The 72,089-nt window shown below is 41.2% G+C and overlaps 2 protein-coding genes across 3 annotated transcripts; one reads left to right on the plus strand and one right to left on the minus strand.

Moving 5' to 3' along the window:
- Positions 1 to 9,375: 9,375 nt before the first annotated feature.
- On the minus strand, positions 9,376 to 32,745 carry spast (spastin). 2 transcript variants are annotated; one of them, XM_047043620.1, is made up of 17 exons: positions 32,400 to 32,745; positions 19,284 to 19,367; positions 19,011 to 19,094; positions 18,038 to 18,118; positions 17,599 to 17,783; positions 16,169 to 16,296; positions 15,952 to 16,045; positions 15,662 to 15,736; positions 15,397 to 15,468; positions 14,987 to 15,062; positions 12,299 to 12,390; positions 12,065 to 12,144; positions 11,933 to 11,975; positions 11,744 to 11,823; positions 11,507 to 11,577; positions 11,360 to 11,400; positions 9,376 to 10,257 (listed from the first exon to the last, which is right to left on the minus strand). In XM_047043620.1, exons 1-17 carry the CDS (start codon positions 32,743 to 32,745, stop codon positions 10,132 to 10,134), a joined length of 1,758 nt encoding a protein of 585 aa, XP_046899576.1. In that variant the 3' UTR covers positions 9,376 to 10,131. The 2 variants fall into 2 exon arrangements, with proteins under 2 accessions (XP_046899576.1, XP_046899577.1); XM_047043621.1 differs by lacking the exon at positions 18,038 to 18,118.
- A 118-nt stretch (positions 32,746 to 32,863) lies between these two features.
- Positions 32,864 to 53,839, plus strand: dpy30 (dpy-30 histone methyltransferase complex regulatory subunit). The gene is made up of 5 exons (XM_047043623.1): positions 32,864 to 32,952; positions 33,648 to 33,688; positions 53,057 to 53,104; positions 53,300 to 53,442; positions 53,634 to 53,839. Exons 1-5 carry the CDS (start codon positions 32,943 to 32,945, stop codon positions 53,704 to 53,706), a joined length of 315 nt encoding a protein of 104 aa, XP_046899579.1. The 5' UTR covers positions 32,864 to 32,942; the 3' UTR covers positions 53,707 to 53,839.
- Positions 53,840 to 72,089: the final 18,250 nt, after the last annotated feature.

Genomic DNA, 72,089 nt, shown 5'->3' on the forward strand with positions numbered 1-72,089 from the left:
GTCGAAAACAAAGGGTTTAATACTTGATACGGGAAACAGACAGGGTACACGCACGCAGGGGTAGTAGCAGAAAGACAAGACAAAGACTGGACACAAAACAGAAACCTAAATACACAGAACCAAACGACACACAGGTGAAGACAATGACGCTAACGAGAACCAGACACAGGTGAAGACAATGACAGGGAAACACTAGGACAGGGCAAAACCAAAAATAATAGGGGGGGCACGGCTGTGGCCGTGACAGTACCCCCCTCTCAAGGGACGTCACCCGACGTCCCACAAGGCAGGGCAGGGGGTCGGGGCAGGTCCGGGGGGCGGCCCGGAGGCAGGGCAGAGGGTCGGGGCAGGTCCGGGGGGCGGACCGGAGGCAGGGCAGAGGGTAGAGGCAGGTCCGGGGGGGCGGCCCGGACGCTGGAGCACGGGCACGGGGGTGCCTGGGAGCGCGGACGAGGAGGCACCTGGGAGTGCGGACGAGGGGGCGCCTGGGAGCGCGGACGAGGGGGCGCCTGGGAGCGCGGGCACCGGGGCGCATGGGGGCGCGAGCACCGGGGCGCATGGGGGCGCGGGCACCGTGGCAGGCAGCAGCCAGAATGCCTCGGGCAGAGGAGAAGGCGGCCAGGAGTCCTCGGGCGGAGGAGGAGGCGGCCAGGAGTCCTTGGGCGGAGGAGGAGGCGGCCAGGAGTCCTCGGATGGCTTGGCACTGGGCGGCACAACCTCGGGCGAGGCAGGGGCTCAGGGCAGGAACGAGGCTGGGGCACAGGGCAGGAACGAGGCTGGGGCACCGGGCAGGAACGAGGCTGGGGCACTGGGCTGGAACGAGGCTGGGGTACAGGGCAGGAACGAGGCTGGGGCACCGGGCAGGAACGAGGCTGGGGTACAGGGCAGGAACGAGGCTGGGGTACAGGGCAGGAACGGGGCTGGGTTCTGGTGGCAGGCGGCCGAAACTCCCTGGCAGGAACAACCTTGGTGGTCTGGGTGCTGGGCGGCGCAACCTTCTTCGTCCGGGCGCAGGGCGGCACAACCTCAGGATGAGGCAGGGGCACGGGGCAGGATCGAGGCAGGGACGTATGGCACGTGAGGTGGGGTTGGTAGGGATGGGACGTATGGCACTGACGCATCGATGCTTGTGTCGCAAAACCAATACGCACAGTATCGAAAAAGTGGTTTGGAGCTTGTGTCAAATGACGATGCCACGTGATATATGACGCTCAATGCTTCAGACGTCACAAACTGGTTCAAAGTTGTGGCGCACTTCTAAACCTTAAAAGAGGGAAAGAAACCAGTGCTTGTCGTCTTAATAGGAGGCGAACACTAGATTGTCAGAAGCGCAAACAGTTATTGATACATAGTTATTATTAGAGGAAGATTAGAGGATTTTCATTAGCAGACGAAAAGTAGGTTAGAGAATTATTAGCAGAAGAGCAGAAAGTAAAAGAGATAGAGTATGGATGCTACAGGTGTAAGAAAGCGATCAAGAGTATGGGAACATTTTGATATATTATCCCCCAATAAGGTAAATAGGCTTTGTGACTGCACATACCAATCATGACGAATCAATATAATGTCATGCTTTAACAACTCATTATTTTAAGGTTTGGTGTTTGCTGTGCCCTCAAGAGTTGGCATACAACAATAACACCTCTTCAATGTTGAGGCACTTTCGAGCCAAACATGAGAATGTAGCAACACCGCAAGCCACTGTGACCAATCCAGGCCGCGCTGCAGTTCCTTCCAATGGTAATTAGACCATTATTAAATCAGTATTGTAATTGTATAATTAATGTAAGCTAATTATTATCTGTCCATTCTATTGATAATCATGAAAATTTGATCATAAATATAATCTTTGTTACAGTGTCCAGAAAACTAATGCTGGATGATGCATTGGTCGACATGATTGTCAAGGATGCCCAGCCTTTTACACTGGTAGAGGACGAGGGGTTCAAGGCCTTTGTCCACCTTTTGGACCCTACCTACAACATCCCTGGGAGAAAGCCCTTAAAGAGAATGGTGGAGGCCAAGTACAAGGCCACTAAAGAGGAGGCCATGGCTGAGGTGAGGAAGGCCTCTGCCGTAAGCCTGACGGCTGACATGTGGACCTCCGTGAACATGAACGCTTACCTGGCTGTGACATGTCACTACATAACAGACCAGGCAAAGCTGGCCACAGTTCTTTTAGGGGTAGGAAAGTTTCCCCAAAGCCACACAGCAGCTCACCTTGCTGAGGTAAACACACCCTGATGGTGGAGTGGGGAATCAGAGGAAAGGTGAGAAGCCTGGTCACAGATTGTGCAGCCAACATGGTTGCCTCTGCAAACCTGCTCAGTGTGCGGCATGTGACTTGTTTTCCACATGTCCTAAATCTCGTGGTGAAGAAATATGGAGTTAGATTAGTTTCATAATTCAAACAAACAAACGCAACACGATTCAAACAAACTTAACACGATCCAAACAAACGTAACACGATTCATACAAACATACCCTATTCGTTTGCAACCTGACAAACACAAGTTACAAATCCCTGCATTCGTTGGTGTGAATCCCTGCATTCGTTCGTGTGGATGTTTGGAACTTTCCTGACGCGCTTAGATTCACAAATGCATTTTTTCTAAAAGATATCCTCTGCAGCCTATCAGATCGTCTCTTTCAATTTTAGCCAATCACATTAACGTGTCTATGTGGACTTCAACAACCTGCTATAATGACGGACATCGTCTCCTTCAGATCACGATCAATGTCGTCTGGTAGCATGTAGGTGAAATATTGCTTGTTAATCTTATTAAACCGATGATCATACCTGATTAAATATTGTTGAGAATGGCAGGATTCATGTTTAGTCATTTTCCGTGTTTCCTAGGCTAACGCAGAGCCCGTCTACCGATATTAGACATTCTCCGGGGATTGGCTAAAATTGGAGACATCTGATAGGCTGCAGGATATCTTTTAGAAAAAATGCATTTGTGAATCTAAGCGCGTCAGGAAAGTTCCAAAAATCCACACGAACGAATGCAGGGATTCACACCAACTAATGCAGGGATTTGTAACTTGTGTTTGTCAGGTTGCAAACGAATGTAATAGGGTCATTTATTTGTGAATCGCGTTACATTTGTGAATCGTGTTACGTTTGTTTGAATCGTGTTACGTTTGTTTGTTTGTTTGAATCGTGTTATGTTTGTATGAATTGTGTTACGTTGTTTGTTTGAATCGTGTTATGTTTGTATGAATCGTGTTACGTTTGTTTGGATCGTGTTAAGTTTGTTTGAATCGTGTTGCGTTTGTTTGAATTATGAAACTAATCTAACTCCATAAAGAAATCCCTTTCTCAAACCCCGGAACTGGAGGAGATCCGCACTCGGGCACGCCGAATTGTGGGTCATTTCAAATCCAGCACCAAAGCCAAGGAGAAGCTGTCGGAAATGCAGGTCAACATGGGACGAAAAGAACTGAAAATTATCCAGGAGGTGGACACCAGGTGGAACAGTGTTTTTGCCATGCTGGACAGACTGTACAACATCAGAGAACCACTTGGTGCAGCTCTCACCACTCTGAGTACAGACTTGAGTCCCATCACTGCTGAGGACTATGAGACAATCCGACAGTGCCTTGCCTTTTTAAAGCAATTCCATCAAGCCACTGTGGAGTTGTCAGAAGAGAGAAGGGTGTCTGGATCCAAAGTAATTCCACTGATCAAAATGCTGAAGCACACTGTAGTGGGACAGTGTGCCCAGATGAGGCACAACATTGGTGCCAAACTTGTTGCAAATTTGAAAAACAATTTGCTGGACAAGTTCACTCTCCTGGAGCAGATATCAACACTGTCTGTGGCAACACTGCTGGATCCCAGATTCAAAGCAGCGGGGTTCTGCAGTGCCACTTGTGCACAGGGTGCCACTGCGAGGCTGACCAGGGAATGTGCCCACTTCTTCGAGACCAATGTCTCAGAAGGTTCTGCTCCACTGGAGTCTGCAGCAGCACCGGGTACCTCGGCTCAAGAAGCTGAGGACAACCTTTGGGCCCTGCTGGACTGCGAAGTGGGATCACAGCAGGTGACCAACCCAACTGCCAGTGCCACTGTGGAAGTTCAAGGGTATAGTGTTTCCAATTTTATTGTTTGCTGCTGAATTACAATTGGTTGAATTAAATGACAATGCTTTTTCTTTGTAGGATTAATACAAGTACATTTCTTTCTATACAGGTGTTTGAAATAACCAAATGTGGCCAGGACGGAGGACCCTCTGGACTACTGGGTCACACAAAAGGCCCTTTACCCTCAGCTATTTAAAGTGGCCATGCAGTTTCTGTGTACACCAGCATCCTCAGTGCCTTGTGAGAGGATCTTCTCCAAGGCTGGAGAAATTGTGAGCCTGAGGAGAAGCCGCCTGAAGCCCAGTACAGTCGAACAAATCCTGTTCCTGAATAAGAACTTATAAATGTTCTCAAATCAGATTGTTGCACCAACACATTCCCCTGAACCCTGTTATGGTACACTGCCTTTTTATATTGCACAAATACATCCCCACTGTCCCCACAAGTATTCCCCTGATTTACATAATACAAATGTAAGGAATGAGACAGCTATATAAGCAGAGTGGTTGTGTAGGCTACCACTCTGTATCAGCAGTCATTTAATGCTTCCATACACTTAAGCATTCTACCGCCCTTATACTGTTTGCAGAACATTACAAAGTGTGGTGTAGACCAGTACATCACAGTAAAACATATTTATTGTATGAAAATTACACAGTTCTCAAATACACATGTATGGTTTTAATGAAGGAACACGAATATTAGACCATCACGTAGCCTTACAAAAATGAACGACATTGAATCATTACCGAGGTGAAGTACCGCCAGGAACGACTGGTACATCGCATTCAGTTGCTTTAAACGGCTGCTATGATTTTAGCTGACCACTAGATGTCACTGTGCTCTCCAATTTCAATGCGCCAATAGTTCGGCTCTTTGGTTCGGCACAATCCGGAAGAAACCACCAAAGCTTCACAAGGCATCGTTCGCCCATCCCTAGGGGTTGGACCCAAATGCAGGGGAGTCAGCAGGCATGGTCGAAAACAAAGGGTTTAATACTTGAAACGGGAAACAGACAGGGTACACGCACGCAGGGGTAGTAGCAGTATGACAAGACAAAGACTGGACACAAAACAGAAACTTAAATACACAGAACCAAACGACACACAGGTGAAGACAATGACACTAACGAGAACCAGACACAGGTGAAGACAATGACAGGGAAACACTAGGACAGGGCAAAACCAAAAACAATAGGGTGGCACGGCTGTGGCCGTGACAAGAAATAAAATACTTTTCCTAATGTAATGCTAGAGTAACTTAACGCCTTATGCTCTACAGCAAGTAACTAAGTAACGTAACTCGTTACTTTACAAGGAATGTAACTAGTAACTGTAATTGGTTACTTTAAAGTAACGTTACCCAACACTGATAACAATGATTGTATAACATTCTCACTTATTCCATGTAGTCCAGAAACTAAAGGGAGTTCTTCATAAAAGATTTCACAACATTTTCGGTAGGCTTAGCCATTCTGGGGGAGAAAAGTGCTTTCTCTCACACACTGGTGCTAGCTAGCTACTGATGGTGGCAACACAAATGTAATACATTACAGTAACTGAACACAAAAAAAAATGTCTAAAACCAAGAAAACCATTTATATACTTCATAAGTCTCTTGTAACGCGAAATACTTAATTTTAATGGACTATCACTCTTTCAGTCTCTATTTAACAACAAACTTCTGAAATATTCTCAACACATGCAACCTCTTTACATAATTCATATTCAATACTGACAGCAAGTGACTACTAATTCTGTTTTATATACATACCCTTCCCATCACTTGAACACAGTGATACCTATCTGTTCTATCGTAATAATGGGAGAATCAAGCCTCCTTGTTTTCCAGGGCTGGGGGTGTAAGGAACACCTGATCTCTTTCCAGATAACAGTCTGCCAGACAGGGCCGGCTCTAAGGTTTTGGGGGCTGTAAAGGACAATTCCAGCAGCACTGTGTAGATTTGAATAGTCACGATGGCTGTTTCAATTCCATTTATTTAGTTTGTACAAATTAAGAATTAACAGAGTACTCTGTGATCAGTCATGACTGTAGGAAATGCTACAGGTCGTTAGGTAGGGTGAAAGAGAACAACCATAAAACCCTGCCTTATATAATCTAAGAACAGATTTTCTACTAGATGGTCAATCCATTAATGCAGTGGCTCTGTGATTGGCTAGCACTAGTAAATATAAATATATAACCCCCCAGGCCAAGTGACCAAAGCACTTTGATGTAGCAGCTCTCTCCCTCTACATGAGGAGATGGTTTAACAGGATACCTGACCCAATCTCCTTGGCCAATGGTCTGGGCAGCTGGGTCAACTGAGGTCACGAGAACACAACAATACCCCCAACCTCTTTCTCCATGCCCCTGGCTCTTAGTTAGGTATCATAAATACATTAAGACAATCTGACTTCTTTCCCTACAGAGCAAAGTATCCTACAAAGCCTCAGTTTCCTACATTCACTGTCTATAATAAAGGAACTTATAGATCACTGCTTATAAAACACATACATTGTAACCATGTCTTAAAATTCCATTACAGGGCCCAAAACCAAAATAGTGTAGGGGGCCCTTTTGATTGGCAAAATGTGTTTTTTTACAACAACAAAAATAATCGGGGGGCCCTAAAGAAATGTTTAGTTTGTTTATTGGGTCGGGCCGGCCTTGCTACCAGAACACGCCGGAAGTTAATTGCATTGCTTGTACTGCCAAGGTTTTGTAAAATACTGGGCACTGGGAATTTTATCTTTCTTTTTCCTGACACTGCTGTCTTATACACACTCTTTTTCTGGTAAATATAATGAATCCATTCTGTAGAAAAGTATGTAATTGTCCCAGCACAAGCTCTTCTCCTGCCTGGCCCCCCAGTGGTGGAATCAACTCCCCACCTCCATCAGAGACACGGACTGTCTCTCCACCTTCAAGAGAAGGCTCAAGACGCACTTGTTCCGGGAGTACAATGGTACTTAGGAATGGTTTGCTGAACCCAACGCTAGTTTCCTCAAGGATCACAATGACTCTTGCTTAGACTGTTGCTCTTGTTGGTTAGTGGTAGCTGATTTAAACTGTTGTATTCTATTTTAGTTAATCCTATTTTTTATTGCTTTCTTACAGGTACACCTGCACTTAGAGATTAATGTTGTGTAATTTTAACTTGTTTAACTACATGCTCTTATGGTTTCTTCCCTTTAGCACTATTTTTTGGTTGTTCACAATATGTACTTCTTGTTTTTGACTACCCGCAATGCTGTGGGGCTATCTTGTTGTTATTATCAGTGACCTATGCACTTTGTAAAGCTCTCTCTTGGAAGTCGCTTTGGATAAAAGCGTCTGCTAAATGAATAAATGTAATGTAAATGTAATTGTATTGGTTGGAAAAGAGTGATTCATAGATCTCAACTACATGTCTTCTAGATCTCAATTACATCACATTTGCTACATCATAAACTACATCCAAGTTGGAAGTTTTGTCTAAAAAATCAAGAGTAGACTAAGTTCTGACAGTTTCTGCATGTATCAGCATGGCCAACAGTGACTCACCAAAAACATTTTATAAAATTCAAAACTTGCACATATACGCTTATATACGCTTCGTCAGATGTACAGCTTTTTTTATTTAAGCTTTCCTTTGAAAAACGAGGAACTTGGTTTAACAGACAATGTATCTGCACTAATCTTCTACTTAAAAGATGGATGATTCATTTGCAGACATGCATTAATTAAATATTTCTGTTGTTCATTCATAAAACGGAGATGAAATCTACTTACAATCATTAATTAACACCTCAAAATGCATAGGCAAATACATAAGTCATAATGTTTGTAAAATGCTTTGAAATCCGGAGCTTGATGCCCTCCTATGGCTCACAGTTGAACTAGCATCTCAGAACAGTCTTCGATTATGAGGTCCAAAGGTAACATTCAGATGTTTAAAGAGCCGGTTCTAGCATAAACAAGCGCTCTATGACATTAAGCATTGCAAGTATTACAAAGAAGGGTAGCATGCTAATTAAAGAAACTAAAACAGACATTTTGAGTTTCATACACGCTTGGTAGCCTTAAAAGCCTAATGCTCAGAAAAATGGAGGGACTTAAGTACAGTAGTGCGTCTAAATTTTTCCTATCCCTGCGGGAACGCGGCAAATAGGAGGAAAGGTACTTTAACCCACTCAAGAGAGGTGGGATTTACACGTGAATACGCGGCAAGATAAGCAATTTGAGCCATGAATAATGTGCATAGGAGCCCAAGAGGTATTAAGCACATTAAAGCCAAGCAAGAGCGGTCTGGAAAAAAAGTGTAGAGAGAGAGAGGGAAACATAGTAATGTGTTGGGACACTATTAAAAAAAGCAATGGAGAGGGAAATTGCAAAAAGAACTGAGAAGAGTTCTGAGACTAATTTGGAAAAAACTTTATATAAAAAAAACGTGGTGTAAATAATAGAAAAGGTAGGCCTACAAATAGTCTATTTGTGTAAAAATGTTGATTAATAACTGAGCAATAAGAATAAAGGCAGAGAATTTGTGTGCACACTAAATCTTGGTTGAAAGATAAGAAAAAACGGATTAGCTACCTGCAAAGTTAACTACGACAAGCCTGGCTTGAAGAATAAATGATAATATGTAAGGAGTAAGAGAAGGGCAAATAATTGTTTAAATGGAGCAAGAATTCTGAGAGATCAAGCCGGTCAATTAACAAAAATAGTCCTAAAAGGTAACTGAAACAGAAAACTTAACATGGAACAATTAAGAAATAACAATTATAGTCAAAGAACCAGGTGTCAAAAAGGGAATTGTTTGACATACAAACTTTAGAAGACCACCAAGGGTGGCAAAGTACACATTTTAGTAATTACTTTGCAAAATATTGTTAAATAAAAATAGTAACCAAAACTTAGTAAGGGAAAATGATTGCCCAGGAGGTATATGTAAAATATATTGTGAAAGTTATTTACATGTTTGTTCTAAATCTAGAGACGGAGAATGCCAGGAAAAGGCATAAAAAAGGGAGGGGCGACCTGCACTGAACTTTTCTGAGCGTCGGAAAACAAATATTGAGCAGATAAGATGAGTAGGCCCGAGGAAAAAACATATGGAAATGTTAAAATAATGCTAGAACCCAAAGCAGTAAGGAAAAAACTATGCATAACATTAACATTTAGTCATTTAGCAGACGCTCTTATCCAAAGCGACTTACGATTTCCAGCCCAATGCTCTACCCGCTCAGCCACCTGACTCCCTCCGCATAAGTGTATGCGATAAGTTTAGCAGGACATGAAAAAGGTTGTTACAGGTGCTGGACCTGGCCAATTTTGTGCACTGAAAGGGTTAAGTAAAGCATGAGCTAAGGCAAGATAATCTTATGCATTAACAAAGTTAAGCTAAGATAAAGGAAAATAGCTACTCACTTGGAACAAGTTAACACATGTGCAGTGCTGAAAACGACTAAACATGCACCGGGAATGGTAAAGAACAAATGATGAACAAATGGAAATAACAGGAATGGTTGCCGACGGGTGTGAAAAAACAAAAAACAAAAAGGAGAATGGGCAACAATACAAAACGTAGTTGTTGCAGAAAAATGCATAAATAAGGAAGATCGATACATTTATGCTACTTAAATCTCCCCTGGTATGTTCAGAGGAAATTAAATTTCAACTTAACTTAATAACTTCAAATAACACAGTATTTTTACGTCTCAGAGAACAGGCAGTGTCATTTCAAGTCCTGTGTACAGAATTGCCGTGGAACCAAGAGAAAAGGGAAGCACCTGTTTTTTGTAAAAAAAAAACTAAGGCACAGATCCCATTGTATATCATGCATGACGTAAGGCCTAGAGTGACGTAATGCACGTATGCTATGTGCAAACAGCTCAGTAGAATGAACTTTCAGTGTGAGATGTGTGAAGAATTGCTTCAAAGTCAGAAAAATGACTGTCCAATTGTCAGAGCCATATTTAGGTCATGTTTTTTATTTTTTATTCACCAAAGAAAGTATGTATGTCAGTCTGTGAGTGTGTGTGTGTTTGTGGGTGGGTGTCATACAGCTGTGGTGTCCCCGTAGTTCTTGTTCCAGCGCACATACTGGTCCAGTGACTGGGGGCCAACACTCCGCTTGATCTTCTTCAAGGACTCCACAAAGTCACAGAAAATGATGCCCCGCACCTACAGCAGTACATGGAGAGTATCAATTACGGATATCAGGGGTCTCATTTATAAAACTGCGTAGGATTCGTACGCCCCCAGAAAATAAGACTTATAAAACCGTGCGTACGCACACCTTTTAGCAATGTTCCCTTTATGAATCACAGATTACCCTTTATAAATCACAGATTACCCACAAGTGTGCATACGTGAATCAGCATTTTACCCCACCCTGAACACGCCCATTTTTAACCGTAAATGGTCAATGCAAAGCACCTCATGAATGCTAATCCAGTATATTAATGACCCTGGCATGAGATTTTTCTTTACGGTGATTCATGGTGACAGGTAAAAATAATAAAAATAAACGCAGGTTCTGAGACACCGTTAGCCTATTGGTTGAGGCCTGAAAACCACATTATTTGGGTAGTCTATTAAAGTTTGGACTGATAACAAGAACATGTAGTGTGGCAATTGCACGGGAGCTAAACGACTGTATTTACGTTTTTTGACATGATGATATATGCACAGTATTAAAGAAATATATTTATTTATACACTGCGTTCTGCAGTTATCTAAAGGTAGGACATGTGATGCTATCCTGTATTCCATGCAGTTGGGGCATCTCCCCCTCATGCACTCCCGTAGTGGACAATCTGATGGTGAAACAGCGCTGAATTTTGATTTAAAATTTGAGTTGGATTGTACAAGGTGTTTATGGAACAATTATCACTCAGTACAAGCGCAAATAACACTGCTGGATTTAATCTTCATGATAATGATGAAATGGAGTGAAAAAAGGAAAACAAAATATATAAATATTACAAGTAATCGTTCTTCCCACATTTACTTTCTGCGGTCTGACTACTGTACGGTCATCTGCGTCGCCAATTCCCACTGTCTCCAAAATGTGCATGGGTCAGAGTTTGCGTGGAGGACCGCATATTCTCTGTCAAGTTAGTTTTTTATAAATCACAACTTTAGCGTGGGAAGTGGCGTATGGAAATTATCAGCCGTTTTGTGCGTACGCAACGTTTATAAATGAAACCCCAGGACAGTTCAGAAATGTGCAGTCACAAAATGGTTAACGTGCAACGACCAAGGCGGGACTGGTGGAACATACCTCGTTTGCCGCCATGTTTCTAACTTGCTCTGGTTGCAGCTCTGTTACCAAAGACACGTTCAACTTCAAATGTAAGCTAATGAGTCCATATGACAACAACGGTAGAATTAATGTTTAATTCAAACAGAAACATGATTGGCTGCTCACCTCGAATGGGGCCGAGGGAAGCATCCTTAGCTAGCGATGTCAGGTCACTGCCAGAGTAACCCTCCGTCATTCTGAAAGGAGCAGAGAGATGGAGGGACAGAACATGTATATACTTGTTTCAAGTAAAAATATCATCAACATCATCCACACTGCATATGCTGTAGGACCCAGACAAACAGAGAAGTTGCCTATTTGTTTGTTTTTGGTGGGGGGGGGGGGGGGGGGGGGGGGCGGTACCTCGCCAACTGGGAGAGTTCTTTCTGAGTCAGCGGGTTGCCATGCTTTCCCAGGAGGTTCTTTAGAAGTTTTAACCGGGTCTGGTATTGGGGCACAAGCACAGATATGTTTTGCAAAGAAAGAAACATTACTTGAGCGGAAATGAATTAATGCATTTGTAAATGGCACTGCTGGTGTTTCTAGACCAACCTCATCTGTCGGTAAAGCCACGTACACCCGTTTTGCGAATCGCCTGTGGAGACATGATCGCTTTTGAGAACTTGTCACCATTCACTGGCTGAGAGCTCTATCTAAAGGCAAACTGGGGCGATGTCACTGTACCTGAGAACAGCCTCATCCAGTTCCTGAGGCCTGTTGGTAGCACCCATCACCAACACCCTTTCGTCACCCCCAGACTGCACCTAGACACAAGCACGCAGACACTCACATTCACACGTTCGACAGCTAAAAGTTACCCTACCAAAAAAAAAAAAAAAAAGAATCAATCTATACTATATTTCCATGCTAGATAATACACCATTATGGATATGATTGCTTATTCAAAATACGGCATACCCCATCAAATTCAATCAAGAACTCTGTTTTCAGTCGTCTGCTGGCATCGTGCTCCCCCTCTCTTCTCTCGCAGAGCAGACTGTCAATTTCATCTGTGGCAGCAGGTCACACTCAGGATTCACAATCACATTTATCTTAGTACATAGTATGCTAAAAGCAATCTAAATGCCATACCAATTAAAGAGTAGATCATGTAGAACTTTGTCTGTGAACCAGACCAATCTGCCAGTTCATGGTTTATTTGCTCTGGCAAATGGGTCTGGCCACCCTCCCATTTAAACAGATTTACCTCCGGCATGAAGGGCCAATCACAATAGGTGATCTGATATGGTGCAGGGTTAATACAATGACAACCAAGATGACGTTTAGTTGGGTGTGCTTGTCTTCGGCAAGAGCACTTCGGCAAGAGCACAACCTTTGTTCTCTCACATATATATATTTATTATAATAATAATTGTTTATTTTGGCGCCCCTAAGGCTCAGTCAACATTTGGACTACATAGACAACGTCGATGTCAAAAGTTTTGTCTCGGTCACGATTGCATTGGTTCTATTGAGATTTATTTATGTTCCACGGTTTAGGTTTTAATTACGTTTTAATTACGTTTTTGTGGTAAAAGTGAAGCTAACGGTGGCTAACTTGCTAGCTACAGTCACTGACGCTACTAACGTCACGAAAACTCGCGTGATTATCTCTGGCAGAACATGATATTAGTTTAGCAGTTCGTTAACTTCTGGGAGATAGCTAGGCTAACTGCTTTACTGCAAGGCAGCTGCAGAAACGCCACAAGCAAAGAGGCCTGGGTGATAACTATTTGCTCATTTTACTTTGTGATATGACACACAAATGTGATGTGTAATGTACAATATAAGCTGATATTATTAAGGAAGTACATCTATTTTTGGAAACAGTAGTCTACTATTTCACTGAAGAATTAGCATAATGACAGTAGCCTCTGTTGCCCGGGCAACACATACTACAGCGGTCTATGATGCATTTGTATTCAATCGTTAAAATAAACATTACTCACAAATACATTTTCGTTGTAGGATTTATTATGACATTAAATTACAAGTAAACGATTTGTGGGTGAAATTATCATTACCTGTGGTTTCAAACCAGTGTAGCTCACTGCAATGCTGTAGCCTTGTCTAGTAGCTAACAAAAACATCTACAGTACAGGAACAGCTGTTTACAGGAAGTCAAACGGCGGCACATAATCGGCACTACCCTTACTTAAATCAAAAGTCTTTTAATAGGTGAAACCATCTGACTAGTGACTACTAACCTAAACTCCATTGCCACAGTCTAAACTTGTCAATCTGTTCATGAAAATAATTACTTTCAGCCTGAACCGTACATCGGAAAGTTTAATCGAAGTCAACCAACGCAATTGCTACCGAGACGATCACAGTCTAGTACTGTAATGTAGTAGTACAATTAACTGGGGCAGCTTCTCCACACAGGGCTATTTTGCATTGTTACTGACAATGATTGCTACCACTGAGCTTTTTATGAATGAGGGATTTTTCCCTAAATAAATGTCAAGCTTATTTATGTTTATGAGGGGCATATTTTTCAGTTAACAGATGGTACTGTTTGAGTTGCGATCCCATCTGAGATAGCTATATGCCCGGTAGCGTCATTGTTAGAATAAGCTTCAAAGGGGGTTATTTATCAATGAATGAATGCAATATGAGTAGGCTAAATGCCTGAAAATATCACGAGAAGGGAAAAACTTAAAATTACGTTTAAGTCATTATTATTAGGTCCAGTTTTACACTGGTCTGCCAAATGTATTTGTTTTAATTCAACTATGAGGCTGCTCCCTCTTGCAGGGGAAATGAGAAGACAACTATTTCATTCTACTCTTCGTATTTTGAGTTATAAATGAGCCGCAAAAAATTATGCTTTTAAATCTATGTAATCTTTATAAATAATAAGTAGGCTATGCATTTTTGATATAAAATATAGCCTACAGAAATATTAGTTGTAAAAATGTCATAAAAAAATGGACACCTGTGCAACCGACGCAAGCAAGCACACCCTACAAGTTCCACAGAAATTTACATTTAGTCATTTAGCAGACGCTCTTATCCAGAGCGACTTACAGTAAGTACAGGGACATTCCCCCGAGGCAAGTAGGGTCACAACGTCAAGGGCACAACGTCATTTGGCATGGCCGGGAATCGAACTGGCGACCTTCAGATTACTAGCCCGATTCCCTAACCGCTCAGCCACCTGACTCCCTAGTTGATTGATTGTATCTATACAAATTTATACAATTGCGTCCAAAGGCTTTTTGGTCTGTGCCCGATAACAACGGCCCATGGATATCAAAAATTGAGGTTTCAGACAAATACACATTGCAAATTGCTCTGGTGATGCCATGCTAGAGCTCTGCACTTTTCTCTCTATACACGATTCTTGATCTTCTGCTGTACTTTCTACATGCATTACTTGTACGTTGCTTTGGATAAAAGCATCTACTAAGTGGAAAACATGTGAATAGGCTAAATGTACACACTGGTCTGACTAATTATTGATGGTGGAATCATGTGTCGTGTTTTTTTTTCAGGGATCAAAGTTATTATTTGTAAGGAAATGTAAGAAAATATATTTTTCTTGGCTCATACTGGAAATGATATTTGTCTTGGGTTCCCCCCATAATTATCAAATGTATGTACCAATAAAGATTATAGAGGGCTGCAGTTCTCTAGCCACTGCAAACAGAGCTCGGACCAGCTTCTCTCCCTCCCCTACCTAACAGGAAAGAACGGGAAGAAGTAGAAAAGATAAAACCACATATCAATGATAAAACTGTGTAGGCATAATTGTTGAGCTTTATACATGCACCTGCAAAGTGAAATTACATTATTGTCTAAATGAACTAAAGAGGTGGTGGTTCTCTGCTCAAAAAATATTATTTTATTATTTATATTGCAAATATATATTAAATATCACATCTGGACAGACGTGGAAATAATAAGCAGAGGAAGCTAAACAGAAGTTGAATGAAAGCATACAAAAAAGACCACTTCCAGGCTGTAAATAGACAGATCCATTGCAGACGAGACTGAAGCGCTGATGCACTCACGTATTTTGAGGTCAGGCTGGCGGCACTTATGTTGAAAAAGGTTGCGTTTGATTCCATGGCCACTGCTTTCGCCTGGGGGATGAGCAAAAAAGAAACATAAGTTCTATCTCAGATACTGAAGAGGCACAGTATCTAGATATTTTAAACAATTTGTCTTTCATATCTAATATACCATACCACTCTTGTTGTGGAGTGAGAGGTAGAGTATTCATCAGGATGCATATACAGTCGGGGTTAAAGAGCAAAAAGGAAAGCATCGACTCACCAACATGGTTTTTCCATTGCCCGGAGGGCCGAAAAGGAGGAGGCCTCGTGCTGGGGTCCGTAGCCCTGTAAACAACTGTCCCAGGAGAACTGATAAACACTTACTCTTAACCTGACATTAAGTGATGTTGTTCAATTCTATGTGCTTTACAAATAAATATGCAGTTAAAAGCGGTTTCAAACTATTTAAAGTATGCAACCCCTGCTTTAAGACATTTTTTACTATTCCCATAAAGGATTTGGAGAACAGCAGAAAGACTTTAATACCCACAAAGCTGTGTAGTAGCATACCTCCGGCCTCAGTGTGGGCAGAATTACTATCTCCTGCAGGGCCTGCTTAGCCAAATCCTGGCCAGCAACATCTTCAAACTTCACAACCGAGCCACTGGACCATACAAAAGAGAACGGTCCACAAGCAGGTAAGACCAATTGAATTTGAAGCTACTGATATCAAAAAGGTACCATGACTGCAGTTTGGCTTAACATCGTGAGGTCCTTGAAGTCTCACCTGTCCACTATCTCATTGAGGATGAGGTTAGCAAGCTTGCTGTCCACATTCTTCAGGTTCTTCGTGTCCTTCTTTTTCTGCAGGGTGGTCGTGGGGGGTTTGACGTTTTGTCTGTTGCTGGCTTTACCCTGTTTTAGTTTATTAAATTCCCATTTGAGGTTAGTAACATTATAACATTATTATGATGTAGTCAAACAGTAAATACCACACTTACCCAACTGACAGTAAAGTGTTGTGCTAAACTGGCCAACAACCTTAATCTGTTAATAAAGTCTAATTCACACGTTGTAGCTGTCTAGTGAAACATACAGGTTTGTGTAGCACACCGAGTGTGGCTCAAAGTCCTAATGTCACTCTATATAACGGTATCCATTGATGAGCCAAAACAAAACTACCTGCCTAATATGCTGTTGCTTCTCTGTGTGTTGCCAAAACAATATGACCAGCTGAGGCATGGACTCTATAAGACCTCTTGAGGTGTCCTGTGGTATCTGGCACCAAAACATCAGCAGCAGATCCTTACAGTGCTTTAATTTGCGAGTTGGAGCCATGGATCAGACATGTCTGTCCAGCACGTCCCACAGATGAAGTCGGGACACTTCATCATGTTCCCAAACAATGTCTGCAGAGTGGCAGAGAGCATAATCCTGCTGAATGAGGCCACTGCCATCAGGGAATACTATTGCCAGGAAGGGGTGTACCTGGTTTGCAATGATGTTTAGGTAGGTAGCATATGTAAGTTGTCCACATGAATGGCAGGATAGGGTACCGTCTTCCCACATTGCATCCTGGCGACGTCACATCCCCAGTTAAAAAAGCGCAAATGTACTTGTTCATTCAAGTGATGGAAAAGACAAGACTCATCGGACCATGTGACCTTCTTCCACTGGTCCAAGATCCAGTTCCGATGTCTCCGATCCAGTTCCGATGTCCATTATAGGTGTTTCTGATAGTGTACAGGGATCATGGGAACTCTGACCGGGGTCTGCAGCTACATAGCCCCATAAGCAGCAGGGTGCAATCCAATACATTTCCTCGTAACCATCATTTAAACATTTTGTGACTTGTGCCACAGTAGACATTTTGTTGCTTTGGACCAGACTGAGATGAGTATTGGGCATCAAAAAAGCCTGTTGCCGGTTTGTGGTTTGTCCTTCCTTTGACCCCTGTCGGTAGGTACTCTCCACTGCTGACTAGGAGCACCCCACAACCCTGTTTCAAAGATGTCATCTGTCCAGTTTGACCCTTGTCAAGGTCGCTCAGTTACATCTCCTGCATCCAACAGGTTAACAACAAGAACTGATTGTTCGCCTACCATCTAATCTACCCAGACCTTGAAACATGCCCATTTTTGGAAATGGTCAATTTGAATATCTTCCCCTGTGAGTTTTGGTTAATCAGTGTATGTATGATATTTGTCTAGATCTCACCTTATTGCTGTTGGGCTGGGGGCCAGGTCGGTGTGTGTGGGTGGTGGACAGCCCGCTAAAGCTCGGAGATCGCTGGTGACTGCTGTGCCCACCCGAAGAGGAGGGTTTCTGTGTGTGCTTTGGTCGTGGAAGGGAGTGACTGGAGTGTGTCAGGGAGTCCCTCCTTTTGGGCACAGTGCCACTAACTGTCAAAATCAGAGAGTTTGTGGCTAATAAAACCATTGATATGCATTATTATTATTTATATTTTTTTCTCCAAAGTACTTTTTGTCCAATTTGGAAAAACCTCAAATGTACCACTGGTGGTTTGAAAGCATCTCCCAAATATTGATAGTAAGGCCCCTTTTAAAACCGTATAAATTATAAAACTTAGCAAGAACCCTCTGAGGGAACTATAATTGGGTAGAGTATAGAACAGCAGGGTTGTGGATGCACCCACCTGAGTGTAGATGGCCATTATGGTACGATTGGTTTGTACTCTCTGTATAAGTGGCTCTCTGATCTGGCCCTGAAAGCTTTGCTAAATGACAAACACAAAATGACAACAAAGAAAAACCGATATTGCGGCAGGGAAATGTAAGACTCAAAACTCTACAGAATTGAAGGATAGGATACTGATGTGGACTTGCGGCATAAAATACATTTATAAAATCCAGTTTTGCATGTACCATGCAGTGAACGTGTGAACAACACTGTTTGAGCTGGATATAAGGTATCATACCATGCATGAAACCACAGAGGAAGTAGTGTAGCACCGAGAGATGACAAGAGTTCTAGAAACTACGTTTTAGGACATGCAGACAAGGACGAATATATTTCACTGGGAGGAGGGTGGTTTATTTTATTTGCACTTTGTCCCCATTTGATTGAAAACACGTAATGTTATGTTTGGGCTCTTACGACTGATGTGCAAACCAGATGATAACATGAAAAGTCATACTTATTTCAGCGTAATTATATTTTTTTTTATTCCAGCGTCAATCAAGCATCCAGCAGAGATAGATAACTTTGCATTCAACTGGAAGATTGCTCGAGCCAGCAAAAAAAAAGCTCTGGCGAAACAGGGTGGACACACTGCACAGATTCCCTTTGTGCAGTCATTCAAGCAACGATTAAATGGTTTAGCCAAAAATATGTCCATTATGTATCCCTAAAAAAGCTTGGTTTAATATTTTTTCAACAGATGTTTAGGATGAACTACTATAGGGTCAACTACTATTAAAACATGTGTAGACATGTCTTTTTTTTTTTAAGAGATTTGAAACAAACATTTCTAGACTCCTATTAGGAATACAAATGTTTAACCATTTGTTTGCATTGTTTGACATACATATTGACTACCCTAAAGTCAGGTGTTGAACTTGGAATCACTACCGTCATTAACGTGAGATAACCCAACGTGGTTTGCTCACCAAGAAGCTCCAGGCGATCTTTTGCCATAATGAGATTTGTAGTCATCTTGGCCTGCAGGCGTTTATCGCGCTCAAATTGCTCCCCTAACATAAGTGAGGTTAGAAAAATGTATCAAAACAAGTATACAACTATAATCATGTCATTAAGTAATGAATACCAAACACAACCACATCGCTGTGAAACTGAAATGCTTGTTGCAGTAGTATTTTACAAATCCAATTGGAAATTCCATTGAGTGGGGAAAAAACGAAATAAGTGAAAGATGAACTCACCATTTCCTGTGATCTCGTTTGCGATACCTCTCTCAAGCTCAGTGATACCCCGTTTGTACCACTGGACGGCCTTCTCCTTGTGCCCTAACAAAACAGTTGAAAAAACACAGGTCAGGGCGAACATTAGTAAGTAAGACTTTATTTATATTGCACATTTCATACAGGAATTGCAGCTCAAGGTCCTTTACATAATCAACAAAAACAATAATACAAGTGATAAAAGTAATAGATCTAAAACATATTACAAACCAGACTAGCCACACTCTATCTGAGGTCTCTCGAATCTGTCTTAGATCCGAGCTGCCTCGTGCAGTTTCCAAACATATAACAACCCAGACAAGTCGCACTCTATCTGCGGTCTCTCTAATCAACATTAAACTTGTTTTATTATTACAGCAAACAGGCCTAATCAAGACAAAAATGCGCAAGTATAACAGAGAGCTATGATATAGCCTAATGGAGTAGCATGTACTGATGATGATGATGATCTGTACGCTCTTTGCTGACATGGAGCTGTTTTACACCAGATGCCTCCAGTTTCCAATTTTATATCCCGGTAAATTCTGCACCAAAAGGATTGAGAAGGGCAGCCTTTGGAAGAAAGAGCAATTACCCGTTGATCTGTCGACTCGGAATTTTGATTTGGGTCTTGATGTCAGTTAATTTTACACCAAAAAGGTTGAGGAGGGCAGCTTTCAAGAGATATGGGAATTCTGAATTTAGCCAGGCAGTACGATTTTTGGTGTGATTTGTTTAAAACTTGCAATCTGAGTGAGACTGCGTCTCCCGGTACTAGGCTACATTGTTTTGACTTTACTAGCGGCAGCCACGTCTCGTTCGCGTCATGTCACAAAGTAAATAATTCTTCATGTCAGTCAATTTTACACCAAAAAGGTTGAGGAGGGCAGCTTTCAAGAGATTTGGGAATTCTGAATTTAGCCAGGCTGTATGATTTTTGGTGTGATTTGTGTAAAACTTGCAATCTGAGTGAGACTGCGTCTCCCGGTACTAGGCTACATTGTTTTGACTTTACTAGCCTCAAACTCAGTCTGAGTCAGTTGCTCACTGGCAGTGTGTTCACAATGTTGTATTTTACTCCACACCAAAAACGTCAGGGAGGACTGCTTTTTGCAGATACGAGCCTGCTGAAGATAGCCAGGGTCTCTGATTTCTCAAAGCGAGCCTGTTTCATTCATAATTTGCCTGAGAAAACAACCTCCGTCAGCCAGGCTAGTTTTGCCCACTTGGTCAGGCTATTTAAAGGTCTGTGACAGCCAGAATCACTGTTTACAGGGAAAGGTTGTGGTGGTCCTTGGCCAAATGTGTACATTGACCAGTTTAGAGCTAAATACTCTTGCCAGAGCCTGGAATCGAACCAGTGTTTTGAGTGATTTTGCATCGGCCTCCATATCACCCGGACATTTCACACTAAGGTACGCAGTAAAAATCATTGTTCAGATTTTCCCACATCTGGTACTTAACTTTGTGAGGAATACTGCATTGGTCGCCCTCTTTTTGGTCTTTTGGTGGTCGCGAAAATCTATAAATCCTTCAAAATGTTGCTCTCAATAGTGGTTGATGGGATGGAGGGAATGATGAAGAGTTGGATGGATCGATGCTGTTGTATTTGGAGGAGGGGTAGATGGATGTGATACTGCGATTATTACTGTTTATTATTGTATATATATTTTAAATATAAATATCCATATCTGAATAATCAAATTTCCCAGTTTTCCAATCTTGCCCCTCTCAACCATTCAAATAGCATATCTTGTTGTGATCTAGTGACACGTACTCAATAGTATATTTCGTCGTCCAATTCGCTAGGTGGCGTGGTCAGATACAACAAGGGTCCTACAACTCCGGTCCTGAAACTGCAGCTCTCCGGCTCTGCAGGTAAATACATACTATTGATATAATGACATACAGTTTCATTTAAAATAAGCTTTTGGTGTCGTATCTGTAGAAGGGTTAGGGTTAACACACAATTTTTAAAAAGTCACTCAAGTCGGCCGAACAGCAAACATATGGCAATGAAGACAGCTTACTTGAAGATCTGTTTGAGAATCAAACTACTGTAGCATAATAAATGAATCCTCTTTGACCTTGACCCTAGCCTTTCACAGTCTCTGAACTCGTGCTTAGAGCAAAGAGTTAGAGCTAAGAGTTGGAATTGAGAGCCTGGCCCTGGAGCACAGACAAGTCACATGATTTCTACTATTTTATAGTGCTCGCTGACTGAATGATCATATTCTGTCTCCAATATCCCTTCTGAAAATTCTGACAGGGGCATTCCCTGATCCTAAATACAGCCATGCTAACTAGAAATTCCCTTAAAAGCCTTGGCAGCAATGTGCTTTATATTTCTAATGAATGTTGCCTTATCTGTTATCCATCTTGACAGAAGTAATTTAATCCTTTGATATTGAGGTTTAACGTGCAGGAGTCATTGTTTGTGTAGGGGAATCTCCAGCCAGTTCTCTTTCAGTAAGATCTCTATAGCATAGAAAAGCCTATTCTTTGCTAACACAGCCTATTTGTTTCAAAGGATTCAGCACCGACATTGCATATGGCATTTCCCCGTCCTCCTAGAGGCAGAGTTAGAGAGCACAAAAGGCAGAGGGCCTGAGTGAATCAAGCCCTTTGTTGGGCCAGAGGCTGAATGTCAGATTTGTGTGGGACGTGAAAATAAATGACGCTGGTTCTGTAGGTGATTCCATTTATTCCACTTACCAACAATATAAGGCTGCTGTTACTGACTGATAATTAACTGTAATAAACTAACAGCCAGTAAAGCTGAAAACCTTCTTCAATAAATGTTGACACTTTGATGTAAACACTGACGTAGATTGGATGCTTACTGACTGGCACTGAGGATGTTATGTCTGGTGTTGCCAGGCTTGCCAAAGAAATAATTTCACTATGACATCAATGAAAATAGGTTTTATTTAATTAATTAAATGTATTCTCCTGCCTTCTTCAGAGAATTCAAAACAAATGTAGCTAATCTGATGCACTTTAGTTTCAAAATAATTTGACTAGTTGTTATAATGCCTAATTGTCTTAATTATAACCAGTGAAGTTACTCTTTAATGAGGGCACCAGAAATCCAGTCCAGGTTACATTCATTGTAAATGAGAGAGGGCCACTTGATTCAGTCAGTTAAGCCATGCATGATGACATGCGGGCATGAAGAGAGACATAATTTTCCACGCTAGTGAAGATATCAATTACTGTCACACTGGATTATTCCAGGACATGTCCATCGATCTACTGGGATCACATGAACTTGACTGTATGTCTGCTAGCCTAGATTAACTGGGTATGGTTTTTGTTAAATCATATTGTTAAATCACAAAAGGTTCCAATTTCCCGCAAAGCCTATATAGACTTCTTGTAACAAATCAATATTGACACCAAGACGAGGGAAGACTAGCCTTACAGTTGGGAATGAATGTGACTTTTGCATAATACAAACATTTCTTTGTTTTTGACACTGTCTCGCTAAAGTTCAACTCTTATTTCACTCCATCTGGTGCTTCCACTGGATTGTGTTGTGAAAGGGACAGTGGCTTGGGGCTGGCCAGCCAGCATTCTATGACAACAATGTGAACTGTCAGCTTCAATTCATAGTTTTCACTTGACGTCACGTTCCAAGGGACACGCCCCCCTGGAGGGCAAAAAAGACTTTCTGCTACCCGCCACCCATTATAAAGTCATACATTTACATTGAGTCTGCTGCTTTTATTTAGGCATAATGCTGGATAGTTGTTGTGCTATTGGATGCACTAATTGCACAGGAGACAAGCCTGGGCTGTGTTTCTACAGAATTCCGTCCGATAAAGAAAATATAGAGACGGAGCTGCCTCTCACGGTTTCGCCGTGTGACACACGCATTTCAACCATTTCCCATTTCTTGTATATCTCACGCTGAAAAAGCAACGCCAAACAAGTAGCCAAGCAAATGTTGTAAACAGTAAAGGCCGGATTATACTTCTCTGACTCCGTTACAGACAGACACACGCATGGAGTCGGACGGATTGGTAGAATTTATACTACTCCGACGGTTCTGCGTGCTGAAAGCAATTCACTGCCAGAACAGGAGATGGCGCTGAACTGAGATACTAGCTAGGTTATCGAAAAGTCGGAGCAAATTTACAAATGAGCCATTTCATCGATAAAATTAGCAAATTTTCAGAAACTACACTGCCCATTTCTCGTTACATTTTAATTCAGATGCTGATTTACATGTACTGTTTAGCTGAAATATGAATTGTAAAAACGTACAACAATGACGGTCAAAGGATTCTGTTCTTTTGTTGGTCACGGTAATCCGGCCCCGCCCCTGACGCAAGCGGTTCTTAATACGGACGACAGCCAAGGGGTATCCATAAAATGACGGACTGACGGACAGTCAGGAAAATCAGGAGGTGCACGTAGAGCTCTCCGAGGGGTTCGGAGAGGCCACGGAGAGGGAGTTCCTTGACGGAGAGGTTCTCCCTGTGTGCGTGTCCGTAAAAACGCTGAAATATAAATTGGCCTTAACAGACAACGCGCAGGTTAACCGAGTGAAGCAACATTGACGCGCAAATAGCCGTGTAAACTCGCCTTTGGGGGGATTGAAGCTCGCAAAACCTCTCCCGGGGAATGGGGGGATGAAGCTTGCGAAAGGTCGCCCCTGGGGGCACGACGGGGCATGTCCATGTACTACACAAATCCACAAACTTCTCCTCTCTACAGCCGGGGCTGTAGAGAGGAGAAGTTTGTGGATTTGTGCCATTAAACGGGTTAGGGTTAGCCGGCTTTTGCTGCTTTTCAATGGTGTGAGCACCAGAGCCATAGAAAAAGAGAGTTGCGACATTTCCATAGACTCCCATTGTTATCGAGGAATGCGGAAGTAAAGCGTGTCTCACGCGACCTGTGGTTCCAAACATTGCATTTTCTACCGTTGAACCCCATTCATTTTCAGTGTCTCCGAAGCAAGTTAGCTGGTAAATTGATGTAAATCCTGAAATCTTATTTCAATCACCACATATCTAACCCTAGTACCCGCCTACAAGGAAGTCAACGCTTGTCAATGGAGCGAGGCCAGACTCTCTGTACAAATGAAATGTACGAGAGTCTGTTTAGGACCAGTTTACTATCGTCGAGCAACGCTCGGCAGGAATTTCAGGTCCACTCACTAGCTAGTTAGCTCAACTAGATGCATCTACTGCTGCGGTCTGAGGTTTGTGAACAGCAGACATTTAAATCACCTGGGGTCTCATTTATAAAGCTTGCGTACGCACAAAACTGGGCTGAAAATGTGCGTACGCCACTTTCCACACTAAGGTTGTGATTTATAAAAAACAAACTTGATGGGAGAATGTGTGGTCCTCCACGCAAACTCTGACCCTCCCGTAGGCCTACGCACATTTTGGAAACAGTTGGAATTGGCGACGCAGATGACCGTACTGTAGTCAGACTGCAGAAATTGAATGTGGGAAGAACATTACTCGTAATATTTATATATTTTGTTTTCCTCACACGTTTTTTCCAGTCAATTTCATGATTATCATGAAGATTACATCCAGTGTTATTTACGCTTGTACTGAGTGATTCTTGTTCCATAAACACCTTGTACAATCCAACTCAAATTTTAAATAACAATTCAGTGCTTCCTCAACATCAGATTGTCCACTATGGGAGTGCAGGAGGAGGAGATTTACTGACTGCATGGAATACAGGATAACATCCAGGGGCGGTCTTTCCTACAGGCGGTATAGGCCGTCGCCTAGGGCGCCACTCAGAGGGGGGCACAAAAAAATGCGCCCAGCAAAAAAAAAAAAAAAAAAAAGTTTTTTTTTTTTTGTTGCTGGGCAGTTTTTTTTTGTTGCGCCCCCTTCTTTAGCTCCAACCATTATTTTGACATTCAAAAAATAAATCTAACATTAGGGTAAAATGAGCCAGGTATACGTCCCCTTAAAGGAAGCTTGGTGTTATCAGAACATGCTAGCACAGTGAGGCGTTTGGTTAGAGTGTGTGTGTTCAAGAACTTTGGAGAACGAAATAATGAAGAGGCAAAAGCCATTCAGGGTGAAATTTAAGAAAAGAAAGGAAGAATAAGAGAAATGTGCAAAGGCGAAAGGTAAATCCTTAAATTCTAGTCTTAGCCTATGATGAATTCCAGGTAAGAAAACAGTTCATGAATGCGTGAATTGCCCCGGGCACTTTAGTGGAGTTAAGAAGAAAAGATGTACCTTATCATTGAACGTTTTTCTACTCCCTGTCACATAACCTAGTTCTTTAAGGATTTTACAGTAGCCTATATAAAAAATGATATGTCCATTTATTCTACGTTATACAAAAAACCACGATTAAAATAGGGGCGCACATATATAGCCAATTAGCCAGTGCAACAACACTACAAATATTACTTGTTGCACAGCACACCCAATATGTGCCGTTTTTGTCTTCCTTAATGTCCTTAATGCCTAATGGGTGTGCTATGCAACGAGTAAGATATTTGTAGTGTTGTTGCATTAGGCATTAAGGAAGACAAACACGGCAATTTGTCAACAAGTGAGGAATACTGGTAAAAATCCAAGTGTTGTATTGTCAACTTTAGCGAATGGATTGTATGTAATCTTGCCAGATAGTTAGCTAACGCTAGCTAGCCAGTGACTTCTGACGTTCCTTGTTATTGTCATTCAGTCGAAACATCAGTTCAAGTTCAGTTGTAGGCCTACCGCAATTTGCATCATTTTCGATGTGTCATGACATTTTGGTGAATTCCGTTTTGTCTAATTTTGTTCAGGGAGATTGATTGCTTAAAATGAGTGAATATGTACGGTGGCCCTGAAGTGCAAATCACACCCCCTAATATGAGTACACTTCTAAGATTGTTGTTTGCCAGGCATCAACAGAACAGAAGACTAAAAAAACATTATTTGCAGGTGATGAGGGAGTGAATGTGACCGTGCACCGTGTGTGCACCGTTGAACAGGGGGGCGTGGCCGGAGCGTAGTTCAGCATAGACTTGACATTTTCTCAGGGATTTTTTTTTTAGGGGGGGGGGGGGGGGGGGCGCCACGAGTGAAGACGCTTTTCTAGAGCGCCAAATGTGCTAGGACCGCCCCTGATAACATCACATATCCTACCTTTAGATAACTGCGGAACACAGTGTATAACTAAATACATTTCTTTAATACTGGGCAAATATCCTCATATGTCAAAAACTTGACATAGTCGTTAAGCTCCCGTGCAATATACGTCCTCGTTATCAGTCCAATTCTAATAAATTACTGTTCATAACAAAACTCTTTTGTTTTCAAATAGTATCTCGACTGACGCCACTCGCACATTTTTTTAAAGTTGGTGATCTACCGGCCACCAAATTTTCGGAGGTTTCGGGCTCCACCAATAGGCTTACAGTGTCTGAGAAGTTGTCATGCGCTATGATTCACCGTAAAGAACAATCGCATGCCATGGTCATGATGAGATACTAGATTAGCATTCATGAGGTGCTTTGCATTGACTATTTATGGTTAAAAATGGGCGTGTTCAGGGCAGGGTACAATGCCGATTCCCGTACGCACACTTGAGGGTAATCTGTGATTTATAAAGGGAACGTTGCGTACAGTTTTGCGTACGCACGGTTTTATAAATCTGAATTTTTTTTGGCGTACGCCATTTTAGGCTTTTGGGCGTACGTAAACTTTTAGTAGGAATCCTACGCACAGTTTTATAAATGAGACCCCTGATCACTACAAACAAAAGGAGTGGAAGAACACTGGACATATTGTACAATAAAATGTTTTATCATATGGCAACGACGGTACGAGCGTTCTGATTGGCTAATGGTTAGTCATGCCAGCTGCGTATTGACCTCATCGCCGGTCTGCGGTCTAATACGGATTATTATTGCCCTCCTCTGACGTCTTCTGCGGTCTGATACGGATACTAGTCAAAGACTTGACTCTTTGAATCATAGACATATATATGTGTATTCTTTGAATCACTTGTGTCGTTATTTTGTGTTGGAATTAAAGCCATTTTAGCAGAACCGTGCTGTCCGCTTTCTATCAAAAGAAACACACCGACTTGAGAGCTAGCTACAATTAGCCTACCATTTATTTTCATTTACAAAATGAAAAGAGCTAAAAATGCCATATAATAAACAACTTACTAACCTCGACCGTTCGGTTAGTAAGTAGCAATTATTGAAAGCAGTTGGTGGTCTTGTATATTCTGTTCTATTTTTTCTATTAAACAGTTGCTGGTGATAATGGTTAGATTCAACTTGCATCAAGTACTACAAATATAAGTGTTGTAGATGTGGTAAATTGTAAGTGGGCTGATGAATAAAAAAATGTTTAACAAGTCCCATTTACTTCAACAGTCAAAGGTTAAACGTTAAGTGGAACAATATAGTCCTCATTAGGCTACTGTTTGGTATGTACAGTATGGTACAGTTGGTACAGTATGGTAGCTAGCATAGCCTTTTTTAGCGCCGCTTCACAATATTGCGTTATGTATTATAAGTTAATGTAATACATAAATGTTAATAAAGTCTCAGACATGATACAACACATCAATAACCAATTGACATTGTGTTAATATACCGAAAATATCCGTGAATCTAGATGGTGCTGCTGTCTGTCTCGCCGAAAACCATTCAAACAGGTTGACAGCAGTGGGTTTTTTGAACTACAGCAAGCTACTGGAACCACGTGACAAAAAAGCTCTAGCTTTTTTCGTGTTTCACTGACAGTGAGTGTTCACAATAGGTGCGTTCGACATGGACTGCGGCTGCATGAAACGACTGGCGAGAGTGGCCGCTTGCAGTTGGGGAGGAGTTGAAAACGGCTCTGTGTAGTCGGACATTTCAGCTTCTCGTGGTTTGCTGCGTTGACGTCAGTCACGGCCGATTAAGCGCTGTTTGCTCACTTTACTCTATTTATAATTAAACGTAGTCTTTGCGTTAGTGAAGAGGCGGAGTAAAACCCTTTCTTCCATAAATCTTTTATTCAATTCAACTGTTTGGTCCGGATTTGAGCATTGGCAAAACTAAAGGTGTCCGAATATAACAAAACACGCCTCAAAGTTGTCGTGTGAGACTGGCCAATCATGAAATAGCATGAAATAGTGTTGTCACTTGAACCCGTGCAGTTGCTCTTGTGAAAATGCGCTCGGCTACACAGCCGGCAGTTCTCGAATCGATCTCACGGTACTTTGATGGCGACGTCACAGTGACGTATCCTCGGCGCCGTCTCAAGTCTGACAAAAAGTCTAACCAGAATTCACTGTTTCAAGTCAGCCGCCTGCAGCCGGCTGCAGCGCCGCATGAAGTTGGGTCATGTCGAACGCACCTAATGTTGTATTTCACTCCATTCTACACCAAACACGTCAGGGAGGAATGCCTTTTGTAGATACAAATCAGCTGAAGATAACCAGGATATAAGATTGCTTTTACCAAGCCTGTTTCATTCGTCATTTGCCTGAGAAAGTGACTTCCGTTGGCCAGCTTCATTGAAAACCATTCAAACCGGTTGACAGCAGTGGGGTTTTTTGGAACTGCAGCGAGCTACATGAACCACGTGATCACGTGTCGGCGAGATCACAGCATATCGCAACTCTTTTTCTATGGCTGTTTATCAATCCGAAGAACGCTGAGAACGCAAGTACATTCTTTTGAAGAACGTTCTGGCAAGCCTCCTTGCGAGAATGGTCTTGCAAGGACGCAAGGATGGAGAATTAATTGAGATGGTTAGGGTTTTCCTGGACTCGCAGCTTTATGATAACACTGACTAACTACAAAAACTAGATAACAAAGCTAAAAAATGGTCCGTCTACCTGTAATTTTACGTTTTCTGTAGCCCTTGCTAACTTACAGTACCTGTTCACTAGTGTCTGCACTGCACTGAGATGCTACTAGCTAGGTTATCGACAAGTCGGAGCAAATTTACAAATTAGCCGTTTCATCAATGAAATAAGAACATTTTCAGCGACCGAACTGCCTATTTCTCGTCACATTTTAATTCAGATGCTGATTAACACGTACCGTTAACCCTTTACTGCCTGAGACAACATTCCGAACATTCCATAAGCTGTTGAAATATGGTATTCATATTAATATTCATATTTTATGAATTTTCATATTAAATCATACACCTTAACTGTTTATACCATCTTGAAGAAGAGAACTAGGGGATTTTTATCATGTCAATAAATATATGATCACTTAAGGCAAATCATATTTTATCAAAGTGGTTTCAGGCAGCCATTCTTTACAAAAACTTCTCCATCCACCATACCTCATCAGACAAATGAATTTCTAAGAAATACTTTGAGTAGGTGGAATATCCACAGGTCTGTGGGAAATGTAGAACAGAAGACAGATTAGAAATACCATATTTTAATTAAAAGTTATGACCATTTTAGTGACTAGTGGAGACATAGGGGAAACCGGAATGATCCTGTCCCAAAAGTAGCTAGCGCTATGGCTGGATACTCCTCTCGATAACTAAAATACGTTCGAGATTCTTCCACAATCGACCGAATTGGCCAAACAAGGCATGTACATTTAGCTTACAGTGTACATAATCTATATAGTTAATGTTGTTTTTCGAAGTTTTTTAGAAATCTGCTCAAATCGAAGCTAAACAGTGCTACTACCGTCATTGCTGCCTGTCACAAACGGCCAAGCCGGACACGTCATTCTTTGCTGAAAACACTCACGTCACTCCCACAAACAAATTCTTCGTAAGTAAAAAGTTTAGACTTTTAATTGACAATATTGACAACACATATTAAGGAACTTGTCTTTACTCATAATATCGTCTCCGATTTCAATTCGAAGCTGTAAATCTAACACTGTAGGCAATCTCCCATGGTCTCCGCTCTGGCTCCGCCTCGGAAAACAATGGCTGCCGTTGCAGACGATAGATTTATTTCCCCCTCCCACTAACCCCTTAACCAATGATATGTACTTTGAGCTTAAGTTGTCATGAGTATCTGGCTGGTTTTCAGAAATTAAATCGGTGATTGGACGGCGAAGCTATTAAGGCGGGAACCATGGGCATTTTAATGCCCATATTTGAATGGTCCGGCAGGAAAGGGTGAAAAAGCTGAAATTTGAAAATTTAAAAATTACAATTGTGAGGTTTGTCCGCCGGGCTTGACATCTTGCAATGACTTCTGGGAAATCAGAAGCGTTCTCGCTGGTCAAGTCACCATCCGATGCATCCTTGATAAAAGGGGCGGATCAGGAACATTTCCGGTTATTTTTGGCGTTCTTGGTGACTTGTGTTCTTTGGATTGGAACCGTACTTGGGCAATAAAAGATGACGTCAAACGAGTTCGCAAGAACACAAGAACGGAAAAAAACGTGGATTGATAAACAGCCTTTGGCTCTGGTGAGCGCTATCGCCAGCAACTTCCTGCCTTCCAGGTCACTGAGCATGTCCCGTGACTGAAAACTATGAATAAGGTAGACGCACTAGCCTGACGTCATATTCATAATTCTAGTCAGAATATGAGTCTGAAAACTCTCCGTTGGGCTGTGACTACGGGGCGTGTTTCAACCGAACTCGTAAAACAAATGCCTGTTCGCTCAATTGGATAGACCTACAACCAATCAGAGCAACGTAATATGTTTGTTGAAAACGAATTCAACCCAAGCGCTGTTTCGTGACGTTGTTGATTACCTTACTGTTGATCATCTGTCCATCATCGTATAAAGCCCGCCCTGGCAATTTAACTGGTCCGTCCCGATTCTGGTTTTCTGTAGTTGTCCCCAATACGAGATAGCCTGACGTTGTCATACTCATAATTCTAGTCAGAATATAAGTCTGAGAACTCTCCGTTGGGCTTTGACTACAGGGCGTGTTTCAAACGAGCCTGGAAAACAAATGCCTCTTCGCTCAATTGGATAGATCTACAACCAATCAGAGCAACAGAGTATGTGACGTATGTTAACCACCGCATAGTTGTTGTCAACAGAACTAAACTACAAGCAGACTTGAAGTATGCTTGAAGAATGAATACAAGCGATTTTTGCCGGTGTTGTAAAATTAATTTAAGGGTAGGGAGAGTACTTGTTCACACGGTCAACCTTTTTGAGTGAAACAATAAAGGGCAATGCATATACGAAGTTCTCCGTTTAGGATTACAACTCCATCGGGGCCAGCTGATAAATTAAACTTTTACCGAATCCTGTAGGAAGGACGGCAAAAACATATTTTCCATCGACAAATGCCTTGATTGCGTCTCTCTGTTCCTCTTTCAAAATGAATGCGCTGTCGATGTCTTCTAAAACAGACTCGATGGCACTATCATAACATCCCAGATCTCCAGCGGTAGCCATGTTTGTTCAAAACGAATTCAATTTACATTTATTAATTTCACTTCAACTTAAGCGCTCTTTTGTGACGTGGGTGATTACGTTTCTGTTGATCATCTGTCCATCATCGTATAAATCCCGCCCTGGCAATTTAATTGGTTCGCCCAGATTCTGGTTTTCTGTAGTTGGTCCCCAATACGAGACCCTCCAGACCCAACTTCCCAACCAAATTTTTTGGGGGGCGGGGAGAAGTTGGGCTGGCAGCCAGGCTAAATACGAGACCCTCCAGACCCAACTTCCAGACCAAATTATTTTGTGGGCGGGGAGAAGTTGGGCTGGCAGCCAGGCTATGAACGCACAGACCAGTATGCAACTTTTGCTATGGCTGAAAAGGAAGCTCAAAGTCCTTGCATCAATTTTGTCAAATTTGATCAGGAATCAGTGTCATTGGAAACCCTATAAACAACAATAAACCAAACCCAAATAAACCCCTCAAAAAAAGTTCGGAAACTTTATTTCGGTCGATTATTCCTCCCCTTCAATAATACCAATTGGTATTGTATTTTATAAAGGCTAATTGGAAAGCCTGATGAGTCACCTTTACAACGAGGTACAACTTGTAAGGATCGTGCATTCGTGGAACGAACAACACAACCGTGTGGGTAGCGTGGCGGCCCCAAAAAATTCAACACTTCACTCTGAATTAGCTGCAACCACTGTCACCCCCCCATCATCTGTCTAGGCAACTGCTTAGCAAGACAAACTGACGGCTATAAACAGCGAGTGGACCATACCTTTGTCATCCTCGTCTATTCTTAATGCAACAGAGATGTATTCAAAAGCTTGCTTGTGGTGGTTCCTTATCCGCTCACCGCTGTCCTCGCACACCTTGTTGTTCCCTTGCGGATTTGCCTGTGTTTTTGGTCTCGTAACCATAGGTCGGGAAAGTCCCTCGCATAACCAGGCGAAGAGCACGCCACAATGCTCAGCGAGGAATCGAATCAACGCAAACAACGCCCGTAGCGGGTAAGAGAAGTAATACAAGTTCCGCCTATGTAGCGACACCTGATCGCAAGTGTCTCCGTCTGGTGTGAATGCAGCGCCTCTCTTTTTTCTGCCTCTTCCTCCCGTGGAACTCATTCACCCAACTCACTATCGTATTCATAACATAACTGTCTCGCTTTTCAAACTGGTCTGAGCTCGGAGGATTTGGTCCGGTGGACAAGCACACCAACAAAAGGGGCGTTGCGCCCATAGGACAGTCTTTTTTTGCTTTGTAACCACGGACCACGTAATTAGCGTACAGCACGCTTATTGCTTAAATACTAACAACAAACATGGCGGATGGTGAGTGCTTCGTCGTTGGACGAACGGGCTTATTTTTGCTTTATACTTGAGTATTCCATTATTATGTGTTTCTTTGAGCTGAGAATATCAACTATGTCAAAAATATGAATCTCACTCAGTGAATTCTGTAATCATTCTACCCGTAATGTGGCGTGGGAGTCATTAAATACAGGATAACGCTGTGTTAGCTAACACTAGCCTAAAAGCTAGCTAGCGCTAGCTAACAACAACAGTTGGCCCAGTAGCCTACAGTACTAGCTAGTAGTAGAAGCGTTGTGCAGCTATCGATAACGCCACCCGCCACTTGCTCGGTAATTGTTCATTCATTTGTAACTAGCTGGCTAGCTGTTAGGAACATCAATGTACGTTTAGCCAGTTAGCTAGCTCTAATAGCTTGCAAACTGCATTTAAGCTAGTTGATGAGTCGTTTGAGTTTGCTAGCAAACGCTTATTTCAAATGAATAACAAACCAATTGCTAACAACGTAGATGTAACGCTAGTTGCCTGTGTAACGTAATTACATACAAAGCCTCAAAAAATGCTACAGTAAGTAGCATAGCTAGCTAGTTTAGCTACATTGCAACCTTCTTCAAGCATACCAGTTCCGATTATAGTTGGTTGTCATGCTAAAGCCGTTTACGGGTTGTTCTAGGTGTAGTTAGCATCTAACACTGCTTTCAACTACTTTCCAACAGATCACATTGACGCAGATCAATCCATGGAGGGGCATACTCCTGTAAGTAAACGTGTGAATAGCTTTATTTTCAGGACGTGATGATAAAAGATGGTTATAATTAGGGCTCTCAAGTTTGAAGCATTCGCCGTGAAACTCACGAATATCAACCATTTCTCACGCAACGCCGTGTGTTTCTCACGCTGAGAAGGGAGGGATAACTTGTCCCGCTATACACAATATATGCAGGCATACGGAGTTAGGTTTTCTGCCGAGTTGAGAGCGGTCTCGTACGGAGTCCCAGACATGACATCCGGAAGAAAAAAAGATTTCGTGGCCACGAAATGCTATTTTGGGGATAACGACGCAGCCTAACTTGGTGGGCAGTTTTGCTATACCTGTGTGGGGCACATATACCCAGAGCAAGCTAAAGGTGCAGTCATGGATAGAGATGTTTGATTGTTTTGTATTTAAGCTGGTGAATGACCGTGGTAAAGTTGGTTTGAAGTTTGATATTCAACAGATATATATTATAGAGTTTTTTAGCACCGCTACGACCAGCGTTATCGCCCAACTGGTTGCCACACTATCTGGTTCCCCAGCTGTGCGTTCACCTATCAGTCTGCCTCTATCACCAGATTCGTCACAAATCCACCCACATATTACTGGCGATTTTCAAGTCGGATCTCATATTTGCTGTGGCGAATATGAAAGTATGGAGCTAAATCAGGGCCAAATGTTTTGTTAATTCGAAAAAAAATCTATAGTTGAAAAACTAAAGTTTGACATTGAAAATTTTAGTTTTGGTCGAAAACTTGAAAAAATATAACCATGTATTCAAAGAAAAAAGAAGTTTCAGGTTGAATTAAATTTAGATTAAATTCTGGAATTATTTTGAATAAGTTATTAATTTTCATTTTTCACTTTAATATTTTCACATAGTTTCACGTTTTATGTTTTCAGATTCAAAGTTTTTTTTACGGCTCCAATTATTTATTTTTTCCAGTTGAATAGAAGTTGAATAGAAGCTGAATTATTTAAAATTAGTTTAGGGTTTTGTCAAAATTTCAAAGTTTAAATGGTGGCTGTAGCTGAAGGATTGAGGAAGAAGAAGGATTTGGAAGTTGAAGAAGTTTTAAGAAGTTTGAGAGGATTTGAAAGAACTCCATTGGAAACCCATGTTAAAAATATTATGAATATTGATTTATATTAATTCAAGCATAAGAGGTACAAAGCTGAAAAGTCACAGCGCCCATGGCCTGAAACTGCTGAATTTTTTGATAGCTGAACGGTTTTAATAGATGAAGATTTGAAGGCGCTGAAAGGTGTCGCGGAAGAAATGGAAGAAGAAGAATATGAAGAAGTTGAATAAAGATTCAAAGAACAATACTTGGAATGCTAAAGCAGCATTCCAACAATAAGAAGAATACGTAGAAAACACTTAAGGTGGCGTCGCCGCTTTGCGGCTTGGCCACCAATAACTTATTCAAAATAATATTATCGAAATTGTAATCAACCTGAAATATACATGGTTTGAATACATGGTTTTATTCTTCAAGTTTTCGACCAAAACTTACATTTTCAATGTCAAGTTTTAGTTTTTCTTTTGTTGAATTAACAAAACTTTTGTCCCTGATTTCCCTGCCTACTACGCGCAGGGCTTGACATTTTTTTTGGGCTTGTCAGGGCAGGATTTAGGGCGCTGGGGGCCCCTGGGCTTGAGTCATTTTCGGGCCCTACCTTCTATACATGACTTTAAATAGAACAAAATGATACATACACAAGCTCTGTATTAGAGCTAGGCTACACGATTCTGAATAAATTGAGAATAAAATAGAGATCACAATTCTGAACAAACAACTAAACAAAATAACATAATTTGTTAATTGCTGAAGTCTATTTAAAATGTTTAATTTATCTGAATTGTATTTTTTTACTTGGTTTGAATGAATGATTCAATTACTCACTCAAATACTTCAACCGGGAAGTCCCGCTGCTAAAATATTAAATAATTTGGTTGATTTGTGCCAGATGTGCTATGTTCATGTGCTACAACAAGTCAGCAATACACCCTTTCACTGGATGGCTTGAAAACGACTTTTAAGTGTTTATATAATTTGTTTGCCGGTTAAATCGCTGCCCTGCGCTCTGCTATGCTGTGAAAAGTTACATTAGCCACAAACATAAGATGTTCTAACAATTTCACTGCAGGGCAAGTGCATTCCCTATACTTTGTTTGAAAGCTTAGGCCCTCTAGAATTCTGTTGTTTGATAAATTTTACAGTCAGTACATGTATTTGAGATTCCCCCGCAAAACCGACCAGCTAACATTGTTAGCAGTAGAACTTTAGCTTCTTCTTTATCTACTTGAGGCTCTTGTTTTTACACCAGGTCTCTGCTATTAGCCAGAAACTGCAAATGTATGAGTGTCAAATTACACAAATTAATAATAAATAGTAACAACTATTTCATCGAGGGTCTTTGGTACAAGCTTTATGCAACTTGTTAAAACGTACATGATATAGGGTGTGCACAAGTATTCTTCCCTCCTATCTAATGACAATTAGAAAAGACTTAAATCATTTTAATGCTGCGTTGTTTCAAAAGCTTTACATTACATTTAGATGCACTGCAGCAGTTGTTTTGCTCACAGCCACGCCCATACATTTGGTTATAATCTTGTATCTACTAGAGCTGTCAATCGATTAAAATATTTAATCGCGATTAATCGCATCAATGTCATAGTTAACTCGCGATTAATCTCAATTAATCTCACATTTGTATCTATTTTAAATGTCCCTTGATTTCTTTTTCATCCATTCTTTTTTCAAATTGTAATGCTCTTATCGACATGAAAAAGTGGTTCGGATTGCTTCGTGCAAATGTTTTTTTTTTAAATTGAAAACAACATTGCAATCGCCCGGCTTTGACGAGCAGGCGGAGAATTCGCATCAGCTGTGTGCTTGGCTGTGTGCCATCAAAATTCTATTTTCCACTTCACGACGTGCTGCGATGATAGCTCATTCCCTCCGGCTCAGTTCACAACGACAGAACACACTGATCACTTTGGTCTTGTCAATGGAACCATTTGGCAACCTTTTAAAAGTAAACTTTCCATTCAGAATCTTATTGGCATCCATTTCGGCGTGTGGCGCTGGCAATCAACTCAAAACATAAGGTTAGCCTCCTACCAGAGAATGTCTAATATCCGTAAACGGGCTCTGCTACGACTGATTAGCCGGCTCGCAAGCCCAAACAAGTGTGTGTGGCATGCCTGTTGTTTTGTTTCCGGTCTAGCTAGATCCGGTGTGGTATTGTAGTTTTTGTAACGTCAGTGGTTGTTGCAACAGAATGTGAAAAAAAACTACAAAGTTTGCTAGGTCAAAAAGAGCGTTAATCGCGCGATAAAAAAATGTACGCCGTTAATTTGGGTTTGCGTTAACGCCGTTAATAACGCGTTAAACTGACAGCACTAGTATCTACTAATATCGTACATTGAGAATACTAAAACATACTAAAATTTAACCTAGCTAGTTTTTCTCTTATTACACACTTGATGTTGCAAGTGATACGAGCAGATAAAAGGTTTTTTAAATTCAGTGCCTTCAGCCAGGGATGCAGATCCTCAACTTTGGTTGGAGGTTGATGCAAAGTATGTCGGCGCACAGCACTCGGACCTCTTCTTACCATGGTCAAAACAATGATAATACAGGGTCTGATTCCGTTTTCTCCAGCTGTTATGGCAGCCACAAACTGGGCATCTCATCTCTATAAATTAGTACCAGAGCCTGTTTAAGACATTCTCTTTTAGTACCGTTATAAAGTGGAAATGAGTACGCGGATGGCCGCACCCATCGTGACTTCCAGAATAAGGTGAATAATACACTTGGAGTGTCGATCATATGTCATCATATATCTCTGGCCACTGGATTGCAGGGCTTGATATTAACTTTTTTAGGCACTTGTCCTTTGGACAAGTACATTTACAAATCACTTGTCTATGCACAAAAGTCACTTGACCCCCATACCCTTAAATAGCCTTACCAAATGATCGGGCAAAACTAGCCTGGCTAATGGAGGTCGCTTTCTCAGGCAAATGATGAATGAAACATGCTTGGTTAAAGAAATCCGAGATGCTGGCTATCTTCATCAGGCTCGTATCTAGTATAGGCAGTCCTCCCTGACGTTTCTGGTGTAGAATGGAGTGAAATACAACATTGTGCACACTGCCAGTGAGCGAGTCTGACTGAGGCTAACGTCAAAACAGTGTAACAGGGACGCAGTCTCATACAGATTGCCAGTTTTAAACATACCACAAAAATAATCGGACCAGCTGGCTAAAAGCAGAATTCCCATATCTCTTGAAAGCTGCCCTGCTCGACTTTTTAGATGTAGAATTCACTGTAAAACTGTAAAATTATGAACTTTGACATGCGGTGAAGACATGGCTGCCGCCCGACTATGCGGTCTACCGGGCGACATTCTCACTCAAATTTCAAGACTCATCACCCAAATCAAAATTCTGATGTGACAGATCAATGGGGAATCGCTTTTTCTCTTAAAAGCTGTCCTCCTCGACCTTTTTGGTCTTCTAATCTAACTATTTGTATTATCCGTGTGGTCTTTTTGCCGTTTTAAACGCTATCCTTTCCCGGGTTTCTGCAACCACATTGCGCGCGCATCCCGAATGTTTACAAACAAATAATTGCTCTATTCTAGCTCATAAAAGATTTGCTTAATCGTTATTTATCAATTACGTTGGCCTTCAGGCAGCAGCGGCCTTAAAGGTCACATGACATGAAAACTTCACTTTAGGAGGTTATTTAACATTAATATGAGTTCCCCTAGCTTGCCTTTGGTCCCCCAGAGGCTAGAAATTTCGATAGGTGTAAACCAAGCCCTGGTCATTCTTCTCCACCTTTGGGGAAAATGAAAGCTCAAACGCTCGGTTTGAAAATCTCGTCCTTGTGACGTCACAAGGAGGAAGGTTACCTCCCCTCTCTCTGCTTTGCCCGCCCATGAGAAACTGAGCTATGACCGTGCAATGACCGTGTCCTCGAAAGACATCATGGCTTGCAAACGAGCATTACATTTGCTCAGTTTGGATGTACAAAGGAAAACATAAGTATTTTAAGTATTTGTCTTAATTTTATTTTCTCTGGAAATGCGCCGACCCAACTTCCAAGTTTTGTATGTCTGCGCCAAACATTTCAGCCACGACTGTTTCCTCAACTTTTGCTAATATAAAGCTGGCCTTGCTGAAATAAAATTCTGGATCAGTACTAACTCTCCTTGGTCCAGCTACAAACCTATATCATTATATCATTATTGAAAAGCTATATCATTTTGTTGCTTTACTCTATATGGTTACCGAGCTTGCTACCCTTATAATGTGGCTTTAACATTAGCTATGCAGCTAACAGCTGAGTTACTGTCGCTAATGTAAAGGTAAATAGCATCAAGTATGTGTGTTAATACACATGCTGTAACGCGAGTGTTGTACACTTCTGTGTTATTTGGATAACCATTCTGCTGTTATGGGGTGCGCGATATCCGCCTTTTCTGCACCAAGGCTGAATTTTGGGAAAGAGACTTCAGATAGAGTATTAGGGGACCACTAAGGCCCATATAAAAGCATCCAAAAACAGCATATCATGTGACATTTAAGCATCTGGGGGCCCGATATACAATTATGCAGCATTTTACGTTGGAATAAGCTTTGCCCTTTCATGCACGGCAACTTCACTGCTTAATTGATTAGCGCAGTGTATTTTCAGCTGTCTGGGCTGACTTAGAAAAAAAAAAAAACAGCTCAAACATCCCCATTAACAAAAGCAAAGAAGAAAAAAAGTGTGTGACTGACACTGAACCAAACTTATCATAAATACAACGATGGGCTCTGTATCATTTCAGCACCGTGGACATGCAGCTCACCGGGTGCACTGCTGCTGTCACCGGTAGGGTTAGCTCTACGATTTTTTGGGGCTGATTTCAGCAAAAAATAGTTTTGGAGCTTTATGTTAACTAACAAACATCTGTTTTTTCAATTGATAAAACATTGTCTAGTGAAGGTAATTACGTTTACGTTTCTTAGCCTGGTTTTCCATCTTTATATTGTCTCTACTAGCTAGCTTTCGATCTGTCAGTGTCACTGTTGTGTATAAGCGGCACTTAGGGCTGCATAGACGTTCATTTGGGGCCATCAACAAATTACGTGTTCCAAAAGTCAATAGCTTCTCAACAACATGATCTAGGACAGGGGTGTCCAATCCTGGTCCTCGAGGGCCACTGTCCTGCATGTTTTAGATGTTTCCCTGCTCCAGCACAGTTTCAAATGAATGGATCGTTATCAAGCTCTGTGGAAGCCGGGTAATGACCATTCATTTGAATCAGGTGTGCTGGAGCAGGGAAACATCTAAAACATGCAGGACAGTGGCCCTCGAGGACCAGGATTGGACACCCCTGATCTAGGAGCATCAAAATAATGTTAAACTGTTGAAGATGTATGCATTCATGCTGCACAGCCTTTATTTTTTTCATTTTTATCTTGTTATAAAAAATAATAATTCTTTATTCAAAATGAACTTCAATAGCGTTTTGGTCATGTGACCTATAATCCTAATTCGTTTGAGTGTTCACTGACTGTATACATGTTGCACAGCCTTTATTTGGTTTATTTTCACCTCACACTATTTTAGATGAATTTTTGAATATTTCAAACAATCAATTCAATAGCTTTTTGGTCATGTGACTTGTACATTTCAAAGCTCTGTTTAACTGCTAAGAAAGTACATTTGTACAAGTCCATTTGGAGGCTGAGTCTTTCTCTTATTTAATGACAATTTGTGTTAATGACAGTGACATGTCCAAACTCTTCTACTCCTAGGAAGTGGAGTCAGGTGTAAAAGTCTGTAAAGTCAAATAGGCCTGGACTGGTAATCTCTTATATCGGGCAAAAAAACGGCTGGCTGAGGCACCTTTTGAACCGGTTAAAATAAAAACGTAATAAAAAGAATAATAAATTGCCCATCGACCGGCCCATGAAACTGGGACGGCATTGGTTATTTCTACATGCTGACACTGGGATATCCTAATCACTTCTCTTAACAGGCTCCACCCTTCCCCCGCTGTTTCTTGTGTCAGATGCAGCGGCTCAGAGTTTTTTGTCCCAGTCCAGCCCTGCTGTTCTATGTCATTTAAATATCAACATTAGGGCTGCCACTAACGACAATTTTTCTATCGATTAATCTGTAGACTATTTTATCGATTTGTCGATTAATCTAAACGATTCATTTTCACACACACAAAAAAAAGAAGACATTTTGAAAACAACAAACTGTATATGTAATTGAAAAACAAACAAAGGCTTACAAATTAAAGTAAAATTGTAAGTTTAAACTATCAACTCCAACGTTATTTAAAATATTTAGATAAGGTACATAACATATCCCAACATACAGGAATACACACCCCTTTTAAACCAAAAATTCCAAGTTGCTGGTTCTGGGCTGGTGCTTATGCCAGTTCGGTAATGATTTGATAGCGATACTCGCCAATTATCTAAGAACCAGGTAGTCTACATTTACTACACACTACAGCCGGAGTAGGGCTAACGTCTTTTAAATCGCTTCATACGCCTCCATCGTCCTAGCAACGTGTCATGGTTACGGTTAACAAGTTAGCTAAATAGCAAGAGCTAACCAAGAGAGCCATCCTATCAACCAACGTAGAATAAACTCTTGGGTAGCAGGCAGACAACTTTATAGCTTTAATAATGTGTGTATTTAGCAGCTACAGTGACAACATTAAAAAGGCTTTCCCTAATAAACATGAATAGACAACACCAGACAACGGTGGTTTTGCCTTTTCTGGCAGTCAATCATCCAGTATATAGCGCCTGTATGTTTTCTTTTCAGGTGCTCGTGCATAGTGCATGTGCTGCTGTGGTATGCCATTGCAACTTTGCACAGTGTGCAAACCACCTTATTGTTTGGTGATAGCGTTAAGTCGAAGTATTCCCATACTTTTGAAGCCTCGGTTATTTGGTGAAAGTCGGACTCTGCTGCAGCTGCCATGATATTGGAGCCGACCAATGACTTGAGCCAACAACGACTGACGTCATGCAAGCACCAATTACGTTGTGATATTGAAGAAGAACATTTGTTACAATGAATGGAAGCGTTTTTTGTATTTAAATATTGATGTCGACGCATTTTCAGCGTCTACGTCGTCGATGATGTCGACAAATCGCGGCAGCCCTAATCAACATGTTAAAGCTACACACTATTGTAAAACAATGTCACTATACCTGCATGTATCTGCAGTTTGCACATTTAAGACATGCAAAGCTGTGTCTTAAAGAGAAAACAATAGCCCATAATCACAACAAAAAAGCATGACCATCGAAGTGCTGAGATTAGGAGAAGTCACTCATGCAAAAAAGGAAAGAACATTTTGGTATGCAAGCTTCCCGAGAAGAGGTAAAATTGCCAGATCGATCCACAAAGGTGTGAACAACTACTACCATCAGCAGCTCAGGAAGACTCCAAAAGACGAACTATGTGGTGGTAATATCACCAGGAGTCTTACAAAAGATGCTCCATAATGATGTCCTGCTGGAGCTGATGCTCACACAGGTTTATTTTGAATAAATAATAACATTTTAATAACTTGAGATGAAAACTAAATAAAGGCTCTACAGCATGAATGCATACATCTTCAACAGTTTAACATTATTTTGATTCTCCTTGTTCATGTTGTTGAGAAGCTTTTGACTTTTGAAACGTGTAATTTGTTGATGGTCTCTAACCATACGAGTTGTTTAGGCAGCCAAAAGCATTGACTAATGGTGCGTAATGTTCTGCACTGCTTGCCTTCCCACAGTACACCACGCTCGGGGGCGTTTTAGACAAGTTAATTCAGAGTTGTAGTTCTCTAAGGTCACTGTTGTAGTTATGGCCAAGCGTGCAGACTTGGGTTGTACTCACAATATCGATCAAAATACTACTTTTTTTTTTTTACGTCCGAATATCTGTTGAATATCGAACTTTAAACCAACTTTACCACGGTCATTCACCAGCCTAAAATACAATCCAGTGTTTCCCACAGATTAGAAATCTAATTGTGGCGGGGAGGGGTGTGGGTTGTCAGACCGGGGGGGGGGGGGGGGGTCACACCTTCACAAAATTTACAACAACTAACATATCATTTCTGCATTATGCATGTAGCAACGCTAGTGCTAAACAACTATTTAACTGGTCGGCTCCATGACGCCGGGTAAGTAGCTAGCTCTTGAGACTTCTCACCAAAACGACCGAAGGGGAAACTTCGAGTACTGCAAGTCGCTCTGGATAAGAGCGTCTGCTAAATGACTAAATGTAAATGTGAGTAAGATACCTAGCGAAAAGTAGCCTCAACTTTCCTCGACTTATAGCTACGGCACTAATACTGAAGGCTAGCTGATATAGCTGTCGGTCTTACTAGAACGGCATATGTATGCATTGTTGCTAACGTGTGTTGACGTTGTGACTGTGTGCATATGTGAGAAAGACGCATGAGTGACAGAGAGACGGAGGGAGAGCAGGGGAAAGGAAATGCAGCTGAACGAATACGCTGCGTGTTTTAACCTAAATAGCGATAAAAAAATGTTTTTTACGAAACGCAATGTGGCGGCCGGTGTTGATTCTGTGGCGCACCGCCACACATTAGTCTATGTGTGGGAAACACTGCAATCAAATCATCTCTGTCCATGACTGCACCTTTAGCTTGCTCTGGGTATATGTGCCCCACAAGGGTATAGCAGAACTGCCCGCAATATAGTTAGGCTACGTCGTTATCCCCAAATTATTACACGGCTGTTCTTAACGTGGTAGAAAGCTCTATTCATGAATAGGGCTTCCCAACGTTCTGCGGTCAATTATTTTCTGATAACAGACCGTTGCTATGTACAACAGACCGCTGTCAAGGAAAGTGGCCTTTTTGTTTCTGATTCACATCTTTCGTAGCACACCAAGTAGTCCGGTAACTTTTCAACCCCAGCGTACTCCGTTGCTTAGCGACGTCAGCTGATTTGAAGTCTAAAGAATGTTCAGTCTATGAAGTTCAACGTCTTTGGCGAACTAGTTCTCTGCTGATCAACACTACGAATGGTAACAAATAAATTGTAAAAAGACACTGTAAAATAATTTTGTTGGCAAGTAATAATAATAATAATAATTCATTTTATTTGAGGGCGCCTTTCAAAGCACCCAAGGTCACCTTACAGGGCATGTACAGGGCAAGTAGCCGTGTAATAAGCGGGATACTGTATAGAACGCCGGTCATTATCGGGAAAATAAGCCCCGACAGGGCAAACAACACCCCGACGCGAAACGGAGTGTTGTTTCGCTCTGAAGGGGTTTATTTTCCCAATAATGACAACGGCGTTCTATACATTATCCCTTACATAGCATTTTGTGGCCATGAATTTGCATTTCGTGGCCATGAATTTGCATTTTGTGGGCACAAATTCTTTTTTGGGGGGGGTGGATGTCGTGTCTGGGGCTCCGTAGTCTCGAGTAATACAGAGTTAAATGCCACCCAAAGTACCCAAAAGTTGATGAGCATTATAATCTCATGCCAAACTTTTGATAAAACTTGAGAGCCCTGTATAATGATAACAAGATTTCTGATTTGAAATATGGTGGCAGCGCCGTTGGAGCAAATGACTATAAAAAAATAATAATAATATGCACATCACTGCATGATGAACTACTAGTACGTAGATTTCTGTAAATTCTTACAAAAGTAATAAGACAATTTCAAAAAGTGCCAAATTAGGCTAGATGGCAAATTGACAACTTCATAATAAGGCTTGCAAGAACTGAGTAGAGATACACATCTACACTATAAAACCCCCCAAAATTGGGATGTTGGGTAAAATAAAATAAAAAACAGAATACAATGGTTTACAAATCTCAAACTCATTGTTATTCACAATATAACATATACAACATGTCAAATGTTTAAACTGATGACATTTACCATTTTAAAGGGGTGATTGACTGGGTTTTTGGGGTATTTCACACTGTTCCTTAAGGTCTCCGAATAGGCTATGTAACATTGGTTGGGCTGAAAATGGCCCGGGTGCTGTTCTATGCCCCCTGATACATCCAGTGACAGTTTCCCGGGAAAAAACAATATGTTTTCTCCTTTTATGGTATGCTCCTGAATATATAGATGAGCTGCGTGCTGATTGGTTGGTTTAAGACGCAACACGGCCAACACTCACTGAAACAAGATGGTGAACACTTGAAATAAAAACGAACAAATACATTTTTTGTGTCTACACCAGTGTTTCCCAACCTTTTTGAGCCGCGGCACATTTTTTACATTTAGAAAATCCTGGGGCACACCACCAACCAAAATGACACAAAATGACACTAACACAGTACATATTAGATTAGATGACCTTTATTATAATACATATAGTTAATAATATAGTTCCTTAATGTATTTATACTTGGTGGGAAACCTGGGGCTGTTTCGATGAACACAAAATGGATATCCTGGCAGTAATGGTAGAAAGACACACACGAAGCTCTTCCTCAACATCTCTGTCTCTTTGTTTTTAGTTTTTATCGCAGTCAAGCTTGAGAAGCTCAGCTCACACAGATATGTGGTTGAAAACGGGAGTAATGTCAAAATAGCTTTTTTGGCTAGAATGGGGAACTCCTTGGCCATAGATAACCACAAACTGTCCAAAGGAAGATCAGCAAAGTTTAGCTTTAAACCACGATCTTGTTTCAGTTCAATGAGTTCCTCTTGCTCCTCGACTTTTTTCCGATAGAGAAAAACTAAATGACAAACGCTATAGTATGGCTTAAAAAATTTAAATCAGGAGGCTAACTAGCAGGTAGTAGCATTGGTACGAGTATTTTGCTAGGTAACGGAAGCTAACAAAAGCTAGCTAGCTTCCGTTTTGGAAAAATAACTAACTTAACAGTATTTAGAACTCACGCGAACCAAAGCACTCACAAAGCGGTAAAACGCTAGTAGGCAAAAGCCAAAGCATGAAGAACTGTTTTTGGGGGAAATATTTGTTTTCCGTTTTTTTAATAATTGCATTTTTTTTTTGTATTTGCCACACTTTATTACAGGTTGATTAGGTGATATTAGATCATTTCCCACGGCACACCTGACGATCTCTCACGGCACACTAGTGTGCCGCGGCACACTGGTTGGGAAACACTGGTCTACACAACACTGGTTTCAACAGATTGACTAGAAATCATTTGAAATGTGTACGTTTCCACTTCTGTTGTCGAAGCAAACAGGATTGCCTTAGGTGGGTAACGTTAGCACTACAGCTTAGCAAACAAACTATCGTGACTCAACTCAGCTTCAGTTAGCTCTAGCAATCTTGCTGAAAAATAGATCTGGACAAACATGCATCTTGAATTGTAGATTTACATGAGCACAGAGGTTATTTATTTGAATGAAACAGTCAGGAACATGAAATAACGTTATCTCCATTGCCAATAAACTAGGCTAAATCGTCACACATTCTACCTATGCTCTTGCGTTAGCAAGCTAAACTAGTTTACATGCCTACAGTCTAGGTGTTTTCGCTATCTAGCTGTTCTTGCATCCCTTGCAAATCAGAGTTAATAAAAAGCAGATGAGCTAGTGTCTAGCTAACATTGACTAGACGAGCATGATGTTTGTCTATACTGTAGCGTAGAAGATCCCTGTGCAGTTTGACCCTCGACACATTTGCGCGTGCAGCTTGGATCTAAGACGAATTTGAGAGACCGTAGATAGAGTGCGGCTTGTCTGGGTTGTTATGTGTGGAAACTGCAAGTGCAGCTCGGATCTAAGACGGGTTTGAGAGACCGCAGATATAGTGCGGCTAGTTTGGTTTGTTATATGTTTTACATCTATTACTTTTAACACTTTAGTATTGTTTTTGTTGATATTATTTAAGCACCTTGAGCTGCAATTATTGTATGAAATGTGCTATATAAATAAAGTCTGACTTACTTACAATGTAAAGCAGGATTTGCTATGAAGCTGAAAAGAGGTGCGTTCCGACCTTATGTTCATCGACAACCACAAGCTGTAGTATGATTTTGTCAGTAACAGTTATTAGCAATGCTAACGTATCCTGTATCTAGCACCTGCCTTTCTCCAGTTCTTTCAAAGAGATAATCTAGACAGGCGTTGGCAATAGGCTAGACTGCTATTCGTTTTCTGGCTATTTTTCCGGAAGCTTCCCTTCTAATGCCGACTACAGCTAGTCTAGTTAGTCATTGGCTAGGTAAGGTATGTTGATGTGTTTAGAAACGTATTAAGCATTCTACCTATGCTAGATACAGGAGATGATAGCATTGCTAATAGTCTAACAAAATCATACTTACAGCTTGCATTTGTGATGAGCATACGGTTGGAACAGCACCTCTTTTCAGCAACAGCGGCTTAGCAATCCTTCTTTAAATTGGTTTTAAGGTTTTCATTCAAAACTGTCCTTGGTGAAATGGTCCGAGCAAATGTGTAATTAAGGGTCGAACCGCAAAGGGATTCTCTTATAGACAAACATCACAGCCCGTCGAGTGTTTGATTCCTTAGGAAGACTCTGGAAAGTGTCAGCATTCCCTGTACAGCCTGGAACACTGCATTTACCACCGTAGTCCATTTTCAATACACTACAAAAAGGTTTTCTTTGTAATTCTGTGGAAGTACACAGAGCCGCGCGCTTTTGGGGCATGACAAAGGTACAGACCAGAGCCAAAAAAGGTGTGACGTCACGATGCGGGATTTTTCAAAGCCGACTGTTTTTACAGCTACATTTTTTTTATTGTGAGATTTACATAGGAAAGAGGTGTCAATGGACTTTGAGGTTCACTGTATGTCCATTTTACCCACTGAACTGTCGTTATTCAATTGTGACTAGGTAAATTCAGTTCTGCAATCAATGACCCCTTTGTCAAAAATATTAATCTATCAAGCATTGCACAGTCAGTCGGTGAACAAGTTTAAGAAAGCTTTATTGCTTGCGGCCGCAAGGAGACAAAAACATCACACCCCATTGTGCTTACAAGTTTGTCTGCTAGCATGTTGTGAGCAGCCCCGCACTTTACAGTAATTGGTTAAGACAAAGGCATGCAAATGTTCCATGGCTCTTTTTCATTGGCTCCCTTGCATAGATCTGGCACACGTTTGTGCGTGCGTGTTTGAGTGTGTGCGCTCTTTGACCCCTATAAGCTTGACCATATGATTCACCCAACACAGATAATGCCAGACATCTTTTATGGGCTCTCCAGTAAGAGAGTGGTCAGCCCAGGTCACCTTGTTTACATATGCCTCATGTTACCCAAAGTTCAGATTTGGGGGTAGGCCTCTCTCTACACCCAAGGAATGCTGAACACAGAATCATTCTTATACAGGATAAGTTACATCTTCAATTTTTAAGAAAAAAATAAGGTAATTTTGAATTTGATGGCAGCAACACGTCTCAAAAAAGTCGCGACGGGGGCAATAAAAGGCTTGAAAAAGTAGGTGTGACAAAGAATAAACAGCTGGAACAAAATGTTGCAACTAACTAGGTTAATTGCAAACAGGTCAGTAACATGATTGGGTATAAAAAGAGTATCTTAGAGAGGCAGTCTCTCAGAAGTAAAGATGAGCAGAGGTTCACCAATCTGCTAAAACCTGCATCTACATATTGTGGAACCATTTGAGAATAGTGTTCCTCAACGTAAAATTGCGAAGATTTTGAATATATCATTTATAGTACAAAATATAATACAATTATTCTGAGAATCTGGAGAAATCTAAATGTAAGGGACAAGGGGAAAAATAAATTCTGCATGATTCTGTAATGCAAATCATTGCATGGGCTCAGAAACACCTCCAGAACTCATTGTCTGTGAACATAGTTTGCCGTGCCATCCACAAATGCAGGTTAAAGCTCTATCATGGAAAGAAAAACCCACATGTGAACATGATCCAGAAACACTGCCTTCGTCTCTGGGATAAAGCTGATAAAAAATGGGCTGTCAAAGTTGGAAAACTGTTCTGTGGTCAGAAAAATTTGAAATTGTTTTTGGAAACCTTGGACACTGTGTTCTCCAGACAAAAGAGGAGAGGGACCAACCGGCTTGTTATCAGCGCTCAGTTAAAAAGCCTGCATTTCTGATTGTATAGGGGTACATTAATGCTGAAAGGTATATAAAGGGTTTAGAGCAACGTTTGCTTGCATCCAGGCAACATCTTTTTCAGGGAAGGCCTTGCATATTTTAGGAAGACAATGTTAAACCACATCCTGCATCTGTTACAACTGCATGGCTCCGTAATTGAAGAGTCCGGGTGCTGAATTGGCCTGCCTGCAGTCCAGATCTTTCACCAGTTAAAAACATTTGACGGATCATGAAATGAAAAATATGACAAAGAAGACCCAGGACTGTTAAGCAGCAAGAATCCTGTATCAGACACAAAGGGACAACATTCCTCTCCCACAACTCAAGCAACTGGTCTCCTCAGTTCCCAGACATATACAGACTGTTGTTAAAAGAAGAGGGGATGCTACACAGTGGTGAACATGGCCTTGTCCTAACTTTTTTGAGACGTGTTGCTGCCGTCAAATTCAAAATAACCTTATTCTTTCCTTAAAATTGTACTTTTCAACAGTTTGAACATTTAACATGTTGTATAAGTTTTATTGTCAACAATATAATGGGTTTATAAGATTTGTAAATCATTGTATTCTGCTTTTTATTCTATTTTACACAACGTCCCAACTTTTGGGGAATTGGGGTTGTATCAAGAACAGCAATCTGCTCCTTAAATCTGAACTGGACAAATCAAACGGCTGTATGGCAGGCCTAAATCATCAGAAACACGTATACAGAACCTACAGCAGGGGTAGACAATCCTGGTCCTCAGGTGCCAGTGTCCTGCATGTCACTTTGTGCAAACCATGGCAAGTTTTTAAGGAAGATCAGCATTTCTGCTCACTTTGCTGTCACTCACTCTATTAATCCCCAATGCACTGTTTGAACGAGCACTGAAGCGCACTAACCGCAATGGCAGCATGGAGAGGAAAGCTAGCATGTTTTTTCCCTGTATTGGAATAGGCCGTCACAACACAGAAGTATAGTTTATTTTCCAAATATATTGGCATTTAGACACCAACAGCATCTGTCTTGCTACTCCCTGGTCCAGTTTTGACGTGCTCTTCCAGAATGTTGTCGTACAGACTCAAAGCTGCTGTTGCTTGGACCAGTTTCTTTCATACGAGGCACCTTTTTCTTCTGATTCCGTTGGCAGTGATGCTGATTCTGATTGTTTGCATGTTAAATGATGAGACAGAGACATAGATGCAAGTAACCAGTCTTGTTCAGTGCATTGCAATACATCCAGGTAACTGAAGCACACTGGTAAAACACTGGTGTTGCAGTAAACATTCACCTAAAGATGGCCTGTCTATGCCAACTTACACCCATACCATTGATGGCCAATGCAGTGTTTCCTCCATCTTCTCAATATGTCTTATACAATATTTGTTATGGCATCGATAACTCTGCATTTGTAATATGCCCCTCGTGCTCAACAAGTTGCGGTGTATGAGCTTAACAGCCCAAGATAGGGACAGCCATCTCCTCTATTTTCTTGAAGTTACACGCTTTGGAGGTTGCAGTTGAGAATCTGGCGTGTGACCCCTCTGCACTTTTTCATCTGAAGCACAGCACTCTGGCAAATCCCAATACTCCCCCTTACCCCTTCCCCTTAGTTTTGCGTGTTCCCGTAAGAGCTAGTGGTGTCCCAATACTCTTTTTGAGTTAGGGGTAGGGCTAAGACTAAGGGGTATACACCCCTTAAAACCAAGTAAGATCGGGAGCTTACTTGAAACCTAGGGCTATGTGAATACTGTGCGACCGGCAACAATGGCGGCCAGATCATCCAGAGTCCGATAAATGTTATATTTTCGGCTTAATTAATTGATAGAAAAATTATTACAGTCTTGTTTTGTGTTATACACAGTCCTGAACATATATATTTGCAACCATTTTCCCAATTAAAACGTTTATAAAAATCGCTAGTTTGGTACGCTAATGTTAGAGCTCAATTGCACATCAGTCCCGTATTTCTTTCACTAGCATATCTACAGTACTCTATTAGCAGCGAATTTCGTTTAATATCAGTGCATAACAATACTTGCTTTGGAGATATCGATACGTGCTAGATGACGTACCTGTAACCAAGTGGCATCCCATTTTTTAGGGATATGTAGCCCTTACCCCTCAGTTTCGAGGGCTAGTGGTTAAGTAAGGGCTACGGGGAAGGGCTAAGGGGGAGTATTGGGATTCGGCCTCTGTAGAGCAATGGTTCTCAAGTGGTCTAACCACAGGACCCACATTTGTCCTTGGGTCATTAAGTCATGACCCTAAAATTATTTTATTTCCGAACCATAATCATTTATTTCACAAAACAATTTGTGCAGTAATCCACAATGTCTGTAGTCTATGTAATGTTCAAAACATGAAAAAAAAACAGCAATAAGGTATTCTTCACTAAATGAATAGTGCAGTAATCGCAGTGCATTGATAAAAACAGGAAGAAATTTAAGTGCACAACGGGTGAAACAATTTTTTCTCTTGTCTGTGTCCTTCTCATCATGCTAGCCTCTGATATCTGCTGATACATAACATTAAAAGGTGTTTGTTGCCTTTTGTCCGAGTTGTAGGCTACTGAAAGGAACAACTTCAGAGAATATCTGTTTTGGTTGGATAAAATATATATATTAGTGGTTGTTTGCACCTTGTGGTATGCGGAATTAGTTTACTGTAGGAGTTCTTCCAGTCTTAAATACCACCTAAACGCAAAGCATCCCTTAGCTAATGCGGAAGATGCCGGGCCAAGCACCGATGTAGCGCAATTTGAGTGCAACCAAGGCAAGCCCGTCAGCACAGCTCTATCAGCCAAGCTAACTAATCTAATAAACACAAATGCATTTTATTGAACATCATTTATTTTCATCATCAATTATCATAGTAGAACATCTTTCTCAAGCAGTTTGTGATGCATTTTGGAAACAGGAGATGTGCCCCTGGTCTAGTGCGCCACCTGGCTTGAGAAACCCGTTCTCAAAGACTTATTTTTAGTCATTATTTGGGTAGCACACATATTCTGAATGCCTTCGGCAGAATTCAAATGAGCCATTTTAATCTCTATATATATATATATATATATATATATATATATATCTCACTGTTATCTTGGCGTTAATCTAGATTAAAATGGCTCATTAGTGGTGGGCATAGTTTTTTAAAATGTTATCTAGATTAATTTCACTTTAATATATATATATATTAGGACTGCAACAACGAATCGATTAAAATCTATTATTAAAGGCGTTGGCAACGAATTTCATTATCAATTTGTTGTGTCGCGCGATTATTACACCACTCAATAAGTCGCGGAGATGTTTTGAGTATAAAAAAAAAAAGTTTAGTTGAGCGCGGAGCAAAGCGGAGGTAGAGGGAAGACCATCGGAGAGACGAGTAACGTTGTTCTGAAACACATGGCAGAGAAATCAGTACGACCTAAGTCATCCAAGGTGTGGGAGCATTTCGCACTAAATACGTCAAAGGTGTGTTAATTGACCGAGGTGAAGTTAAGTTTCATATTCGACATTCGTCTCACATTCGGAAGACGCTACTTTGCAGCGTCGTGCTAGGGACCGGTTGAAAACTACCCATACAATTTTGAAAAATGTTTTATGAATATAAAACCTCAGACACCAGAGTATCTCAACAATGTCTGGTATACTTCCACAGCCTTTACTTTTTCAATTAAGTTTCAAATAAAATGATAGAAAATCACTAATCTTTGAAAAGAGATTAATTCTCGCAAATCTTAACCTCTTTTCAAAATTGTGTCAAAAAATCATACATATACACCAGATTATTCGAATAAAGTCTGGCCTACTTCCACAACCTTTCAATTTTCTAAAATGTTTTAAACAAAACTCAAATAAATTGCTCATCTCTGAAAATAGCATTAAATCCACGCTACTATTAAAAACTTTTTCAAAATTGTGTGCCTGTTTGTGCACATTCTGAAGCTGTTTTGCACTGTGAATTTGCACTGTCAGTTCTGTTTTTGAATAAAGGGTTGGAAATTAATGCTTTTTTTTTTTTTTTTTTTTCATCGATTAATCGAAAAAAGAATCGACAGATTAATTGATTACTAAAATAATTGTTAGTTGCAGCCCTAATATATATATGTGTGTGTGTAATATATATATATAATGTACAAAATATTCTGCCGTGCCCCTGGATTTGCGTCATAGCACCCATTTTGAGAAACCCTGCACTAGATAGTTAGCTCTAAATGGGTCATTTAACAGTCATCAGTGTATCTAAATTATTTGTGCCATTTGTTTCCCATTAGGTCGCTGAAAACCCTCATGCTGAATATGGTCTGACAGAAAACATTCAGGTAATGTTTAATGACAATTCAGGGCTTGAATCTATTACCGTGAGTGTGCCTGGGAAATGTTTATTTATCCCATGTCTTTAGATGCAATTATTTGTCACCTTGATATGTGATTAATAAATCCATGTGTCTTGGTTTGAGTATTATGTATTCATAATACTCAAACCACCTTTTTCCTAAATCATTCTTCTCTTGTAGAGAATAGTGGAAAACGAGAAAGCTAATGCAGAGAAGGTGTCAAAGCAGAAAGTGGACCTGCAGTCTCTCCCTACACGGGCATATCTTGATCAGACAGTTGTACCCATCCTTCTTCAAGGGTTATCCGTACTGGCCAAGGAAAGGTATGTCAAGCACAATTCTCACTGACTAAAGACCAACAACAACATCGTTTTCACCAATATATGTAGTTATTTTAAAGTGTTAGAATACCCCAGAGGCCAATTTCTGAACAAATGTGCTTTACATAGGACCCACCATATACCCTGGCTTGGCTCTTTATTAAATGTACATTTGTTTCCTGTCACACTTTCAGACCTCCAAATCCAATCGAGTTTTTAGCAGCGTTCCTCCTGAAGAACAAATCACAGTTTGAAGATCGAAATTAAGCCCCTGGATGGAATTTGGCAATTCGAGGCCATGTTTGAAGTCAAGAACTTAGCTATATTTGTTTCATTGGTTGTGTTTGCTAACGATACAGACTTTTTTTTTTTACTAGAATAAAAACCGTGCTGCCGAGAACATTTTGGGGTCTTTGGTTATTATTATGAGTAATCAGAGGAATAAACCTCACCTGCATGCAAGCCAATATTTACACGACATATAAATATGCAAAACTGAATTTATACTAAAGTAAAAGAGGGAAATAAATAAGTATACCATTTGAAAGATTTGGAAGAGTTGGATAATTGGATTTTAATTATATTCAAGAGAGTTGATATAGGGTGATGGTTATTTACGTTACTACCTTTGTGGAATAGGAGTGTAAAACCAGAGCCTGTTTAAGGAGAGCCTTGCAACTCCCTATTAAGCCCCATTTTACCAAATTTGGTTGCAGTTCCACCAGAGTTCCACTGGGGGTGATCGCGAGCGAGAGCATGTTGAATGGGAGTTTACAGAGCCAAACATTTGTCTCTTTCGCCTGATTGTCGTTGAGAAATCTCCAATTTGATTGTAGTTTTTGCATGTTCAACATAGATTATAGGTCGAAAGTTGAATGAACGAATACTTATGTCCTTTTGATTTCTTACAGGGTGAATCGTTGTTGCCCATAACACGCTAGCAATCAGCATTCTAATGAATGCTGATTGTTTAGTGAAGGACTGACTAAATAAACAGATATTGTTATACACCCCAAAACCAAGAAAGGACTCAAATATAGCCTGTCCGTATGGGAGTTTAGACATAAACTAATGCAGATCAATCACACAGGCTCTGAGAGCTTTGAAAATTGGCATGTTCGTAGTTAGGAAGTTACTTTACCTACTAAAAAAGACTACATGTGAATATATTTATGTATAGAATAAATAAAGACATATAAACACATACCTAAAATAGGTAAACATGCCATGAATCAAGATCTATGCCGAATGTTTTCATTTACTTTGTGGTTACTTTTCCAGGCATTATTATAGAAACACATGATGGCCTGTTGGGAAGGTGGGGTTGTGGTGAATCCAGCAATACCAAATATGTAAATATAGCATCACAAATCAGGGTGTTCTGTCACTCAATGTTTGAGGTGTCCAAAATGAAAAAACGGAAAACTAACATAATTTAGTCCAATTAAGTCCAAAGCCCATTAGTGGTGAGAAGAATGTTTAGAAATTCAAATATAAGATGCATTTAATAATGAAACATTTCAAATGGCACCTTGTACTACACAGTCCATATGGAAACAAAGGTTGAAATTGAAAGATAACACCTTACCATAGCACAAACAGGAGACCAGGAGTCAGGATTGCAGTTTGACCTTAATGCGCCTTTTAATAAAACTATAACTTTAGACAATGCTAATTAAATGACTGTCTTAAATCAAACAATGGCTAACAAAACAATCACTCTGTGGGGGGGAATGAGCCCTCTGCTCACTGAATCTCCAGCTCTTTTGGTAGCCATTCAGGCTACCAGTGGCCACTTTGAGGAGGTCAGTCCCCAATGATGTTACAACTGCAACAGACCACTGTCACTCATCTGCATTGTCATCCGTGACAAAGTGGGTCATATTTGGACAGTCTGGGAAAGGGCAAGAGCAAAACTCTGTGCAGGTCAAGCCCACTGAAAGACACTGGCATTTGGTGCCATCATTGCAGTTCCCGTCTTTACTTTAGAGGTGGGTGATGTCTCCAACTTCTTTAAGTGCTGGTGCCTTCTGGAACATGTTCAATGCATACTCCTGTTCTGGAACAGGTTCAATGCACCCATCTTCTCTGAGCCTCCATCCTCTACCAACTGGGTTCGAGAGAAGAGGTTTGACCAGGCAAAACCTCTTCCAGGCTACCAGAGTCCAAATTGGGTCATTTCTTGTAACTCACAAAGATGGGTCTTCAGTCTTGTGAGGGCAGTGGCCTTCCCAATTTGGTACATACCTTTGCTTGAATAGTACAGAAGCAAAACTAGTAAATCTGTATCATCACATTTGACAATTAGAATGTGACTGTGCAAGGTGTATTGCATGTAACACCAGCCTTGGGTCAGCGTCCTCCTGGTCACTGTAAAGGTCTGTCAAGCAGTCAATGCCTGACTTGCTAACCCTCTTAACCTCCTGACCATTTTCAAAGCCACCCGCTAAGATGAGTCTTCCCTGAAGAAATTCTCGTTGGCCCACTACTGGCGATGAAGGTCCTGACAAAACTACATAGAGCAGCCTTGTTTCCACTGATCCTGAGGTATTTTCTGTAGTTTGGAACACTTGTTTGTCCTGTGATGATATGTGTTTGCCTGCTGGTTTCAATAGTGCCTCTTCTTTGTCTTTCAAGATTTTCTTTTATTAATTTAGCTCCAGCCGTACTCTGTCCTTTAGTGACAAAAACAAATACAAGAAGAGTGGCCACTAGGGGGGCAGTGGGTGGAAACTGCATAGCAGAGGTGTGCAAAACCACTTTCGGCCAATGTTTTTCAGTGATAGGGACCCATTTATGGAATAATAAACAAACTGAAAACATTCAATAGAAAGGTGAAATACTGGCTGTAAGAAAACCAAACATGTAGCCACTAAGTCAGGTCCATAAAGGCAGGAGCACACAGTGTGTCTCTGTTGTCCCTGTTGTAATGTATTGTGTTGTTACATCCCTGTGGTAATGTATTGTGTTGTTACGTGATGTGCTGTTGTGTGTAATGTGGTCATGAATCTGTGAAATGTTGATATACTAATATATTGCATCTGCTGCATGATTGGGTACCTCACACTATGAAGTAAATTGTATTAGCATAACTTTTTAGAAAGGTCTGACCAAGGACTGGGGTTGCCTATTGGCTAAAAACCTTTTATGCAACACATTTACAACATTATCTATCTATGTAATAATGTACACTGCATTGTCCCTGACAAATAAATAAATACAAAATTGACTGAGTGTTGGTGGTCATATCTACCAAACACAATAACGACACAGCTGTTGCCTTCCTTTCCCATTAAAATTGCAATCTTTTTCAGACACACTCTGCCAGGTTGTTGAACGTTTGAAAGGTTGAATCATTGAGACGCTCTAGACGAGCCATGCCATCGATGATGTATGTTCAACATTTGGCAGCCGCTGTGTCTCTTCAACGACAGCTTCAAGTTTCTTGGCCATGTCAGCTTTTGTTGTCTTCTTCATGCTTCCATCATCATAAAATAAAGAGGGCAGGACAGCTGCGAGTTCATGAGACATCAGTCTCCATGGACACCTCTCTTTGCTTGGAGAGAGCCAGTAATCTTCAAAAGAGCACGTCTGAGTCCATGTGAACCTTTCTAGACTCCAACTGATGTTTTCATGTCCTTGAAGGTTGCACACTGTTTTCTTTTCTCTGGCTCCCAGAAGCTCTTTGTTCTTTTTTATTTTGCTAGACGTTGTTCAATAAAGATGGCATTTGAATGGCATCTTTGACCTTTTGATGACCATTTGATGGCAAGGAAGCTTGAGTGCTCTTTTGCAACTTTCTCAGATGCAACCTGACCACTTGCAATGTTGATCAGTTCCTCAGGAATGCTATCAAGATCAAATGGATTCTGTCCCTGCTCCACAGCTTCCATTATCTTCTGTATATCTCGTTCGTCTCGGTCCATTCTGGATGCTCCATGCTCCTTGTGTGCTTTCGGGCTCTGATCATCCGTGTCACAAAGCTCTTCCATGGCATCCACATATGCTGTTGTCACATGTCTTGTCAACCATCTTGTGAGAGCTCCTTTTCCTAATGTGAAGCCAACAACTCCAACCTGACTTTTGCCTTCTCGATTGATGGTTTGCTCCAGTGCCTGATCAGTAGCCCCACAGTTGAAGCTTCGATGCTCAGACCGGCGAACAACAAACCCACCATGCTGCATGAATGTGTATGCTTCTGGTTGTTCTTGTTCAAGTGCTTTCATTTCTGCAACATAGACTGGCATGTACTTGCCATAATTGGTCCTGCCAGCAGCTCTGAACCACGGCATGACTTCACACATGCAATTCAGGTGAAGTTGAAAGTCAGCTTCACGCTCCGAACGAAGAATCCTGAGCAATAGATCAGCACCATTGAGGAACATTAACCAGTATCCCAAGGTTGCTGATTGCTTGACTCATTTGTGAATATCTGGATTCTCTTCTGGCTCTCAGGAAGTTCAGTCTCCACCACACCAATGAGCTGCTCAGCAGTGGCCTTGTCATTACCTTGAAATGCATGCTGTACATCTCGTAGGATTTGCGCTTGTGCTTCAGTCATTGCACATTGGCCTTGTTTTTCAAGTCATGATTGCATGGCTTGCCAGAAGAGCCTGAACAGAGCCTCAGAGGCTAGCTTTATGCTTCTTTCTCCTCTTGCCAGCTGTTTCCCTTGAAGCAACTGTCGAGCTGTTCCCTCTGCATACACATCTGACTCAGTTAGTATGTCAAAGAGTCCACCATCGCCATAGAGCTTTCCGATGCTTGCTAGGTAAGCCATCGTGATATGCATACCTCCCAGTCTCATTGTGATCTTTCCTTGTAAGGGCAATGGTTTGCTCCGCAAGATCTGTTGTGCTTTACTATAAATAGCAAGGTCTGCTGTCACAATAATATGGTGCTGTCCCAGTTGCTGTGTCTGACATGAAGGCATGCTGCTGATTCTTGATTTTCATTTTTGTTTCCATACCAGATCTCTGTCTTCAGCTGCTTTAGAGGTTGTTGTGTTTGTGTGCAGTAACTCAGGTTGGGTAAGTTCAGGTGGTCCGGGTCGCTTTGTAGATCTGCTGTATCTGTAATCACAATTGAAACTAGGGAGGGTACAATTTCTGGGGAAATTGTAGGGTGTGCTTGCTTGCTTCAGTTGCATCAGACATAAACGTTGACATGTGTAACCTTTTATTATATTACTCGAAATCTCTGCAAATCAATCGCTAGATTATGACTTGCCACTACACATTCACTGTATGGATAGCGAGTGGCTGCCAGCCAGCAATTCAGCTTTGAATGTCAATCGTGTGCCGGGTGAGCTAGCTAGACTACGCAGCTAGCACAGAAGAAGAAACTGAATTAAAGTACAAAATACAACACACCAGGGACGCCGACAACCTCAGCAACCCTGCACCAGGCATCATTTTTTTTTGTTTATGTCTCTGTAATCGAACATAGACGTATCATACAATACTGGGTATGAAGACACACATACGATGAGTTGCTCTTCCATCTTGAAATTGTCAAACCTAGAAATGTTTACCATGACCAACAGTTGCTACGTTACAAGAAACAAGAAAAACCAACCCGATTGGCCATCGCTGGCGTTTTCACGCTCCTATTTACATAAAGTTGAGAAAAATCCAACTTTCGCCGCCCCGCTCGCCTCCCCACAATACCCTACGCGAGCGTCGACGCCCCGCTCGCCATCCCACAATGCCCTACGCGGGCGTCAACGCCTGGTTACATTGAAAATGAATTGGAAGACAACGCCCCGCTCTGCCCGCCCCTCTGCAGTGTGAACGCACCGTTACAACGTTGTCACTGGCAGTATTTCAGATGGAATTGCGATTCAAAATGTACCGTCTGCTAACTGGAAAAATAAGTCCCCCAAAAAGTAAACATGTTCAATATTAATTTAGGGGGACATGGCAAATTCAAAAGCAGTTTGCTAGAGGCAAGCTAGCTGCCGTTGCTATCCACACTCCACTGATTATTTGAAAGCGCAGGAAATTCAGTGTTTCCCACAGATTACAAAACCTAATTGTGGCGGGGGGTGGGGGTTGTCAGACCGGGGGGGGGGGGGAGGGAGTCGTAATAATTTCTTCGTTAATAATTCGTTACAGTTAATTTGTTAATAATTTGTTACATTAAATATGAATCCTAAATTATTCACACCTTCACAAAATTAACAACAACTAATATATCATTTCTGCATTATGCATGTAGCCACGCTAGTGTAAACAACTATTTAACTGGTCGGCTCCAGGACGCCGAGTAAGTAGCTAGCTCCTGAGACTTCTCAACTTCTCACCAAAAGAACGAAGGGGAACCTTCGAGTAAGGTACCTAGCGAAAAGTAGCCTCAACTTTCCTCGACTGTTAGCTACGGCACTAATGCTGAAAGCTCGCTGAAATAGCTGTCGGTTTTACTAGAACGGCATATGTATGCATTGTTGCTAACGTGTGCTGACGTTGTGACTGTGCATATGTGAGAAAGACGCATGAGTGACAGAGAGACGGAGGGAGAGCAGGGGAAAGGAAATGCAGCTGAACGAATACGCTGCGTGTTTTAACCTAATAGCAATAAAAAAAATGTTTCACGAAACGCAATATGTGGCGGCCGGTGTTGATTCTGTGGCGCACCGCCACAAATTAGTCTATGTGTGGGAAACACTGAAATTAGAATGTTTCTTTTGTAAGGGATAATTAAGCAATAAGCCCCAAGAGGCCGTGGTTTGCGCTGATTTTAGAACAGGTAAGGGGAGTTGTTAGGCACGACGCAAAGCACAGTTTTCGCCAGTTTTGTTTCGCCATGAAGGGGCTTATTTCCCCGATAATGACCGGCGTTCTATACATTATGCCGCTTATTACACGGCTACTCGCCAACAAAAATAACTTTTTTACTTTTTACAATGTATTTGTTACCATTCGTATTGTTGATCAGCAGAGAAATAGTTCGCCAAAGAGTTGAACATAGACTTTGAGCATTATTTAGGCTTCAAATCAGCTGACGTCGCTAAGCAACAGAGTACGCTGGGGTTGAAAAGTTACCGGATTACTTGCGGAGTGCTACGAAAGACGTGAAACCGAGGCAAAAAGGCCACTTCCCTTGACATCGGTCAAATATGCATAGCAACGGTCAAATATGAAAAAATTGTTCACCGCAAAACGTTGAGAAGCCCCATTTAAGTGAATGGAGCATTCTACAGCATTAAAGAACAGCCGTGTAATAAAACAATAAAGTTTAGCCATAGTTGTGGCATTGAAGACAGTACTGCAGCCATGGGCATCAGCAGCATTTTGATAGTGGGGGGGACACATTATGCGGGGGGTCTGGGGGTTTCTCCCCTATAATTTTTTTTAAGATGTAGATGCAATTTCCCGCATTCTGGTGCATTTACCACAACTATTTACCATAGTTGTTATACATATACTAAGGGGCTGGACATTAAAATATTTTTATAAACTTCACAATAAGCAATGGGACATCTTCAACTACCTGTCACCTTTCAGCACTCACCTCAGCAACAGAGCTGTCTCCACTGCCCCTGCATGCTGCCCCTGCCTCTGACTCACTCTCAATGTCTACCATCTATATCAGGAGACATGGAGATGCATTGAGCATTCTTTCATATTGATAATAATAAGCTTAATGTAGATTTTTCATATGAAGATTTCTGAGATGTAAATCATGTTATCAGCATATAAAATTCACAATTGGTATAGGTTTAGTAGCCTAATAATTATGTAGGCTACATTTAAAAAATAGCATCTCTCTAAAGCATGACTGGACAGTTCAGAAATGATCATATTTGTGTTCAAACCTGTAGTCTTTTCCACAGATCACATCCTTAGGATGTAAGCTTTCAGAAAATACATGGTTTAGGTGGTTGAATCAGTTTCCCTAAATGGCACAGCCCAAAAAAGTATCAGCCATATAGCCTACTCCATTTACCAATACCGAATTTATTATGCATGGGCAGCATACCAATATGGAGAGATGGACGTGTCTCTTGTCTCATTAGATAACATCCTGAGGGTATAAGCTTTCAGAGGATATATGGTTTTAATGGTTGAATCAGTTTTGCCTTCATGTTACAGACTAACATGTAGTAATAAAATTCTGCGAATAGCCAAAATTACAAGTTGAGCAACCTTATTTAAATTTGAAGACAATTCTGAAATAAAGGTTTTTTTCTTCTTTTTTTTAGTCGTTAGAAAAACTAGCATGTAAGGTTACCTCCAGATTAGCTCACGGTTGTTATGGCAATAAAAAAAACACCAGCAATTTATTTTGTAGCTACTTGGAAAAAAAACATCCTTGTCATCTCTTTCTGCCTGAAACAGACGCCTAGGTCTGAACACAGCCAAAAGCACAACATATTTCAGACCCAAATTAAGAAATCAACAAATGCTGTTCCACTTGTAATGGGTAAATAAAGTATGGTATTGCCTAATGCTAGATGTAGGTAAAAAGCTTGCTTATCTAGCTAGCAATAATCATAATGTTTGCAGAAGGATCTTGTGACTTAACTAATGCAATTAGAGTCAGAGAATGTCTGATAAGGGTGCTTTGGCCGCTGAAGGGAAAACTGGGCAACTTTGACTTACTTTCCTCTTCCTCGAAAAAACCCTACTTATGTCCATCTCGTCTGTGGAACAGTCATGTCTGGAGGGCTAGCTACAAGCGCGATGCGTCGATCAGAGTATGGGGGTTGAATCTGCGTGCGTGATGCCGTTTTTCTAGAAAACGTGGAGTGGAATTCTATTGCTATGGGTATTCTCCCTACTGATAAAGTGGAACGGATTTGATTGTGAAGCAATGGAAAGATCGCTGGACTTGTAGACCAGTCATGCACTAATGTTTTGATCGCAAATGTGGAGGGGTCCAAACGGACTGTAGCCTGCTACTACACACTACCAGAGGGTGAGCCGAGCCTGTAACGTCAAAACAAGACGCGGTCTCACTCAAATTCCAAGTTTTACACAAATTACAAAAATATGCTGACCCGCTGGCTGTCTTCACAATCGCCATATCTTAAAAACACTGCTCTCCATTTCGATGTAGAATTGACCCTGGTACGAAATTAAGAAAAGACTCATCAGACGCAGATCGACAACACAGTTGTTGCTGCTTGCAATCGTCAATGGAGGCTGATGGGACTCTCACGTAGCAAACAAATCAAAGTTTTTACAGCAACCTACATTAAAATCTCACCACCTGGATGTCTTCACAATAGTCATATCGTCATAACATTTCCCTCTTTCTGTTTTTTTGTGTAAAATTGAACTACAAAATTAGCTACGAAAATACTACTATGACACTTTCAGCATGGCTGCCGCTTAAAAGACTAGGCGGTCTCACGGGCTCGCACTCGCTCAATTTACAAAGACTTTAGCGACCTAAATCAAAAATCCGAGATTTCAGTTCCACTCGGGTCCGTGTACCTTGTGGCCATTGGTTTTTCTATTTTGCAACCCGTGTTGACAAACGCAATATAGGGCCGTAATATCGTTTTGTCATTTTAGTAACTCAAACACACATTTAAGTATTACGGCTTGTTTTTGGTTGTTTCGTTTTTTTTTTAATAAAGAAATAACCATATAACACAAATTGTATAACGAGCCATTAATCGTTGTTTTGATTATTCCATATCCTTTATGCTAATATCTGCAACAACAAAAAAATTGCCTCGTAATATCGATTTGTTCATTTTGGATGTCAGAACCAGATTATGGGGAAAGGCTTGGTTTCCGTTGTTTTGTTTCATTTTGGAATTACGGAATATCCATATAACACAAACGGTATAACGAGCCATTTAGCCTACTCGTTTGTTTGATCGGCCGTATTGTGCATACTGGCACAAGTGAAAAACAGAGGGAGAGATGCTAAACGATTGGGAGTGTTATTACTTCCGAACACCAGAGGGCAGCAACGACCTGTGATCTGTAGGCCTACACTCTTGACGACATAGCAACAGGTTCTTTAGTAGAAGACCCACACCAAACTGGAAGCATATGTTGACCGAGTTTGCTACTTGCTACTTAGTTAATAAATCTTTGATGAACCCAAGTTTCTTTAATATATATTAGAAACATTACAAGACGGGGCTCCAGTGTGTGTTCAAACAAGGCCAAAAGGGCCCGATGGTATCTGTTGAAAAAGACAATCACACCTGTGCAAGAAACCCTCCCCAACCATCCCTCCCCCCACCTAAATTACCTTTCAGCTCTGTTGTACGTTTTAATGAAGTGCATTGAGGCAATCACTGAGGAAATCTTCCCTTTTTATTAATAAAAAACATAATATTTTCCATCAATGTACAACACTACACTTGTTTAGCTAACATCAATGCATTCACGCTGTTACACACCATTTTAAATTGTCCTGAGAAAGGAAATTACTGTTCTGCTTGTGACGATTCGTATAGTAGCCTATACTTCTGTGCTTAAAGTTAGTATACTAGCTTGAGACCACCGTAGCCACAGGAATGAGAATTAATGCAATTAGAGGGGCGGCTGTGTCTACATACAATTTTTCTTGTTGTTTGTTCGTAATTTAAATATTAAGTTAGTTCCAACCAAGTAGGCCTACTTTAATTGTACAGGAGGCATTCCATGAGTGCTGATATTTGACAGCCTCAGACAGCATGTCTGCCACTGGGCCTTATGAAAAGGCTCTTGTCTTGATTTGTAATGTAGCTAGGCGAGGTTCTAGACCATGAGGGGGGGGGGCAGTTACATTGGGGCCAGTGGTGCTGTTAGAGGGGCCAGTTACATTAAACATTATTGTTGTCATATCGTTTTCTTCATTGCAGTGCAAGCATAAACAGGCAAAAGCAGTGGCACCCCCAGAAATGTTTTATAGGAGTGGCCAGATGGGGCCACTGAAATCTTGGGGTGGCACTCCAAAATCAAAAGCCATATCTGAATTTCAGGGATTGTATTATGCTGTTGTAGTATATAAGTTAGTTGAAAACAGCAGTGGGCTGGGAAAGGGTGATGGGATCTCAGTGTGGAGAGATATATGGATTGATATGCCGGATTGTTTTGATATACATTACACAGTCATCTTTTATGCAGGATACAGAGAGAATAGAGTATACAGACTTAAACAATTGGAAAGCGTGAGAAGGTAAAGTGAGTGGAGAAAAAGAGAAGCAGAAAAGTGCAACACCCTCCCATTACCATTATCTCTAATTCACTCTCATCTGTGTTGTATGTCTGCAACCTGCTATAGCATGGGCCTACACACACGTTATTAAAGTCATTGGACTTGTGTGGGGAGGATTTGACAAGTGTGATGACTGTATTCCTCCACAGATACCATGGGCTTGGATATGGAGTTGGACCAGTTACTATTCACTTTGACTTGATGCCTGTGACCTGTGAAGAATGAATGGCACCATTCAATGGTGAAGGGCTATAACCCAGGGTTGATTGCAACTGGTGTTGGAAAACACATGTAGTAGGGCAGAATAGAGGAACTGGTTTGGTCCCTGGTTAGTCCCCAAAAATGTTGCAGAAACAGCTGAAAATATGACATAGCATTGCATCAAGGCCCAATTGGAGCAGAATTCATAGGTTATTTACAATTGTAGTAGGCCAAAAGATTTGTTTTAAAAGTTCAGGGGTGTAATTTGTTGGCTATAAAAGGTGTAGCACAGACAAATGAAATCTGATTTTCCTGGGAATCCTCTCATTGCTGCTCCGTGTTGTTTATGGACTTTGAAGAAGTTGAATTTGGACATTGAATATGATCAGAACTTTGAAAACAGTATCCAAAACAGTGCCTCTGTCAGTTGTGTGTCTATGTAAAATGCAAAGGTAGCCCTCATGACCTCAACTTGCTCACTATGATTGCGTGGAGTGTTTCTTGCAAGGGTATGATTATCTTTTTCAACCAATGCCGTCTGACACTTTTGGCCTTGTTTGAACACACACTGGAGCCCCGTCTTGTAATGTTTCTAATATATTTTAAAGAAACTTGGGTTCATCAAAGATTTATTAATTAAGTAGCAACTAGAAAACTCGGTCAACATGTGCCTCCAGTTTGGTGTGTGTCTTTTACTAAAGAACCTGCTGGTAATTCTTCAAGATTGTAGGCCTACAGATCACAGGACATTTTTTTTTTTTAGCTAGTCGTTGCTGCCCTCTGGTGTTCGATAGTAATAACACCCCCAATCATTACACGTCTCTCCCCCTCTCTCTCTCTTTCACTTGTGCCAGTGTGCATAATACAGCCGGTCAAACAAATGAGTAAATGGCTCGTTATACCGTTTGTGTTATATGGATATTCCGTAATTCCAAAATGAAACAAAACAACGGAAACCAAGCCTTTACCCATAATCTGGTTCTGACATCCAAAATGGACAAAACGATATTACGAGGCTATTATTCATTTTTTTGCAGATATTAGCATAAAGGATATGGAATAATCAAAACAACGATTAATGGCTCGTTATACCATTTGTGTTATATTGTTATTTCATTATTCCCAAAAAAACAAAACAACCAAAAACATGCCGTAATACTTAAATGTGTGTTTGAGTTACTAAAATGACAAAACGATATTACGGCCCTATTTTGCGTTTGTCAACACGGGTTGCAAAATAGAAAAACCAATGGCCACAAGGTACACGGACCCACTCGAAATCGCTTTCTCAACAAAGCCAAATGGTTGGGATTTTTTGGGGGTGGTATTTTTCACTCGTAATCCAAGCTCCAATTTGCACGCTAGAACGTCTCTATCACATTGTATCCATGCGTCGTTGCTAACGTGTGTTGACGTGATGACGTAGCTAGCACAGATTACCCTTTGTCGACTAAATGCACTTTGATGCCACAAAAACGTTGTAACCTCCTAAACTGTGCAACGGAACGTAAATCCCAATACAAGCAACTCAATCGCTAGCCTGGTCCTAACCAGACCCTCGTACATTTCATTTGTACAGAGGGTCTGGGATCTCTCCATTGACAAACGTTAACTTCCTTGAAGGCGGGTCCTCTGTTAAAGTTTAAAACTATTGGATCTGCCAAGAGCCACTCTGATTTGCCATAACCAATCACAAGCGTTCGCCTTAGCCAACTCCTTCACCACACTGTAACGGAGCTAGCTGCCTTAGCTGGAAAATCAAACTTTTCCCGAACCCCGTGGGGAGGAGGGCCACAACATCATGGCCACCAACAAAACTAAGCAAGGAATGTTCTTGCTCCGGCTTTAACCTATGGATATTCGGCAGCATTGCCACAACCGCAGAATAGCTTCGCTCGCATCTTTCTCTGCCGCCATTACTGAACTGCTCAAACTAGTGCACGACATTAACGTCATCGTTCTCAGCCACTCCCTCTGTTCACTGATTGGACCTACAAAAAAAATTGTTTCTGGAAACCGACTTCAAAGTAAAGCTCCCAGACCTAGTACAGAAGCAAAATCCAAATTGAGCGGAAGTACGTAGGAGGGCAGAGCCAGGCTACTCAATCGCTACCAAGACGAAACTTTTGACACCTAGGTTGTCTATGTAGTCCAAATATTGACAAAGTTTTAGGGGTGGGAAAATAAATAACTAGAAAAGGCTGTTCCTGCGAAACAGCAGTGAGAATGCTGAAAACATGAATGGGGATAGCTGACCGTGCTAAAAAAGCTGAAAATATTTTTTTTTGGAAAGTTACAAGCTGAATGTCTTGTGAACATTTTAAAGGTTGAATGGTGTCTCTATCTGAAAGTATGCTGAAGTAGTTAAGTTTGAAAGAAAAGGACTGAAAGTATTCTGAAGTAGTTAAGTTTGAAAGAGGAGGAAGCTTTTTTTATGATTTGAAAGGATTTACCATTACTTTTAAAGGGAGAATAATTTGCACAAAAACCTTAATATTTAAGTATAAAAGGGAGAAATACCAAAACACATAGCACACATCTCCTGAAGGAGCTGAACGTTTTTTTTAAAAGATATTTTAATTTTTATTGCTGAAAATACAGAAATGAGAAAATACCCGCAAGCTGAAAGCTGAAATGAATTTCAAAAATGTGTGAGTCACACAAAAGAGGCAGTGTGGAAGCTGAACTGCATGATCTAACAAAGCTAAGAGCTAAAATAGCCTACAAAGCGGGAGAAGCTGAAAGCATTACTGTTAAACAGGAGACAAGAATATTATCGTTTTAACAGCTGAAATTATAGTCGGGAGAGTAATAGAAGTAGCAGATGTAGCCTACCACTGAGTGCATTTACTCGGCTTTCTTAGTAGGATTCAAACATACAGCAGTAGGGCCGATACAAGAAGACAAGGCGACACTTTGTTGCAGAAGGATGATGGTGCAAGTTTCGTCCTTGGAGCATACAACGATTAATAAAAAAGAATAATGTAGACGTGTTTATTGAGTAATCACATAACTAACTAGAGAGCATACAATTTCTGGGGAAATTGTGAGGGTGTGCTTGCGGCTGCCCCAGCTGCCCATAGTCTCCTGGTGTTTAAATATTTCAAAAAGCATTTAAATGTATGACTGCAGTTCTGACCATTGTGTTCCCTTGATAATAATTTTGTAAAAATTACATGTATCACTCAGATGGAGGAGAGGTGATACTGGTAAGGAGGAGGCCAAATGTAGCTCATGAAGATGCAGCGCTAGGTAACTTATTAAATTGTAATCAGATATAAACAACTTGTTGGTTGCCCAACAAGAGGAAGACACAGCATCTGCTTCTTCAACTCCTTAATCCTCTCGAGGCAACTGTTGCACCTGGTTATGAGGTTGTAGGCTATGGGACATCTAATATTGCATTTGTCTAATTATGTGTAGGACCGTATTTCTCAAGTGGTAGGACGTTTTGATTCATAAGAGCATCTAAATGTAGCCTATCAACGTCAATATATTAATGTTTTCTGTTATTTTAAAGCAAGCTCAGAGACGTATGAATGTAGAGTTGCTCGCTATATGGAGTAGCCTACCGTATAGCCTACACCGTGAGCTGACCTCGCAATGCCTAGCCTACGTGACGCCGCTTTTTATGACACACTTCAAAGATGTAAAGATGATACCATTTAACCCTGTAAGACCCCATGGTTGTAAAATTACAACGGCACTTTGAACGGTCTAATTGCTCTTTTTTTTACATTATGGGTGGCTCTTAAAAGAGCCATTGTTGTGTGTGCTGTGGCTAGCACAGGAGTCGTCGGAGACCGTCTTGGATGTTTCCCAAGAACACATTGTTTCCAACGTGATCAAGGTGGACACCGTCGGGTCGGTACATCCCCACGAAACCGTGTCGCATTTGGGGGTGTTGAATGCTCCCCATCCCACGGTCGGCCAGGAAGCTAGACACCGCTGCGTTGACTCGACGTCTTGCCCTGTCGATACCAGAAGCGCTGGTGCTCCTCTGATACCTCCAGACGCAGCGTTCCAGGATATCCGAAAACACCAGCAGAGTGTTTGGGAACATCTCCATGATGGCCCCCAGGTCTCGCTTCATCCGCCTCGTCAGGTCCAGCCCGGTCACTTGGCTGAGGTCGTTTCCCCCGAGGTGGAGCACCATTATGTCCGGGCTGGGAAGCATGCCACGCTTCTCACGGAGCTTAGGCACAAGGTCTGCCCACCTCATGCCCCTCACCCCTACCCATTCAATATGGCACTCCAGTGCAAGGTCGGGGTACAGTCCGACCTCCTCCGCGTGCCGCGCAAGCCAGTAGATCAAAGAGCTGCCAACGATCCAGACGTGGGGACGACTTTGGTTTTCCATGGTGTGATATGATCCAACATCCAACATCTGCCTATTATATACTAGCTGGCTTCCCGCTTCTTCTTTTTCAAACAATGCAAGGCTAACATCTGCCTGTTTATTTGCTCCCTGTGTCTGTGTTGTTTTTATTCACAATATTCCCATTGGTTGGCCTTGAAGACAAATAGCTCTCTATTATTTCTGAGACACTTGCGTCCTATTTTGTAATTTTACAATGGCATAATTTGAGTAATGATGGCAAGCGCAGGCTTATTGATTAGACTACTTAAAAAACGTTATGTTTCATTATGCGAGATAGAGGAGTCTAGTTAGAAAAGGATTTAGGAGTTGTATTATTACATTAGCCTATTGTATTGATACTTTTCAGAGTAACCTCAAACCTTTCTTTTGTTTCTTTGACCTTACATTTTCTTTGAGGGCTTATGGTCTCGGTTAAACATCATCATTTATAGCGACATCATTATTTATAGCGAAGAAGCCTACCGGACACTGTTTGCTCGCAACGTAGACAAAGAATGCTCCTGCAACAAAGTTGTTACTTAACTTCATTGCCACAGCCTCAACTTTGTCAATGTCAAAACTTTGTCTGTTCATGAAAATACTTCATTTCAGCCTAAACCGCTAGCTAGGATATACATTTCACTGGGTCTTGCAGCGCTGCTTGATTGAATTAGCCTAGTTTGTAGAGATCTTGGGACGAAGACACTTTTTTTGTGTTTTACTGATGCAGAATTCGGTCAAATAAAATCGATAGACGTAGCCTAATGAGTGGCACATAACGTGAAGTAGGCCTAACATTGCATTTCATTTTATTTGAGTTTTAATAACTTGTCCAGTGCAGTGGGGCAAGTAGCACTAGCCTAAATTTCTCTTCCACACTTCGAAAATCCACTCTTCCCGGAGAAGGCTTAGCTACATGGCTAGACTGTTGCTACAGGTCAGAATCCTTCATATCTTGGACACCCAAAAACAGCGAATCTTGCAGCCAAATCAAGTAGCCTATATATATAGATAGGCCTTATATGGCTACAAACTTCTGCTGGGCGTGTAGTATATGGTCTAGCTGGCTATTTGTTATTAAGACAACTCTTTAATGTGACACATTAGGCTACTTACATGCAGGTTTTAAATTGGCTAAATATACCGGTGTAAAAAATGACCTAATCTCTATGATTTAAACATCATTGTAAGTTTTTCCCTTCCGTGATATTTTCAGGCATTAGTAGCCTACTCATTGCATTGATTAATAAGCTTCTTTTAAAAAACGTTACTGTACTGTACCAGCAGTAGCTATCTCAGATGGAATCGCGATTCAAATAGTACCATCTGCTAACTGAAAATATGCCCCCCAAAACGTAAATAAGCTTGACATTTATTTAGGGGGAAATCCCTCATTCATAAAAATGTCAGTGGTAGCGATCATTGTCAGTAACAAGGCAGAATGCGATAAGCCCTGTGTGGAAAAGCTGCTCCGGTAGATTGTACTACATACTAGACTGTTCGTCTTGGTACTGTAGCGATTGCGTTGGTTGAATTCGATTTAATGTTACATCCGTTGTACGGTCTAGGCTGAAATGAATTATTTTCATGAACCGATTGACAAAGTTTAGGTTGTGGCAATGGATGTGCCGCTGTTTGAATTCCTACTGTAAACAGCTGTGGAGATGTTTTTGTTAGCTAGCGTTAGTAGACTAGGCTACAGCGTTGCAGTGTCGTGAGCAATACTGGTTTGAAACCACTGGTAATGATAATTTCACCCACAAATCGTTTACTTGTAATCTAATGTCATAATATATCCCTGTGAGGAATGTTTATTTTAACGATTGAAAACAGATGCATCATAGACAGCTGTAGTATGTGTTTCCCGGGCAACAGAGGCTAATGTCATGATGCTAATGCTTCAGTGAAATAGTAGACTGTTTCCGAAAGTAGATGTACTTCCTTAATAATATTAGCTTATATTGTACATTACACATTACAACTGTGTGTCATATCACAAGTAAAATGAGCAAATAGTTATCACCCAGGCCTCTTTGCTTGTGGCGTTTCTGCAGCTGCCTTGCAGTAAAGCAGTTAGCCTAGCCATCTCCCATAAGTGAGCGAGCTTTCGTGACGTTAGTGACGTTAGTGGCGTCAGTGACTGTGGCTAGCAAGTTAGCCACCATTAGCTTCACCTTTCGCCACAAATTCTTAATGTCTACTTAAACCGTGCAACGGAACGTAAATCCCAATACAAGCAACTCAATCGCTACCAAGACGAAACTTTTGACACCTAGGTTGTCTATGTAGTCCAAATATTGACCGAGTTTTAGGGGTGTGAAGAGAAACAATAATAATAATATATATGTGAGATTACAATGGTTTGTGCTCGCCGAAAGGCAAGCACACCCCAATTACACATGTAAACGGAGTAATTGTATTATTGGCATAAACTGACAATTGCTAGTAAGCCTAATCGGGTTTGATGAATGATGAACTTTATTGGTTCGTCGAGAATAACAGAAATGTGCCTTGCATCCACACCTCAAACAAGTTAACCTAGACGCAAAACTATACGTCCAATCCAAAAAATAAGGATATTTTCCGAGACCCAAGACTCTGCCAAAACCAGAGATATTCTTTATATGTCTGTGCAGTCAGAAATACGACTCTACCTGCAGTTTCCAAAACGTTACCCAATTCTGCTGTCATGGTGCTTGTTTGTTTGGTTGCCACGGTGATGGTGCAGCTATGATTGCTAACACGCTGAGGGCAGAGAATAACCAACATTTACCTAGCATCCACACCTCATACAAGTTAACCTAGACGCAAAACTTTACGTCCAATCCAAAAAATTAGGATATTTTCCGAGACCCAAGACTCTGTCGAAACCAGAGATGTCCTTTATATGTCTGTGCGGTCAGAAATGCGACTCTTTTGGCAG

Source organism: Hypomesus transpacificus, chromosome 21 (assembly GCF_021917145.1).
Source record: "Hypomesus transpacificus isolate Combined female chromosome 21, fHypTra1, whole genome shotgun sequence".
Lineage (NCBI taxonomy): Eukaryota > Metazoa > Chordata > Actinopteri > Osmeriformes > Osmeridae > Hypomesus > Hypomesus transpacificus.

What these genes read in the sequence shown, in the direction of transcription:
- spast (XM_047043620.1), bottom strand. Translation starts at nt 32,745, where the DNA reads ATGAGTTCCACGGGAGGAAGAGGCAGAAAAAAGAGAGGCGCTGCATTC. An exon ending in GAACTCTCCCAGTTGGCGAG is followed by an intron (nt 11,578 to 11,743) that starts GTACCGCCCCCC and finishes TGCTCCTTTCAG; the next exon opens with AATGACGGAGGGTTACTCTG. An exon ending in TTCCCTCGGCCCCATTCGAG is followed by an intron (nt 11,401 to 11,506) that starts GTGAGCAGCCAA and finishes CTTTGGTAACAG; the next exon opens with AGCTGCAACCAGAGCAAGTT.
- dpy30 (XM_047043623.1), top strand. An exon ending in GTCTGACAGAAAACATTCAG is followed by an intron (nt 53,105 to 53,299) that starts GTAATGTTTAAT and finishes CTTCTCTTGTAG; the next exon opens with AGAATAGTGGAAAACGAGAA. An exon ending in TCCGTACTGGCCAAGGAAAG is followed by an intron (nt 53,443 to 53,633) that starts GTATGTCAAGCA and finishes TCACACTTTCAG; the next exon opens with ACCTCCAAATCCAATCGAGT.